Source organism: Ctenopharyngodon idella, chromosome 2 (genome assembly GCF_019924925.1).
Source record: "Ctenopharyngodon idella isolate HZGC_01 chromosome 2, HZGC01, whole genome shotgun sequence".
Lineage (NCBI taxonomy): Eukaryota > Metazoa > Chordata > Actinopteri > Cypriniformes > Xenocyprididae > Ctenopharyngodon > Ctenopharyngodon idella.
The window spans coordinates 21270174-21342262 of NC_067221.1; the positions used below are offsets into that span (position 1 = coordinate 21270174).

General features: G+C 37.8%; 1 protein-coding gene across 6 annotated transcripts; it reads left to right on the plus strand.

The window, feature by feature from the left end:
- The first annotated feature begins 15750 nt into the window (after positions 1-15750).
- On the plus strand, positions 15751-56540 carry brinp3b (bone morphogenetic protein/retinoic acid inducible neural-specific 3b). 6 transcript variants are annotated; one of them, XR_007927252.1, is made up of 9 exons: positions 15752-16162; positions 16248-16524; positions 21490-21680; positions 24027-24220; positions 50268-50373; positions 50684-50920; positions 54094-54316; positions 54953-55031; positions 55177-55290. XR_007927252.1 is itself a non-coding variant. In XM_051878127.1 (9 exons), the coding sequence occupies exons 2-8, from the start codon at positions 16292-16294 to the stop codon at positions 55018-55020; spliced, it is 1206 nt and encodes a 401-aa protein (XP_051734087.1). In that variant the 5' UTR covers positions 15752-16162; positions 16248-16291; the 3' UTR covers positions 55021-55031; positions 55177-55323. The 6 variants fall into 6 exon arrangements, 5 of the variants coding, with proteins under 5 accessions (XP_051734079.1, XP_051734087.1, XP_051734095.1 ...); XM_051878127.1 differs by having other exon boundaries at positions 54999-55031; positions 55177-55323; XM_051878119.1 differs by having other exon boundaries at positions 15751-16162; positions 54999-55319.
- Positions 56541-72089: the final 15549 nt, after the last annotated feature.

Consider the following 72089-nt stretch of genomic DNA (forward strand, 5'->3'; position numbering starts at 1 on the left):
TTTAAAATCTTTATTTGAATATGGCAACATGATACCTCATTCTACAATATTCCTATGCATAAATCACTGACAGAGGCCCCTCCCCTATCAGCCAATCACTGTGGGCATAGTTAGTAAGCTTGTTGACATCATCCATAGCAATGAGGTCAAACCCACTCTTTCTCTTAGCTTAAGATTTCATCCCATTCCTTTGTAAATGTTGGTCTCAGCAGCTTTGTGAATATAGGTTTTAAGATGAAACTCTTACCTAATAACTTTCAGGAGCTATTCAGGAGAACTCTTAATGGTAAAATAAAATGTTTTGTGAATACAGCCCCAGATGTTGATTAGATTGTGAAAAGTGAGCGTTGCACAGTAGAATGGAGGCAGATCTGAATGTGATTGGCTTAACTGCAGCATGGCTTTGCATATCAGTTGAGAGATGTGACTCATATCACAGGAAGAACAAGTTATGTTTTGATGGTCCAAAAAAAAAAAAAAAGTATTTAAAAATGCGATAATAATTCACAGCAAGACCAGTAACATGCTTTAAGAAAAGAAATGAATGCTAAATTTAAAACAGCACTTGAAAATGGTGTGTTTCCAGAATTATTGCAGCCATTACAGGATAAAGATAGAATTCACAATCAGATTTTGACACCAAAATATTTCTGTACAATCATTAACTGAACAACCATAAACAAACAAACAAACAAACAAATAAATAAATAAAAATAAGCACAGCTTTGTGTTCCATCATTTGTTGTAATATCTGTGATAAAACAGCATCTGGGAATTCTTTATTTCACACACAATGATTATTCTACTGGAAGTGGAGCCTAAAGTGCCTGAACAACAGCAAAAATGATTTGCATACATTTATGCAAACTCTCTACTGTCACTTATCACAGCAGATTCTCTATTATTGTGTTTGTTCCATAGTTTTGAAAGGTTCACTCTAACCTCTCCACCCATTCTTAAATTTGCTTCCATTAAAAATGCATTAGCAGTGAAAAAATCCTACTTAGTCCATTATCAAATGGGACTCAATGGATCCTCTGCCATGTATTTCAAACCATCCCACCCATGATAAATAAATGAAAGCACAGATAAACAGCTCTCATTTATAATGACACCTCAAACAAATGGATGGAAATCAAAGCTGCACATGTCAATTTGCTAGAGGGGGTTTGCTCAGAACCCATTGAAATATAAATGGCATGTGGTACCATAATGGTTTAGGCATCTGGATTGCTAACACAAAGACCCCTTTACACCTGGTATTAACATCCGTCAGTGATCCGATCAGTGCTACAGTGAATACAGGTGTAAATGTTTTGTGATCCAATCACTCAATCACATTTATAGGTTAAAAAACATGTGAACACAATGCATTTTTATTGTAGATTCTAATGCATCCAGGACAACCACGAAAGACCGACTACTTACCTGTAAATCTACCACTGTGCTAAAACAATGGTTTATCTAGACACTTGAACAAACACATTTATCCAGTTTTTAATGTATTAAAAGTTTTATATTTAATAAAAAGTAACATTTTATATCCAGCTGTTGCTCTCAGGCAACACTGTTCCATAGTGGAACACAAGTATTACCAAACCATCATATTATCATATCAGGTTATCATATCCATCTTTATCCCCATCTCTATCTTCTCTCTCACCCTCACTCTCTCCTTGACGGATTGTCACTATGACTTCATCTTCCTCATCATAGTATGACCCGTCATTCTCTCCCTCATCAACTGGCTGTGCTACCTGTATTTTATACCTTTTTGAAGTGCTATAGAAAATGTGCAGATCATAATATATGTAGATATAGTATGTGAATTACTATTCTTATAAGTGCATTACAAAATAATGCGAAAATGCAAATATATTTAGATCATTCTAACTCTTTTCCTTACAAATATAATACATTTGTATTCATTTGTATTAAGGCCTGTATGGCCTTTTGCGATTCCATAATGGAACAATGTTGCCTTGAGGCAACACACAGTTTTTTTGTTATTTTCTCCAAAACATTTGATGATATTGTGGGATTACAAATTTAAGAATCTGTTAAAGATCTGCTGATCCTACATCCTGACATAACATCACATCACATGAAATACTAAGGTGAAGTACATTGTATTTAGCATTTTAAGGTAAAGATGATGACATCAGATGAATGATTCTGTTAAGCAAAGTTTCCAGCAAGAGTCTTCTGCCAGTTCCTGTTCTCTTTATTGTATGTCTAATGAGTCAGATTACTGAGAGTCTCACCTCTTGGAGCCCCTGTCCCATTTATTGAATATTTATGCTGATTGGATTAGGACCTGCAACACTCTAGAGTCTGGGGCGGGTTCCTATACCTGGATACTTCATTTGCATGCTTTGTTTAAGGTCGTCAGCCAGGTGCTTTGTCTCTATTTCTAAACACTGAGCCCTAAAATGTATATAAACTACAATGTACACTGCCTTAGTTGGACTTGATGACTGCAGCTACCAACAGCACGTGTTCTTAATAAAGTCTCCTGGTCTTCGCTTCTGAGATTTCCAACAGTATATAATGTAAAGATCTTGAAAATACTTCTTTACTTGCCAGTGAAGGTGACTCATATTTTTTGTGGGTGATTAAATGGATACAAATAAGTGAAAAATGCACTTTTCATTGGAGAAAATATGGAGCCATGTGACGTGCACATTTTTGTGCATTTTTGTATATATTTGCTTTTTGCATTGAGCCCTGTGTTAAAATATGTTTCATAGTTTGTTTCATCACAAAATGATAAGGATTTATGCTGATATTGTTCAAAATCTTTTGCCAAACTCCACAAGACCTTATAGATATCTTGGATATGGCTGGTGCCTATGTGCCACTGGAAAAAAATGTGTACACATGCAGGGCCAAAGTATAGATTAAAAAAACTGAAAAGGTTTTATTTTTATTTTTATTTATTTATTAATTATTATTATTTTTTTTTTTTTTTGTGGCCCTCACTAGGGCACTCAGTCTGCTCCAGGGAGCCGGTCTCTCAATCACTCTACAGTATGCTGCTGTTAATAAAAAGAATCTTCGGAATCTAAAGTAATCAAGTAGCATATTTTAGGCTCAGCATGCTTTTTCATTTCTTTTCTAGTTGCCTCCAAAGACCATTCAAGGCTGAAATGAATGGCCATGTTCTGTGAAGTACATGATTGTGTGATACAATCACATCAGTTTCCAGATGTTACAACTGCTGCTGTATCATTAGAATAGCACATGCAAAAAGAGCCTAGAATAAAGATGAATGTAAGAAATCCCTTATATATCTGTATTGGAATGCAACCAAAGCATGTGAGATGTTAATAGCAAAGTATTCATTTTCAGTCATGCACACGCTGCGGCAGTGATGCTTGCCCTGCCAAAGGTTAATAACAACCAATGAAACTACATAGGATATAATTAAAGAACTGTGAATTGGCAGTATTCCAGTGCAAAACATTATGAACCTGAAGAGAAAACTACTATTTCCAATAATTATCCAGCATGCAGAAACCAAATTATTTTAAAAACACCCTGAGGCAAAAACAAAATAATGATGGTCATCAAACAGGTTTTCCTCATCTTTGTGCTAACCATAACTTACTGTAAATCTATGGAAAAAAAAAAACAACTCTTCTCTTTATCCCGCAGTAGCAGTTAGAACAGGCTGTGAGTCTGTCCAAGAACTATTGCCTTGAGAATTTCAGATGACTATTCCTTCTAGTGACATTGAGTTGTAAATCATTCTCATGTTACATGTTGACCTCTATTTTGACATAACTGCATTTACATGAAGTTGTTATCTTCAGATAGACACGTCCCTTGGGAAAGTCAGCGGCCGTTCTACAATGTGGTCAGCTCTGATATGAAGAAGAATATGGCAGTGTGTGTGTTGAATACTAAGCAATGCAGCATATGGGCTGATGTGATTTAATTCAAATCACACATTGTGAGATTACAGTTTCATCTTAGAGAGTTTTAATCCATTATGTTGGATTTCATATCAAAAACATCCCTAAAATACATGGTTATACCATTGTACATGGACAAATATGAATGCATATCAGATGTATCTTTTTAAGGACAGGAAATCCTCTCATTTTTCAATAATAAATATGTCATTCAGAATTAAATTGTGAATGTCTTTTAAATTCTAAAATGCATTCTAAATTGATAATGATAATAGTAATTGTAAATTCCTCTTCCTGTGTTCAAATCACCTTTATGAATGAATAGGGAGCTAGGTCTTGGTCTCCTGTATTTATTTCAAAACACTGCTTCATGAAGCTTCTGAGCTTTATGAATCTTTTGTTTCGAATTAGTGATTTGGATCTCCTATCAAATGGCTAAACTGCTGAAATCATGTGACTTCGGCGCTCCGATCCACTGATTTGATTCGTAAAGCTCTGAAGTATTGTTTTGAAATCGGCCCATCACTAGATATTGTTGAAGAGTCGTTATTTTGGTTTTTTTTGGCACACAAAAAGTATTCTTGTCGCTTTATAATATTAAGATAGAACCACTGAACTCACATGAACTGTTTCAAATATGTTTTTAGTACCTTTATGGACCTTGAGAGCTTCAATGGCTTTGCTCTCAATAGAGGCCTCACTGAGCCATCGGATTTCAATAACAATATCTTAATTTGTGTTCCGAAGATGAATGTAGGTCTTACGGGCGTAGAACGACATGAGGGTGAGTAATAAATCGAGCGCAGCGTTAGTTCAGTCAGGTCACGTAGGCATAGTGCTGCGACCAGCTGATGCGATCAGCTGTCAAATCGCTCCAATCACTACCATTCTCCTATTAGACTCAGGACATATATACGTGAAATTACTGCTCGGTAAGTATGCTCAAACTGCTCGCAACCCTCCCTCCCTCCCCATTATAAGCATGCGCATATTACTGTGCACCTTCTGGTTGTCGTCTTTTGTTTCAGATCACTAAGGCTTTCAAGTCCCGGCTGGCATGGACCTCACTGCTGAGAGACACTCATCCTCATAACCAAGCTACAGTATAGATGTCCCACTGCCATATCTACACGATTACCATGTTCGCTTTTAAAGACATTACTAAGTGTCTTAATTGTATATGTATTTTCAAGCTGATGGTTCTGGGGGGTTAATGTTAAAGCTCTTGTATGTTCAATTAATTTTGGAGCAAGAACCCCCATAAGGAACCATACCGCCAAAGATAAATTGTGTTCAATAAACTCAAGTAACTTGCCAAAGTGGTCCAGTCTGAAATGACGTTATTTTAATTTTTGGGTGAACTAACCCTTTAAGTTCCTCATTTCTTTGCCTGAGTTGTCGGTTATTATTTGTGTTTGGAGTTTGTACTAGAACACACTGTTACGTTACCTGTGGATTATCTGAGTTTGTTTGATTAAATGCTTTTATTTTTGAATTTATTTTCATCTGACCTTCTTCTGTGGACTTTCATTGCTCGGACGCTCTCAGTGTTTTCTCCGGTCCGCTGTCAATCCCACAATGCACCGCGCAAGCGTGAAGCTCAACTTCCATAGGAATGAACGGAAAACGCTCGCTCTGCTCGGCTCGATCTGCGCCAGTAGACACGCATCATAATTGGAGTAAAAAGTGTAGGCTATATTTTAGATTCAGCATTTTAATAAACTTTCATACATTAGCAACGGTGTGGGTGACTGACTCATATTGCCACGAGGCATGATTAAACACCATGACTTAATGCTGACCCACAAGCAGCCTAAGGCAACCGCTTTACTAATGCTTTCTAAATATTTTGCCATTAATGCCATGTAGTGCAGACTCTTGATATTTACCCTAACATATAATGACAATAGCTGACCTTCTGCACGGCCCTGTTACTCAATATAGCCAGAAGCATTGTTCATCTGAATGAAACTGTTTTGTATTACAATGTGTAAAATTACACGGCTCATTTTGTAAGATGCCACTCTCATCTCAACACATCAGAGGTCAGGAGTTGCCGGTGATTTCATGTGCAACAGGCAAAGCGCAGAATTCGATCAAACTCCGTTGAATTCCACAAGGAAAATTCTATTTCAAGGTATTACTTTTTAATACTTCATTTTTCCTCCAGGCTTTGCTGTGTTCATTTTGCACCCCGAATGAAGGCTGAGTAAGCAAATCAATACTGTAGCCCAGCATGTTGTCTGGGGTTTAATTTGCTTGCAGTCGTAAGTAATCGAAGAATCTAGAGACAACTATTCAAGGTAAACAACCAAATCCATTCACACTTAAAACACGAGAAAGACCCTACAGTACTGTACTTCATAAATACCGCAAGCCACATATGTCTACCTGAAAGGATTGCATCAGATCTTGTAATGCACCAGATCAGCAATACCAGACTCCACTACAAAGGGTCCATGCATTTAAGTCAGTTTTTGAATGCTACACATTGAAATGCTTCAAAGGACTTTTGTCGAGTGATGTAACAGAAGAGAAAAGGTGTGATTGTAAGTGCTCCTGTGTTTTGCTCCTCTGCCCACTTTAAAATGTTCTAGGTCGGTCCTTTACTGTGGAAATGTGACTCAAGAAACAAAAGGGCATGTAGACACGCACTGCAGAAATAGTAACCGAGAAACAGTGTAGTGTCAGAGCTTTGATACATATTGTGCTGTTTCCGTTCAGTACCGCTAATGAGCCAAGTCAAGACAGAGGGCTGGAAAATGATTTCCTCTCCCTTTGATTGTCCGGCGTTTATGAGGACAAAGCTTGAGCTAAAAGAAGGAGAGTTTTTCATGTTGAGGGAAAGATGTTCACAGACTAACTGTTTCAGCAACATGGGTTGCGTTTCTCAAAAGCGTTGTTAACTAGCTGTGGTCTCAAGATCTGTCATTACCAACATAGTTCAACGTTTTGGCATTTATTAGTAGATTGTTAAGGTTAGGGTTAGGTGTTAGGGTTCAGGTTAGTAGAGTAAGTTGACATGTACAGTAGTTGCAAAGTAACTTTTAGTCAGTAGAATATCTGCTGGGGGACCATTAAAACAAAGTGTTAGCAGATGTTAAGCAGACAGTCTACTAATACTCTAAAGACTGGTAGTTGACATGTAGTTACAAAATGTAACATTGATTTTGGGTTTTGTTCTTGTTCTTTGTTTTCATGTCTTTTATTTTTGTCTTTTTCTTAGTCATGGTTCCTGTCATGTCATGTGATTCCCTGTTCCTCATGTGATCTTGCAGTGTGCTCCCCTTGTCAATGTGTCATGTTAGGCTTGTTAGACTTCATGCAGCGCTGCGCAGACCAATCGGCATCTGACTTGAAGCAGTGCATGCTGGTTAGAAATTTTGTCCGACTTGAGACACCGCCGACGCCATGTGACTGTGATGGGATCAAAGAACCGCGAAAGCGATTCGAGAGCAGTCCACTGAGTCAGCCAGCACAACTTTTCAAGAGCGGCTTTATGGGCTCTTCATCGCCCTGTCTTCCTGTTTCAGTCGAAATTACGTCAACACATTGAATAATGGTGCGATTTCCAAGACACTTCAGCGGGATTTTAAAGCTCTTTTCATGTAGTCGCAATGTTATATTGTGTCATGTTTATCAAAATAAAACTAATAAAAAAAAAACGTATACCCACTTCATTGGTATTTAAATAGTATAGGCTTATGTTGAACATTATTCTTGTACAAACAGATGCTGTAAGCAGTACATAAAGCATTGAATGAAAATGTCTTTGACACACAGTGTATTATTCAGATATTGCATTTATTTAACTTCAGCTGTCATAAAGTATGCAAACGCAGCACGAGCATCACTACAGGAAGCAGAACTTCACGTCTCCGTTTTCAGCTCCTCCCCGCCTGCAAGGGACAATGCTTGCAATGCTTTTCTGGAAAAAAAGATAAAAAAAGTTTTTTGGGAACCAAAGAACAAAATATTTCTCCAAAGATGCATCACACTACGATGGTTAAACAGCGAGTTGACATGTTGTAGGAATTTTTTAGTCCAGTGTTAATTTATATTCCAGTTTCATTTTTTCACAGTTACCGAGTTAAAGACATATGCAACAACATTTACATTACACTATCAACCAATACTATTTTTGATTACAGTATTGTCACGTAATGTTGCAATAGTAAATCGCACAACAAAGAGGAATCACAGGAAACAGGCTTTAATAACAAAAACTCAGGAGATAACCACAGAATGCACTTCACACTCATGATATATTGATGAGGACACACAGAGAATGATGGCGAACACTGGGTATAAATACATGTAGCAAACAAAGGGAACTAATGAGCTAATTGATGAGATGACAGGTGAAAAATGACTAATCAACACACAGAGAAACTAGGTCACAGGGAATCACAAAACACAGCATACATGTTACAAGTATATGTTAATTTACAATTTTTTTTTTACTATTCATCCTATTTCTTATTGAATACAGTATTACTGTATAAACCTAACACAGCACATTGTGGCCATTACAAATGAATTACCATGATATATTATTTCATGTTTTATTAATTTATTCCCTCCTTTTATTTAAATCGTGGCCACTTTGTGCTACTGTAATTTGTTCCCTCATTTTAATTTGGTTAAATTGTGGCCACTATTTAATGAAATGAAATAGTAAAAAGTGACTACAATAATAAGTCATGGGAACAAACTTTTTATTCGTGACCATGATATTGTGCTATGCGGGACTCCTTATTAACCACTTCTCAGCAATAAAAAATGTACAGTGGCAACAACTGTAGTTACAATATACAATTATATAGATATTTTTATGCAAAAACTTGTTCATTTGAAAAATGCTTACATTTTAGATTCTATTTAGGTATGAATGTGCAAAGACATCCGAAAGCTAAACTTTACATGGGGCTTCCAAAACAGTAAAACCGCAGCTGACCGTGATGATTCAGACAGATCTCTGACTAGCGCTGTAGTCACGTCTATGACATACCTAAGGCTTACTGCATTTATAACAGCATTTGGGGAGGGAATGTGAAGTAATTATTTCTGTTCAGCCTCTAAATTTACTGCTCCTTCACTCTCATAGAAGCAGTAAAAACCAACTATAATCTGCGGTTTAATAAACGTGCAGGGCCATATCATGATTTCAGTGTAAATAAGATCAACTGTGCTTCTTTAAAGTCTATCATGCCAATGTCTCAGAGATGAAAATCTGCTGGTTTCAAAGCATTTTACTGTAGATGGTTTTCCATTGTCTTTTAAGTTTCACTTTCAGACCTGTCACTTTGGGAGAGGACGTTATTTTTTCTCATTAAAATGATCTGTTTTTGAGTTTTACTGTGAGTTTTTGCTCTGTTTTCTGTTTCCTTTGTTCCTTTTTCCCTCTTCCCCCCTTCTAGTTAGTTTCTATGGATGCTCATGGTTTGTTAGTGTTTACACCTATCATTGATTATGCGATTAGTTTGGTCTTTGCATTTAAGCCCCATGTTTGTTTCATTTCATTGTCCTTGCCGTGATAATACCGGTTGTTTTGTTCCTGTTTTTATTCCCAACAATCGAGTGTTGTTTGGAGTTCTTTTTGATTAAATACTATTGCTGCTGCAAATAGATCCACTCTCTCCTCATTATTGAGCAACCGGCCGTGACAAAGCCTTCTATGTGGCCATTATTGTTTCTAAATTGTTCGTTTCAATTCACAAACTTCCTACAAAGTGTCATCTCTCAAAGAAATCATGCTCATTTTTATCAGTACCATAAGGCAAGTGTATTTCTTGATTTAAAGTGGAAAAACTGGTCTCACGCCTGGACTCTACCTGCAGGGGTTCAGGATAATGGTTCCACATACTAGTAATTTCTTTAAGTTACATTTAACGTTTTCACTGAAAATGTCACATCTGTTGGGATGGAATTGTTCTTTCATTAACTGCTCTTCAATTATTATTTTTTTTTTATTTATTTATTTATTTTTTTAAATCACCTTTTAGAAACACATTCATGCCCACACTTCAGGAGTTCATGAGCTCCAAAGAGATACTGCCTCATTCTTATCTTTTGTCCTGTTGGACAGTGTTTCTTGAGAAAATTAATCATTTACACACTATATCTTAACATTTTTCATAATATTTGGTTTAGTTTGTTTTTTTACTGTTATTTATTTCCCTTTCTGATTTTTTGAGGCACTGCCTTCATCATATTTTTGTGCAAACATCTCTGGTCCTTAGAGACCTTAAAATCGAATGAAACAAGGGAGTTTTGGATGATATTAATCCTACAAATATACAGAGATAAAGAACTCTCAATTCATCATGACTCAGCAATAAACCACTGCATAAAGGAGCACTTCACCCAAAATATATGAAAATTCTGTCATTTACAAACCAATGTTTACAGAGCCCATTCAATGTCAATAACATCAAAGTTGGTTCTTGTGTGTCGTGTGATTTCATGACACCAACACCAATAAGCATTGATGTTGCAGGTATATTTGATTTGGGCTCTGTATACATGAACTGATCAATGATTTGATTTGTTTTAAAAGTGAATAACCACTTAAATTTCTGGTCATCATCAGAAGTTACTGTATTACTTCAAAACACTTGGATTAAATCAGTGGAGTTGTTTGGATTACTTTTTACATCCTTTTTGGTGTTTGAAATTTTTGGACTCCACTGATTTTCACTGCATGGACAAAAACAACTGAAACATTTTTCAAAGACATCTTCATAAAGTAATTTAAAATAAAGTTGTTTGGAATGATAAGGGTAAGTAAATGATGACTGAATGTTCATTTTTGGGTCAAGTAATCTCTTTAACTGTCTCTATGTTCTATTTTACATAGCTTTGCTTAGTTAAAAAGCAAATTTCTTTCTGACCACTTAAAGGGTTAGTTCACCCAAAAATGAAAATTCTGTCATTAATTACTCACCCTCGTGCCGTTTTACACCCGTAAGACCTTCGTTGATCTTCGGAACACAAATTAAGATATTTTTGTTTAAATCCGATGGCTCCGCGAGGCCTGCATAGGGAGCAATGACATTTCCTCTCTCAAGATCCATAAAGGTACTAAAGACATATTTAAATCAGTTCAAGTGAGTACAGTGGTTCAATATTAATATTATAAAGCCACGAGAATATTTTTGGTGCGCCAAAAAAAACAAAATAATGACTTATTTAGCGCACCAAAAATATTCTCGTCGCTTTATAATATTAATATTGAACTACTGTACTCACTTGAACTGATTTAAATATGTTTTTAGCACCTTTATGGATCTTGAGAGAGGAAATGTCATTGCTCCCTATGCAGGCCTCACTGAGCCATCGGATTTAATCAAAAATATCTCAATTTGCGTTCCGAAGATTAACAAAGGTCTTACGGGTGTGGAACAGCATGAGCGTGAGTAATAAATGACAGAATTTTCATTTTTGGGTGAACTAACCCTTTAAAGGCGGCATGAAACGGAAGTTGCAATCATCTTTTCTTCCCTACTGTGATGTATATCCGAGTGAAGTCTTCTGATGCAAGAAAAAATGTAGTGCAGGACTTGATTTTTCATCAGAAAATGATTGGACCATTGTGGTTTGATATTGCTGTGATGTCATGTGAGTGACAGGTTGTCCCAGCCTTATGCTGAGAAAAAAAAGAAAAAGGAAAAAAAAAAAAAAAAATTAGAAGAGATGCCACTGCAAGTAGGAGGGGAAGTGGGGACTTGATTACAATCCTGCTCAGCACAGGCTTGAGATATATTTTGCACTAACAAAGCATATTGTATTAATATTTCAGTCATGAAATATTGCTGCACAAAAATTCTTAACTTGCCGTGACTCTTCAAGAACTCAATTTAATGTCATGCATTCAGCCAAAGTCCTGCAGTGACCCAAACCAACAAACCTATTTCTTGGAGATAGAAGGATACATACATCTCCACATTCTTTTGGTTTGGTTTAAAAAGGGGGAAAAAAGACTCCCTTCTACAACGGAAAGCATACCTCTGCGATCGGTTCATTTGTGCCGGCTGTGCTACTGAGGTGCAGGAGATGATTACCACACAAATAAGCTACAGTGCCTGAATCCCTGAGCTCTGCTGGCAGCATGGGGACAACAACGAAGGAAGCGGAGCAACAAAGAGTCGGGAAGGAACAGGGAGTAGAGGGTAAAGTGAGGAACAGAGAATGAAATGAACAGACAGAGGGAATGGGAAACAGGGAAAAGGGGAAGAGTAAGGCAGGGCAAAGGTTTAGGAACATTTCAATTACTGTGTAAACAGACAACAAAGACCCAGAACACTGGAAACTATAACAGTCTTTAGCCTCAAGGGAAACTCATTTCCCCTCCTCGACTCTGCTCCTCACAGAAATAATGTCAGAGACACACAGCAAACATTTGGTGTTCTGCCTCTGCTGACAGACTTTCATTACATCTGAAATTATCTTCAAAAGCTTGGGGGTAATGAATTGCCTGTAAAGATTAAATGTGAGCAACTTTACCAAAAGCAGAGATCACTTTTAAGGTGTTCATAGAGAAGTGTCCAGCGTATTTTTAATTTCACTTTAATTAATGTTATAATTGCTTTTGTAATTGGTTGGAGCTTTACTTGAAGTTTTAGGTCACACACAGCTAACAGTTCACTGATTCTACAGACATGGGACAAAACATGACCCACAACTTTACCTCCCATTCCTTTCTAAAAATTTCCACTGTGAAATTGATCAGAGATATTCGCAAGAATGTTAACAGAAAAAAATACAATTTCACTGGATTTGCTATATTTATTTTAAACAATGTCATTACATTACCGCACATTCCATCTAAACAACCTCAAACCATAATTCACGAGAATACAAATACCGTTTAAAAGATTGGGGCCATTAAGTTCTTTTTTTTAAAAAAAGAAATAACTACTTTTATTCAGCAAGGATGCATTCAAATGTATTAAAAAGTGACAGTATAATCTATGAAGATTTCTATTTTAAATAAATGCTCTATTCATCAAAGAATCCTAGAAAAAAAAAAAATTATCATGGTTTTTATAAAAATATTAAGCAGCACAACTGTTTTCAAAATTGATCATCAGATACACTATATTACCAAAAGTTTTGGGACACCTGCCTTTACGTGCACATGACATGACACATGAGTTGGCCCACCCTTTGCAACTATTACAGCTTCAACTCTTCTGGGAAGGCTTTCCACAAGGTTTAGGAGTGTGTTTATGGGAATTTTTGACCATTCTTCTAGAAGTGCATTTGTGAGGTCAGGCAGTGATGTTGGCGAGAAGGCCTGGGTCGCAGTCTCCGCTCTAATTCATCCCAAAGGTGTTCTATCGGTTTGAGGTCAGGACTCTGTGCAGGTCAGTCAAGTTCCTCCACACCAAACTCGCTCATCCATGTCTTTATGGACCTTGCTTTGTGCACTGGTGCGCAGTCATGTTGGAACAGGAAGGGGCCATCCCCAAACTGTTACCACAAAGTTGGGAGCATGAAATTGTCCAAAATGTCTTGGTATGCTGAAGCATTAAGAGTTCCTTTCACTGGAACTAAGGGGCCAAGCCCAACCCCTGGAAAACAACCCCACACCAAGCCCCCCTCCATCAAACTTTACACTTGTCACAATGCAGTCAGGCAAGTACCGTTCTCCTGGTCCTGTTTGCTTCCACTTTGTTATGATACCGACCTATTCTTTCACAAATGTTTGTAGAAGCAGTCTGCATGCCTAGGTGCTTGATTTTATACACCTGTGACCATGGAAGTGATTGGAACACCTGAATTCAATGATTTGGAGGGGTGTCCCAATACTTTTGGCAATATAGTGTATTTAAAGCGATCTCCTTACCTTAGCCCGATTCAAACAGAAAACATTAGATTAATCCACGCTGAGGAGCCGTGCCGATACACAACCCACCTAAAGATGATAATTCAACAAAAAACTGCAATTGCAAGTTTCAAACAGGGATGGCGACAAAGAGGCAAAACTTACGGACTGCAGCTTTAAGTGCTCTTTCCATATTTCGATAAGTTCAGCAATATTTGAATTGATACTGCATTTATTATAAGTGTGACAAGAAAAATGTCTATTTTGTCACATCTAAGCTGTCAACACTTAGAATCGTTCTTTAGAATCGATCATGTGACTCATTTATAGGCTACAAACACTCATGATGCTCTGTAAGTCATGCTGGAGAAGATGATCGTCAGATTTTACACAAAACTGTGGAGTTTCTGCAAGTGCTGCTTTTATTGAAACGAAAGGAGACATACCTTTTCTGACATTTTTCAATTGAACTTTTCACTCATTGTTGTTATGGTGATAATGTAATTTGTAATAAAAACACAGGCCTATTAAATTAGAAAAATGCAAAATAGAATAATTCGACTGGTCTTAGACTTTTAGGGCCCGTCCACACGGGGACGAGTTTAGCTGTATACGCAAAAATTTTGTACTGTATAGGCATTTCGTCCAGACGGATCCGGCATTTTCAAAAGGTGAAACCGCTATTTTTTGAAACCGGGTCCCAGAGTGGATAAATCTGAAAACGACGCCCTTGCGTTTTCGTGTGTACAGCCAATCCGTACATTTTGTGAAACGATGATGTCATCACCCCACGTGTCGACCCTAGTCAGACACCGCTAACAGCACAAAACAGCAACAACAACAACAAGACCGGACTCGTGAACGTGATTTCACCAAGTACAACATGTTCCTGGATCAACATCTTTGTTGATCCAGGAACAACATTCCAATCAACCAATCAGATTTGAGGGACAAGTTTACCATTTATGTCAAGTTTAGGCTTACAACCTGGGTTAGGTGCTTCCACAACAGTGTTATTCAACTATCATTTTATTGATAAATTATGGGTAGGGTTAGGTTTAGGGGTTGGAAAAAGGTTAGGACTAAATTTTCAGATAGGAATGTTGTTCCAGGATTAACAAAATATTGTTGATCCAGGAAAATGTCTTACTTGGCAAAATCATGGTGACCATAGCGGACTACAGCTTGTGTTTGTGCTGCAGAAGCTACTGAGCCTATTAGCTTTACTAAAATAATGCTTTATTTCTAAGCTTTACTAAAGTTTGTATACAGCGCGCAAGGTTTCTGCACGTGCTCCAAGTCTTATTCTCCATTTTTAGTGTATCCCCATGGCAGAATTACAGCACCAAATACTGATCATGTATACTACATCGTTTTGAGTCGGTTTCAGTGGTTCTGTGTGTACGCAGACATTTCTTGAAACGAGGGAAAAAAAAAAGATTGGATAGGGAAAGTCTCTGGCTTCATGTGGATGTAGCCTTAGTCTTACGCTTTTGAACCCCACTGTAACTGATAGGAAGAGGAAAACTCACTTGAAAAATATTAATAAATACCAGACGAGTAACTCTGTATCTAAAATGTATCACACATTTGGAAGACAAAATATTTCACTAAAATAGGATGATGATCTTCCAGCACTTTACAGATATGAATATTAAACAGTTATTCCTCCTTTCTTAACAAATCTAATATTCTTTTTAAATTGTAATCAATGTGAATATATATATGAGGTTATTTTTAGTATGGTTTTTAACTATTTAAACAGCTGATGCCTCTCAAACCCCAAACAGAACATGAAGGCTAATGTTACACCTGGTACAATCAACCCCATTAGCCAAAGCAAGTGACTTACCTTTTTAAGTTCTGTAACTTGGAGAAAATATAACCACATCAAGGTAGGCTACTTTTTTTCAAGGCACATTCTTTAACAAAAAGAAGTGAATGCGCAGAAGGAGGGGCATACAGGGAGAGAGAAATAGAGAAAGGGTGGGGGCACAAGAGTTATGCTTTATATGTATTGCTCACTGTGAAAGTGTTAAGGCAGGAGATGCACTCGTGGGGAAACCAGCATTCATGCTCCATTCCATTTCACAGCTGATTCGAGAGAGAACATCCAACCTGCTACCCCCGAGAGAACAGAGGAATCTAAAGAATTTTCACTTTTCATTCCCCCGAAAAGCCGTTCCAGTAGAGCGTTTTTCTCTAGCTCTGTCAGACGTGCGTCAACTTCTTCCATTGCGCGCGAGCGTGGATTTGTGAATGCGCTCTCACCTGCTTTCACCTGATATGAGAAAACAATTTATCGTGATAATTTAGACCTCTTCCGAAGGGATCGCTCTCCATTTCGAACAGCTGATCGGAGGATCTTTTATAATTTCGTCTGTGTCTCGGATACCCGAAGTGTAACTCATGTCAGGTAGTGCCCCTCTTTCCGAAATCTGTGTGATGGTGATGTTAACTTGAGAGCGTCGTTTGAAAACATCTATTATTCTGAGTTGCAGGACACAAAGGGGATTTGAGAGGAGGAATCATGTATGGCTGAAGGATGTGGGCTCGGAGTGTTGGTCCTAGACCGCCTGACCTGATGCTCTTATGGGAGGGGATGGTGATCTGTCTCCGCTGGGGTTGTGTGCTCGTCTCTCTGGCTGTGTATGTGGGCTCCGCGGAGCCGTTAGGATGGCTGCTGTCCGATAAAGGTCCTTTCCACCGCTCTCAGGAATTCATTGAGTTCACCGAGCGATACCAACACGGCTTCACAACCAGATACAAAATATACAGGTACGACAGGTCTGAAAAACAATAATGTGAAAGCATGATTTCTGAGATTACTCTTGTAATTGGTTATGTGAACTGTCGCCGAAGTGCATGAGGCTTGGGTCAGATTCTAACCTCGTAAGGTTTGCCCTTTAAACTCTTTTTAGTGTCTATTTAACCCGGGCTAGAGTGCTTCTACTAAATATCAGAATGACTGATTTGCCTTAAACTCGAGGCTACAGGTAACCTAGTGACTCGAATCTTTTGATTCTGTTCACTAAAAAGATTTGTTATCATATAAGATCATATTATCTTCATATTTGTTATTGCTTTTATTTATAGTTCTATAAATAATTAATGAACGTTGAGAACTTTAGTTCGTTTGTAATATTTATTCTTTGCCAGTGAAATTTCAAGTGTTGTGAATTCATACAATAACTTTGTGTGAAGAACAGAGCAAAATTTAAGTTGTTTTTCATTGAAAATCATCCCATCCATCACCACAGACAAAAAGATACACACATTGGCATGTTGCAATCGGTCACAAGGTAAGCGAGAGCCAATGAATTTGATGTCTCTGACGTCAAAACTGTCATTACCCTTCCTTACACTTTTGAATGTTTACAATCCCCATCTATTGTGCTTTTTCATATATAGTATTACCTTTGCAGTGTGTAATATAGCTGTTTGTGAATGTAAAAGGTCGGCAAAGTTTCAAATATCAAAGTTAACTAATGTTAACCTTATTGTAAAGTGTTGCCTAGTAAATTACATAATTTTCATTCATTTAATTTGCACATTTTAAAGTACCAGAGTGACATTTTGGTATCGTAGGATAAAAATGGCTAGAGTGATGTTTCCTTATGAAAGTGTGTTATTTTGATGAAATGACATCTGAACTTGAATGTCTGTGCATACTGTATGCATTTTCAGTGGAGTGTTTTTCTTTCTAAAAATACTAAATCTATTATATATTTCTCTTAATTCATGGTTAAGCAAATAGGATTTGCTTTCCCCCCACACCAAACCACGCAGGATATTCTGGCCAAAAACTGCCCACTCAAACAAGAACTGTCTGATTGACATGTAAAACAACCAACCACAAGTCACCTTTTTACAAGTTGTTCAGAGGTACTTTACAATCATAAATTCTAATACATGCTAATTATTTTACAGATATAACAGAAAAAAAGTGGAATGTACAAGTCTGCTCAAATATGTCTATTTCATTTGCTTTTGACTTTCTGTGCACCCAACCCCTGGAAACTGTAAAGCCATGCAACCAATCGGATTATAGCTTGCCATTTTTTTTCTCTCGTGACACAAAAAAGGCAACGTAAATTATTACACAGTTTGTCAAGTGGTTGTGTGACACCGTTCATAATGTTTGCTAATGTATTTGTTCCCATGGGCTCAGACATTAAACTAAATTCAGACATAATAACCAAACAAATCATAATAAAATTATATATAACATCCCTACTGAAAAGATGTCAGGTGCCATAAACTCAGCATAGCGCTCAGAAATCACTAAAAAACACCTTCTCCAAACAATAAGTAATAATGCATAAATACACCTCCACAGCTTTCACGAAGCCTTGCAGCAGAACTCTAGATTATTATTAGCATCATTTTCCTCTTCATCTCATCTTCATTTGCTCCTCTGGTTTCTGCTTCTGATTACAAAATAGCTTGTGGCTTTTGATTACATGTTGCCCTCGGGTCTGCACCACAGGCTCTCAGAGAGCTCTCCAGTGAAGGAGCATATTGCCCTCTCTGGTTTGTCGGTGGTGATCAGTGGCTTAGGTGTTCAGTGCTAGTGCTCATCAGGCACCTCATCTGATACTTACACCATCCCTCATTGGGCTGATTGGTGATAATGACATCCTCCATTCCCTTCATGATTGTTCTCTGGATAGGGCTCTTCATGTGAGTGATTGGATTGGTTCCCATGAGTTTTAAACTCTGTCACTAGTACAGAGGGCTGTGGTTTAATTGCTAATCTCCAAAGAGAGATTTCTTCAACTAAGGTAGGGGAACCTCTTGCGTGTGTTTTTTTTTTTTTTCTCTCGGTGTGGAGACTAATAACCTTGTAATGGAGATAGGGAATGCGGGAAATAGGATGAGAGAAAATAATAAATATTGATCTAATGGTGTGGTCTAGCGGAACCTGAGAAGAAGAGCCATGGTTTTTTGCTTGCTATGCAATTTGTTCACTGCTTGGATAACAGTAACTTCATTTGTATATAAATCATGAGATATTTTCCCATATGGCAATACTGAATACAAATCTAATTTGCTGTTATTTGACACACTGATATTAAATGATCCTTTACTATACAGTACGAGATGCATGAAAGACTTGTGCATATACCTACACAGATTAATATACTGTTCAAAACGTTGGGGTTAGTAAGGTTTTTTAAAGTCCCCCTGTAGTCAATAATTTTATCCCTTAAACTCATCTTTGATCATCAAAATTACATATTTAAAAATGTTTTCCTGTGAAAAAAATTCTTAACGCCTTAAAATAGCTTGAATGTAACTCTACACCCTTGCCTCATTTAATATACATGAATCTATGAATATGCTAATTAGCCCCGCCCCCACTCACTCGCACGAGCTCAGACGAGATCCACTCGATCAAGTTAAACGCTGCACAATGGTATCACTTTTTACAACGTCGGACACATAACTAATTAATATGATTAGGATTTTGCTTGACTATGTTATCAAACAGCTAATAATGTGATGCTAATGTTACACAAACCATGTTCATAATCATGAGTCAGACAGCTGCCTTTTAACAATCAGTATCATTAGAAACGCTTTGAACTATTAAGAACGTCAGTGGAGAAAGGCATATAGTTCATCATAACATCGTAATATGCATCATACACCTGCTATCTTGCTAAATCTACCTGATTTTTTATATCAACAGAAAAATATACCAGGATAACCTTCTTTTGAGACTCCCTTGCGCGGTCAGTTAATGATATGCTCAAGCCTGCCGGCACATTGACATGATAGGTTACAAGGTAGTTTCTGACGTCTGAAACACCAGTGATTTCAAACCGTGGGTTTGAGACTGTCTTTGGTTTACTGCAGTTTTAAAGAGAAAATACTCAGCAGTGGTGTTGACTTATGAATTTGCGCACGGTTTGTCTTAAAGCATGTTAAAAACACCAGATAGACATATGAACAACATTAAAAACTTGATTTTCACCACAGGGGGTCTTTAAATGTTTTTGAAAGAAGTCTCTCATGCTCACCAAGGCTGCATTTATTTGATCAAAAATACAGTAAAAACAGCAATATTGTGAAATATCACTATAATGTAATATAACTGTATTGAATATTTTTTAAAATGTAATTTATTCCTGTGATGCAAAGCTGAATTTTCAGCATCATTACTCCAGTCTTCAGTGTCACATGATCCTTCAGAAATCATTTTAATATGACGATTTGCTGTTTAATAAATATTTCTGATTATGATCAATGTTGAAAACAGTTGTGCTGCTTAATATTTTTGTGGGAACCAAATTTGCATTTTCAGTATTCTTTATAGGAAACAGTGTTTATAGGAAATAGAAACATTTTGTTACGTCTTTAGTGTCATGTTTCATCAATTTATTGCATCCTTGCTGAATGTTGCTCATAATATTATACCTTTTGATCTATAGGTCAAAGTTGGAATGTGAATGTGCGAAAATTAAATATATTTACATACATTCACATTCCAACTTCGCCTATATGTACAACCAGTCAAAATGCATATAGGCTAAGTTCATACAAAAAATCATGTTTCTAAATCCATTAAAACCTTTTTGATTTTTCTAATGCTGAAGTGCTTGAAATTACTATTTTATTTAAATATAAATTAAGTCTACATGTGAATGCGTTTACAATATAAAATCTCCCTACTTTGAATAGCATTTAGCTTATCTACCAGTGGGGGCAAATTGAACTCTGCTAACAGAGACAAAACTTGACCCCTTGCATAATTATATTAAACTACATGTAAACATAAGGCAAGGTTCCCATAAGGCAATTATTTACAGTATCTTTTACAGATTGAATGTTATGAAGTTGGAATGCGATGCTCTAAATGAGTGTTTCATTTCCACATACAAAGACATTTTAGAAATTCTTCCAAAAAGAGAAAAGTTGAACAATTTCTCTCAAATTTTGCTAAATCTTTTAGGGAGAAACTAGTGGGATGCTTTGTTTGAAGATCTACCATCTAAGCGTTAGCTTTAGGGAATGCTACAAATTCTGTCAGACTGGATTAGAATAGAATATTGGATGACTAAACTTTGAAACAAAGCTCTCGCTGCGTAATAATAGATGCCAGCATATTTAAAAGGAAAGAAAGTAGATTCAGTTCTCCATCCACAACACCTATTTCATAGTTTGGTGGGTGTACAGTGTGCATTTTAGTTTACTTCCTTTAGTCGAGGAAGCGATTGCTGTTATCCCGTGTGAGGGCGTAATCAGATAATGGTTCTGAAAGGAAATTAACCAACATTATAACACACTGTGCTGCCTTGGCATTTGGTTAGAGCAGTTAAACTGAGGTTTACAAGTACAGCTTTACCTTGAACAACAAGAAGGATTGTTCAAGGTACTAATATGCACAATTCGAAATGCAGAGGCACCAAACAGAGTTTAAAGGAGGATTTTAGGGGATTACATCCTTAGTGCTTTGTGAAAATGTGTTCAGATTGTGCACCTGGCTCCCCACAGAGGCTCTTCAAGCCCTAAACAATGAAATACCACCTACCGTCATGGCTTCACTGTTAAGCCCAAAAGAGCTTTTTGGAATAGGAATAGAACAAACAAACAGATGTGGAGAAGAGCCAGATTAAGCCGACATGTGAGAGGGCGACATGAATGTGACTGTAATGTCTAATGTGAGGGATGTGCTGATTACTTGTGCTACGGTATCAGCTCATATGACATCTCACATAAATGATTATGAACTCACAGGGAGTTTGGCCGATGGAAGGTCAACAGCCTTGCTGCGGAGAGACAAGAAGGCAATGGGGTGGCCGTGCCCTTTGACCCCGACTTTATCCATAACATCAGGCTTCTGGGGAGAAGGCCAAGCCTGCAGAAAATTACTGACACCATCATTAAGAAATACGGAACTCATTTCCTGCTCTCTGCCACTCTGGGAGGTAAGAAAACTCTATTATGTTTGAGCTAGTTATTATCCCTGCAAAATAGATTTTCATTCCTGTCTTGTGCTTGAGTTTGCAAGGACATCTTTATATAGTCTCAGTAGAGGTTGGCGTGACATTATGCATTATTGAACACTGGGGTTAGTGTTATCTAATAAATATGAAACTCATAATTCATAGTTCCTGGATTAACTTAATGGGATGGTTCACCCAAAAATGTAAATTCTGTCATTTACTCACCCTTGTGTTGTTCCAAACCCGAAAGACTTTCGTTCATTTTCGGAACAAATGAAGATATTTTTTAATAAAATCAGAGCCAGTTCTGTACTCTCTATTGACAGCTAAATTAATCCATATGAATTGAGTGGTTTAGACCAAATTTTCTGAAGAGACTCTATCACTTTATATGATGAACAGATTGAATTTAGGCTTTTATTCTGTCTATTTTATCTATGTTCAGCGTATAAAGCGAATTTGGACTAAACCGCTCAATTCATATGTATTATTTTTACAATCTCTTTATGAATTTTTTGAAGCATCCAATTGGTAGTTGTATAACTGTCAATGGAGGGACAGAAATCGCTCAGATTTTATTAAAAATATCTTAATTTGTGTTCCGAAGATGATGGGAAGTCTTACGGGTTTGGACCGACATATATATATATATATATATATATATATATATATATATTTCTTGCACCTTCTAGAATCACAAAAAAAAAAATTGTGGTATATAAATTTATATTATATTGACACTCCGATATTCTGTTAATAATATATTAAAGTTAATTTTTGTTATTATAGTTAATCTTTTAGTATCTAGGGGGCCTTTAAATATTGGGTTGGACAGTTGGAGGTTGAGAACTTCTGACCTAAGCCATGTCGGCCATTAGTTAATGCTAACCAATAGCCAAATAGCTATTTAGGAATTGTTTTAGGCCACTGTTGTAGGTAATTCAGTCATTCTAAAATAGGCAACACAATACATTTTATTGCAAAGTAATAGAAGTTACAGCAATAGGCTTCCTTTACACCAGGCAATAACATGTTTCTCACTGTATCGTTTTCATAATTTTTTAGACTGGCAATAACATGTTTCTCACTGTATCTATTTTCAGACTTGTTTTTTAGACTTGTTTAATAAATTTTAAACAAATTGACAAACAGTATAATTTTTTCTTTTTTTGCAAAACCTCTCAGTAAGTTAGACCTTAGGGATTAGAAGTGAAGAAAAAGGAGACTCAAAGTGTAATTCAGTGAAATGATTCAATAAATAACGGCAAATTGTTGATTAAATTAAGTGAGAGCAAAAGACCTCAGTGCTTGAATATGAAAATGATTTTTTCAGCCTGACCTCGTCACTTTCATCTCTGCATGCGGATAAAGAAAATGCATTTGCATTTACACCTTCATTTACAATAAATGAATCCATTACAGACAATCTCCAAATGCGTTCACAGTGACCCAATCCCAATCTGTCTTTCATCTGGCTTTTGGATATGGTTAAGTGTGCTGATTATGATTCAATAACAGAAAATGCATGTTAATTCCAGGTGTGCATGGAACCATAGGTCTGACCAAAAAAATTACCCTTGGCGTACATTAAGATGCTCTTGAGTAACTTGACCTTGCTGCACATCAAAAAGGCCCCTCAAAAGTGCTAGTGGAGTATTTCCCACTTTTCACTGTTTAATCAGTTCCCCATAGATACCATTAAGTCCCTTCCAACTTTTTTCTTTGAATGCTTTGTATTCTGATAGATAAAAAATGTTATTACAGAACTAAAATGGATTATGCATTGTTGGTTTTCAAAGGCAAGATGAAGAGTGTGGACAGGTACATCCCTGTTTGTTTAGCTGGTGTTCAGCTCTCTTCATCTTCATTTGTAGATATACTGCTTTGGTTCTGCATAGTCTTTTATACCTTGCCTACTGAGAGATTGTTTACAGTACACCTCTTCAAAAGAGACATTCTCATTCGTCAATATCTCTCTCCATAAATAAACTGCTTTTATACCGTGACTGAGGCTGAAAGTGGGGATCATTTGAAGGTCTGGCTAATGCTCCACAGGACACCTTTTGACTCCACCATTTTTTCTTATTCTATCCAAACAAACCCACCAGCTGAGTCAATTGATTTTCGCTGGATCCCCCTTATTCAGAGATGAAGGATACTCTCATCTGTACCATGCGTGTAATGAGAGCTGACGCATCAGATGGGGAAGAGCTCCATGGCTTTGTGGGCCCCCGACGAGCCGAGACGGGGCGAGCTCATGCTGTAGATGATTAGGGTTGATTAGCTTCTCCAGCTGAGATGATCATTTTTGTCTGGCTTTTTGATCAGGTGAGGAGTCCTTGACCATTTTCGTGGACAAAAGCAAGCTTAGCAGAGGTCAGCAGAATGGCGGTGCCTCCAACGGTACAGCTGGTTCGCTGACCCTTGAAGCCCTCCACCAACTGGCTGCATCCTATTTCATCGACAGAGACAGCACGCTTCGGAAGCTCCATCACCTCCAGATCGCCTCCACTGCCATTAAGGTACGACCCCCTTGGAACCAACCAGGGTTTGAATTGTGATGGCACTCAATCAGGGGTAAATAAATGCAAAAATCATTTATGCTTCAATGTAGCATATAGGGCTAGACAATACGTCAAATATTAGCGATATTATTGTAATATTTTTGCTGATGATATAAAATTAGAAAATATTGTGTATATCGCGATAATGTTAAAAGTTTTGCTTTTAGACACTAAGCCAATTTCACACTCCTTTTTCATCTCACGACCATCACAGCTAATAGGTGCTTGTTTTCAAGTGCTTTTTGCTCGCTTTCTGTTATAAGCCATTCGCTATTTGAATAAAATTTGTATTTCTCATACTAATAGCTACACACTGAAAAGTTTTTGGATTGCCAAACATATTTAAATGTGGGATTGAATTTGAAAATGCTATGATTGACAGTGATAACCATGACAATGAACGGGACAAAAAATATAATACTACACGTATTGAACAATTGTATTCAGTGCTTGAAGTGGGAAAAAATAAAGTGCAGGTACTCACCAAAAGGGGCAGGGTTATGGGGGGACTGGTTGTCTCCCTCGGTTGAAAGGGTGTAGTTTTGGTTTGAACATAATTACAGGTAAGACCACTGATGGCTTCTCATTACCATTTTTTTCCTTTCTTTTTTTATCTATAGCATTTGTTATGAAAAAAAGCAACACAGTTAGAAACTATAGCTACAACATGCAACTGTTGTAATATAAATCTTTAGTGAAAAATCTATTCCCTTAACATATTATCTATTATAAATTCTACAACTAGTCAAAATTTGCCACAATAAATACAATAGAATGTGATAAATTCTAGTAAATGTGGTCATCATGAGTTTAAAAAGCTTGCAGGATGTTTTCCCCTCTTTTCATCAGTCATTTTAGTGGCTGTTTCAGGTCATGTTCGACTTTCTTCGTAGCATTTTACTGTATTCTCAATAGAATTCAAATGGGTTGAAAATTTTACCATCAGCGTCGCATAGGAACGGCTCATGCAAATCTCAACACTTTTGGGGCATGCTGGTGAATGCACCTACTGTGATCCACACATCACTCATGCGAAATTAAACAATTGGGCTTCCCCTTACAAAAAAGAAGTATACTTCAAGTTCATCTTAGGAAGTATACTTAAGTAATGTTCAAGTATATTTTTAAGTATACTTTATGTAGTAAGTATACTAATATCAATGTGTACTAGTAGTAAACTTGTAAGTGTACTATTTCAATACTGCTTGGGACTAAATTGGCCCACTTTTAGTATATAAAAGTATATGTTTAAGTGTAAAACTAGTCAACTTTAATTGCACAACTAGTTCAGAACTACGTTTCTCATTTGTACTGCATCTGTACTACAAGTGAACTTATAGGTATACTAGTAGTTTACTATTTTAATACTAGTAGTACATTTTTTAGTTTATGAAAGTACACTTTGAAGTGTACTTCAGAAAGTACACTTTGATGTGTCTTACTAGTGACTACTACTAGTTTGGTAGTTTATACTGTAAATTTACAAGTTTTCTTTAACATAATGCTTATAGTTTACTATTTATACATTATTTTTGCACTTTCAGTATACTACTATGTTCCAATTTAGGTATTAATTTTTATACTTGAAATATACCTTTAAATGCACTTTAACTAATTTAATAAACATTTTATTATAGCTTATCAACACTTGAATGTGCGTAAGTTTCATAAAGAAAGGCAACATTTTAAACAAAAAATTGAGAAAACTGCATTTTTGTCAAAGACTACACCTGGATTAGATTCAGAACGATGATGCAGATTTCAAAACACAGATGGAGTAGATTGAGTCCATTAACACCCCCAAAGCTTCACAGTTGTTTCCTCTTCATGGGTTCATCATTATTTTATATTTGCGTGAGCAATCTTCTATCACTTGTTTCAGCTTCTTCTTCTCCTGTGTTTTGATCCAGAGATTCTGTACTCTTTCAGAAGATGCGTAACAGCGCCCCCTACCGTATAACAGTGAAACATGGATAGCTGGAAAATTTAGTCAATGGCGGGGAAAGAGTATGTACACTACCAGTAGACTAGCCTACACAAAAATTCAGACACTCAGAATTAGGAACATATATGTTTTCTTTATAAATCAATATTTTTAAACAATGTAAGTTTATGAGACTGTATGTAAAACTATGTTAAAAAAAAAAGAAAGAAAAAAAAGTGCATTTAAATAGGCTACTCAATCGAAAGATTAAACACAAAGCCAAGTATACTTGGAATACTTAACTATACTTTTAAGTATATCTTGAGCAAAAGACTGAGTAAAGTATAGGCCAAATATAATTTTCTGCCATTATAAGTCAAGTATACTTGAGTGCAATTTTAAAGCTACAATATGTAGGATTTCGCCACTAGAGGTCGCCTATTCAAAACAAAGGCGTAGCTTGATGATGCCAAGTTTGAGCGCGGAATCTTGGGAGATGTCGTCTTCACCTCACAGCTGGTGGAAAAGAATCAGGACATGGCTTGGGCAGAAATCATGTTCATGGATGCGCTTATTAACGTTACTGTATATGAAGCAGACCAGGGCCGAGTGATGTTGGAGCTGAACGAGGCCGCTGGAACGATTGCTATTGAGAGACGAACGGGACACACACCTCGCAAACAGCGAAACTTTTATTATGCCACAGTCGCCACTTCCGCTTCTTCTGGTCAAGCGTATGAGGTAACGCAGCGCTCTCTATCATATTAGATACATCTGACTGTTGAAAATGATGTTATAATGTTACTCTGTGCGTTCGCTCGGCGGCTGCTGTGAGACACTTGTTGTACACTGCAGTAAGCTAGATCGATTTTAGAATATCATTAATAAATGCTGGGTGGCTTGTGTTGATAAATGGCATGCAGTTAATTTTAAAACATATTGTATGATGGAGAAAATTCTGTATTACTGTTACTAAAAATAAAGCTGAATCTGATTATGCTATGTTAGCTACTTCACAAAATAGTGTTTTTTTCTGAGGCATGGTAAAAACATGGTACTCTTGGAAAATCAAGAAAACTAGATTTAAACAAGACTAAACGTGTTGATCTATATACTGATAATTTGTTTTCTGTCTATAAATGTAACCAAACAGTTGTTCCCTTGCCTAATAAAACATGTAATATATTAAAGCGTCTTTAGTGTTTCCATGGTTTCTACAAAATAAAACCGGAAACCAAGGGTAACGCAGATATGATGCCATTGACAGGCGAATTCCGGACACGTCCCTGTATCCTTGGTTAAAATCGTGATTTTCTCACGATTTACAAATAGCTGGAAACATTTGGGATATTGTAAGTACTCAACTGAACAAAATATATAACACTGGCCTAGTGATTTTTTGGATATTTTACTGCAAAAATCTTACATATTGTGCCTTTAAGTATATTTCTGAGAAGTACATAAAGTATATTTCTGAGAAATATAAAAAAAAGTAGACTGAAAGTATACTTTCTTATTTTTTGTTTAAAATAAGTATACTACTAGCTTGAATAAGCTTCTTTTTCATAAGGGTCAGTCACAGTCATATTGCACAGACAATTGATCTGTTCAGTTCGTACAGCTTATAAAAGCTGTGAACGCATATAATTACTGTTTATTACTGTAAAAACACAAAATCTCCTTATAATTCCATAAAATCTTTTACTTTTAACATACATTAACATAACATAATTGTTAGATGACATAATTGTTAGAATACAGTCATACACCTCTAAAACACACACTTTAATCCTCTATGGGACGAATTATGAAATCACAGTTAGAAAAAAATAATAACTTTATATTTTACCTATATTTATGGCTAAAATCATTTTCCCCCAATTTTTTTTTTTCATTTGACCTTTGACCTTTTTGACTGTGAAGGATGCGGTATACGGAGTGTCCTTAACCAGAACTAAACGAGATGTCCTTCCTAGGACGCAAAGAATTGTGGGCTATCTGCAGCAGCGAAGGATACACCTCATGCATCCTCCGAATTCCTGTGAAAGAAGGGCGCACTCGAAGGTCGCATTCAGAGTGTCCTACTTACTTTTCTGAAATGATACAGCCTCAATGACGTATGCAACCTTTGAATGCGACCTCCGGAGGACACAGCCTTCAGAATGAAACACAGCTAATGTCCTATTAGGGTAAATAATTTTTGGCAAATTTGGCAATATGCACACACATTCAAATGCATTTTCACTATCTGAAAAGTAGTGAAAAGGTCTTAGTGTTTCAAAAAACATTAAAAAGCTTTATTAACATTCCATTTCAGCTTGTGCTACTTGTGTTACTATTTGGAACTCATGTGAAAATGTCAAAAACTTGACACAAATTCAGATGCAACTTCACTGCCTGGAAAATAGTGAAACCATGTCTTAATGTTTTAAAAAAAAAATTAAAACAGTCTTTAACATTGTTTCTTTCTTGGAATTCCAAATCAATGATTGTAGCACGAGTGAAAACCAACAAGACTCTTCTTTTTTAGTGTAGCCCACAATTTCCACACGTAACTCGATCTTGACCTGTTCAGTCATCATTTTTGCAGCATCAGTGCAGTGAGGCCAGTAGACAGTGGCATCTTTCCTGACCTCTGGTTGAAGTATGGATCACATCTTGCATATAGTGTATCCAATAGTGTATCCAAATACCTGACGTCCACAATCTATGACTTATATTGTTCATCTCTGCCATCACTACCACTGCTACCAGTGCCATCCCAAGCATGGGGCAGGGTCCAGTGCGAAGTAGCGGAAGTGGAGCCCCCCCCGCAGTCAGTTCGCGGTCACATTCCGGATCGTGAATGGACCGGATCGCACTCACTCTGTTCACCACGGGGCCCCCTCAAACATGGGGCCCAGTGCAACCGGTACGACGGCCCTGACTGCTTCTATTCTCCTTGATCCTCAACTTCTTTCTTTCTTACTATGACCTTATTTTCTGATGCACTGCCTTCACTGTCATCAATATTTTCTGGAAAGGTACAGCTTTTCCTCTCTGTGTTCTATAAAACTAATAGGACTTTGTCACTTATGCATAACACAGATTTTTTGGAATTTGAGTAATTTAATTTACAAAATGTGCATTTAAACGGCCAAAGATTTTAGAAAACACATTTGGATGTAAAATGATTTTTTTAATTTTTTTTTATTGTATTTTTATGTATTTCTTAGTCTAAAATGAACGCACAATGGAGCCTTGACAGCATGTGACCGAACATGTGCTCATGTCTCCTTCAGGTCCTTGTTGCCAAAAATGTCAAGCACTTGGCACATAGATTTTAATTTTTTTGGCTGAAGGGGATGTCATATGATAATACTAAAATGCCATTTTTGGGGGGTTGAATATTATTATTGTATTTTAAATGTGATTTTCTTTGCATCATTTATAAAATACGAGGCACCATAGAGGGTTAAAAAAAAAATGGCAGTTGTAGTTGCCAGAAATTTACAGTAAAAAGAAAAGAAAGTCACATGATGAATCAAAGCTCATCACAAGAAGCTTTTCCACAAACTAAGAAGGTATATACTAATATATAGAAGGTGCACATTTTGAAGCCAAAATAAAATGAAAATGGATACATCCATAATAAAAGTAACCCATGCAGCTCTAGGGGGTTAACAAAGGCCTTCTGAAGCGAAGCGAAGAGTTTTTGTAAGAAAAATATCATTTTTTACAATGTTCTTTTCCTTTTTTTCTATTTTTACATAAAAATCTGTAAAATATTAATCAACATTTTATGTAAAATTACACATTATTTTGTAAAAAATACAGAAATTTCCCTAAATTAAAAATCAGAAATTTAATGTAATACCAAAATACAAGTAATTCTATGTAAATTTAATAGTGGAAATTTAAATTACAGCAAATATCTGTAAAACAACAGGTATTTTATTGTATAATGAAAAAGCAGGAAAATTCTGTAAAAAAAAAATACAGACCATTACCTGTAAAATTACATTTAAAGCGCACAGCATAAATGAGTACACCCCCTCTGAAACTTCTGAAAGTCAGCAATTACTCAATTACTTAGAAGACATGTTAGGGTTCTTTAGAGATATAATGTTCCAGCAAGTCTGCTTAATCAATTACCAAAGAAGCATGTCAAAATTATTCAGGAAAATAAGATTTTATTATCAAGGTGATAAAATGTTGTGTAGCAAAAATGAGTACACCCTCCTAAAAGTTACTAAATAAAACAAAATAAAAAATTGCTGGTGTAAGTTTAAGGCAATGTTTGATCAACAGGTAAGTATGTTGAACCAAAACATTTTAAGATAAGTAATTTCTTGACAATTAAAAGTTTTATATAGCCCACTGAATCATTCTCAGACTTAATGCTGACAACAATGGAAGTGTCAGGAGACTTATTTCTTAGCACAAAAGAGGACAGTGGTACAAGAGGATTACCAAATCATTGTTTTAAGTGTGAAAATATAGCAAAGGTAACACAGAAATTCAAAAACAATGGACTTGTGACAAGGCCCCTGAAATAATCAGGCCTTCATTTTAAGCTTTCATTTAGTAATGAGGGATTTTTTTGCTAGACATAGAGCAGGAGAAATACCTAAGATGCCTGCAGAAATTACATGCATGGTTGTTGTTCTCACTGGAACTTCCTACTGTAGCCAAAGCACAATAAAGTCAGTTAGCCATTTCCAAAGCCCATATTTACAAAATATAGATTCATGGAATCAATACTCTCATGAGACCAAATCAATCATTTTGGATCTAACAGCATCCAAAATGTTATGGTGTTGCTAGAGGAGGAGTACAGTGAGAATTGCCTGGTTCTCACAGTAAAGTTCAGCGGTAGTAAAGCTCTTATATAGTGATGTATAAGTGCTGAAGGTGTGAGGGAGTTGTGCTTTATCAATGCTGTCATGAATTCCCACACCACTGTATAATTTAATACACAAACTCCCTGCATTGTTGGGCATTTTTTTCAACATGACAATGAGGATATGCATTCTCCCAAGGTGAAAAACCTTCTGTGGACATGTATTGCACTCAATCTTAACACTCTTGAGCACCTGTGGGGAATTCTGTAGAGATGAGTTGAGCAACACTCCCCATTAAAGATTGGGGCATTTAAGGAGCTCATCATCCAGGAGTTAAACAGGACAGATGTGACAATTTGTCATGAACTTGTACACTCTGTGCTAAGAAGGGTCAGAGCAGTATATTCAAAATTATGGAGGGTATACTAAGTGCTAGAATATTATACATTTGTTGAATTAAATCTAGGGTGTACTCATTTCTGCAATCCTTAATTGGCTAATTTACTTATTTTATGGCTATTAATGACATATATTTCTCAGTTTTATGTATATGTTTAATACATTTTAGTTTTGCCATCTTTCCATGAACTGTATTAGTGATCATAAAGAAAATACATCTTTTGTATTTGTTCAGGAGGGGTGTACTCATTTATGCTGTGCACTGTATTTTTAACAGTGTATATCACCCTGGCTTAGTAGCATATCCATCATACATACAATCCTGCTCAACTATTACATAATAAAATATATATGAACTTACATTTGCTAAATTCCTTTACAATGTTCTTGTTGATCATGAGGAATATGTGTTTTGTTGGGCCAGAATTTGAATTTTTTCTCTCATTTATATAGTCAAGGGTTCAATTACCATTTTGTGCGTCAGCTAAAATATTAGTATAAATGAAACACGGTTTAATTTGGTTTAATTTGAATTAGTGTTTTTACTATCAACTTGACATCAAATCATTAGTGGACCTTTTCGACAGGTTTGTTTAAACCTAATCGTGCACTAACTATTGTTAACTTAATGTTAACTATAACATCTGCTATGTTATAAACTTGACTGTTCAGTACAGTCATAAATAAAGATGAAACTGAGCCTAATTCTTAATGTGAAGACAAGGACCTGCAGTGTCAGTCCAATTCTGTAATAGCCTCACAAAACTGCCCTTGCAGCACTTGGACATTTAGACCTTTCTGACAGAAAACCAATTTTGGTTTCACACCCTTTTTTTTTTTTTTTTTTTTTTTTTTTCTTGTAGGGGGTCCCTTAACAGGACCAGACATGTTCAAGTTTTGCTTAATGCCATGTCGAAAGGCCATGCCAGGACTCAAGTCTTTTGGTAATAGTTTTCTCTGTGTTTAATCTGTGGGCAAAAAAGAGAATTATTTGACAAAATTTGTTCATTAAGCCATACTTATCCAAATGTAAGTCTAGGAGGTTTTACTTGAATCAACAGAACATTTTATCTTAATACCGTGCACTTTTAAAATGGATAGTTTATTCATTACCTATTATCGAAGTCAGCAAGTGAGCAATTAAAAATGAAAACCACTGAACAACGTTCAGGCATCGCTTTTCTTTCCTTGAATGGCCACTCATTAGGAAATCTTTCTTAATTTTCCCCATATATGAATGTGTTAATGTGTTTGTTTTCCCTCATGCTAAACCATGCCCCCAGTATATCATTGTGCCCAATGTTCCCTCTATATTAATGTTTTTGCTGTATTTTGGGTCAAATAAATGAAGCCTTGGTGAGCAGAAGAGACTCCTTTTAAAAACATTAAAAATTCTTACCTTTCAAAAACTTTTGACTGTATGTCAGTCTCTTTAAACCTTAGGATGCTATGCCAGCTGTGGTCATTGTATTGAAGTGTTGCTGTGGAATACAGGAGCAATTGGCCACACACTTCCACAGCAAAAAAGAGTTGGGAGCCAGGTGGGGAACCAAGAACCACTCCTTATTCTGAATCAGTTCAATTTATTTTTTAAATAAAAAATAAATAAATAAAACTTTAGTCTCTTTCCTGAATGAATAACTTTAGTTGGTTCTTTTAAGTGCATAAAAACACAATAGAAACAGTTATGTCTGATTTAGGAACAAATTACTTTTTGATTTTTTTTTTTTTTTAAGTGAATCAAAAACATACCACACAAACAGCATAGTCTGTTTCTCAAATGAATAACTCTTATGTTTCCAATGTAGTTTATTATGTATATTTGTTATATGTAACATGACCGGTTCTGTTCCCTTTCGAAGTGGAACTCAACACTGTGTCTTGGATCGACGTTATGGGGAACGCCATCAGCAAAGCATCATGTTAACACACTCCAATTTTATTGGCTGGCGACATCCTGTACCGTCATAAGCGGAGCACCCGGAAGTATAAGAGGAGGACGTAGTATGTGTAATCAATTTTCGTCTTCAGTAGACACTTGTTTGTATGCGTGTGTAAGACGAATGCTACTGGTGGAATGTGTTCGACTCCTTGAGGAAGCTAGTTGCTCATTATGATGCATTCACGAGACTGACTGAAAGAGACTGGTAAAAAGCTTTGTTCTTCCTTGATTCTCTCCCGAGTGATAGTAGCCAGCATTTGCATGAGCGTGCTCGGCTCTTGAGGGAGTTGAAGGCATTCATAGCGATGCATTCGTGGCAGCAGACTCGCTTGATTGTCGATAGAGTGATAAGAATCTAGCTTTGAATGCAGCATCTTCAGCCTCTCGGGGGAGTTAAATGCATGCTTTGTGATGAGGTTGTGGTGAGAAGCTCCATCTATGTTTGACTCTTTCTTGAGGGATGAGAGTTGAGCACCTACACCCTGCGGTTCGGGTCCCTCGGCCGACATAGCGGCAAAGCGAGATCTATCACGGGGATTGTAGGCAGAGCATGGGAGGAGTCTGATGGGAAGTCCTTTCCCTTTCAGGATTCCTCCTGCTAGCTCTAATACATTCATGTCGGTTTCTAATCAATAAAAAGAGAGAATAAAAGAAACTGATTAATGGGGAATGTCTAATTCTGAGGAATTAGATGCAGAGAGAGTTGAGGCGGTAAGATACATTAGTTTAGGTAGAAGGGTGGGCATATGTCTGAGGACATCCTTCCCCCTTCACATGCCCCCCAAAGTGAGAGTAGCATGGGTTATTGGCTGTGGGCCGAGGTTGATTGTGTCTGACAATTCTCTTGATCCGCTCTGATACCCTGAATCATGTTTCCCAGGGTTGAGATATATTTTCCTCTATGTTCAGGTTTAAAATTAAAATTGTATGCTCTCCTGTGGATGGTGGCTTGTAAGGTACCCCCTTTAGGATGATGCAGGGTGAATTGAGTATGTAGGAAAATTACTTACCCCTACTTCATTCACCGCTCTCCCCAACAACTGTTGGGTCTTTAGGTAGGGATATATGCTCCCTTTTAGGTGGGTGTTGTATAGGCCTTGCAAATTTGACCCATGTTAAAGTGCTAGCTACAGTGGGTCCTGGAGAAGTTATTTAAGTCAGGGTTGAGCTGCTCTTCCCCAGTGTACTGGCGTTTTAAGTAGGGATAGCTTCCCTACGGCCTCCTTGGGGTTGGAGTATATGGATGAGAGTTATTGACAAACTGAAGCTTACCTTTCTCTTGTTTGCCTCCCTGTCTGAGAAATGACAAGGGACATATCTTCCCTTTGGATGGCCAGAGGGTTGATTCTAGGTGAATGAACTAGACGGGCAGTATTTACCCTCTACTTCATTCACTTCCCTCCCCAATACTAATAAGTAGAGGAAGTTCACCTTCGGGGTGTCTCTCTCAATTATCTGTCACTCACAATGGTCTAGTGCTTAGGAAAGAGACTAAGCACTAGCTATAATGGGCCGTTACTTGGGTATCCTACTTGTGGTTAATGCAATGCAAATTAAGTATGGTAGGGCATAATCCCCTCTATTTAGTTTGCTTTGTGGCTCTTGTGGAGTTGAGCCTCCCCTGTGCGAGACTCCTCCTTGGAGAAGCAGCAACATCAGTGATGGTAGCTGCTAGGGAATGTTTAACAACACAGCGGGCACACTTTGGCAAGATTCCCTTTCGAGCCTTAGGGCCGAATTAGGTGTTCCCTCCCTGACCATTTCGGGAATTAAAGCAGGGTCCCTTGCTCCCTTCATAAAGCACTGATATCCTTGTTAATCTGCACTTATTCTTTGAATAAAGTAGTGTAAGTCTACATGGATTCTGAGAAGAATGACAGGCAGGGTGTGAGCACTCCCCTTATTTGCTTAGGGTAATTGAACAGAGCTGCAGCTCCCCTGCGGCTGCAGGGGAGCTGCAGTCCATTACAAGAATCTGTACAATTAAGTGTTTGCCATTTTTGCATTACAGCCTTTTCTGTAAGAATTGAGGCTGCATTTCTCCAGAGTAGTGGTATGCCAAGGTGGCAGACATTCCTTGAAAGCTGTATCAAGCGAGAAAAGAATTGTCACAGCTTAGCCATGTTTTCTGTAAAAGCTCTGCCTTTATGGCTGCAGTAGCCTGCAGGGGAAAGAGGAAGTTGCCATGCCATTATTATGGGTACCCTCTTATACTTACGGGCACTCTGCTTATGACATCACAGGCTTGGATTTATGCCTTTCTATGTCAACATTATCAACGGCAATATGAATCTGCAGCAGTCAGGTGGTACAAGTAAGAGTTCTGTAAGTTGTTTATGTTCATTATTATTGTAATGTTATGTGCTTCGAGACATGAGGTAATTTGAAACCGTCTCTTATCTTATGACACTTTGCAGACTCTGCTGTGTGCATTTATGTGTTTTGAAGGAGGCGTGGCTTTCGAGAGTGCTCTGAAGGGAGGGTGGAATCTCATGCTTTCAAAACTAGCTTGCTATTGCTTCTCTGAAACTGCCCTCTCTACCTTTAAGTAGTTAGTTACTGACTGGATGTGCATATGACAACATGATAGTTAAAGATATACATTATGATTTTGTCAATAATATTTTATAAAAATTAAATAATTAAATGTTTTTTGTTTGTTTAGTATTGTTATTTAATAAATATTAAAGGCCACTTATTGCTACTTCTAAGCGTATGTTTACATGACAACGATTTACTAAAAACAGAAAAGTTTTTCCTTTTTTCGTTTTTCTCATACAGGCGACAACGTTGTCAAAACGATCTCAGTTTACTTGGATCTGCAAAAATGATAAGAAAAAAAACCCTCTGTACTATGTATGCCAGGCCATGTAGTTGCGAGGTCACTTTGTAAAGAAAAACGACGTGCCTTTATAATGAACACATAATACGTATGACGACACCATTTTCACAAATTCACATTTTTGTAGTTTACACAGAGAAAATAACAGTTTCATTTTCAAAAACTTGCAATTTCCCCAAAATTGCCATTGTCATGTAAATTAATGGCCAAAATGCATAAAAAGTTTTCCGTGTTTAGTTGAAAATGGTGTCATGTAAACAGCCCCTCAAAAGCAGTGTTGCCAATTTTGTGACTTTGTCGCTAGATTAGTGACTTTTCACTCCAGTCACTATGTCATACTCGCTTCTGGTCTTACAAAAAATACGTAAATGAGAATAGCTTTATTGGACATTCGGCTATATTTTATATTAAAATACAGTTTATGAACACGGATTAGGAGAGAAAACAAATGTAAAGTGGCAATAGTTGCCGCACTGCATCATCCAACGAAATTTAACAACTTTTTGAGCAGGATTTAGCTACTTTCCATTGAAAATAATTGGCAACACTACTAAAAGAATCATTACCATTACAACCATTAAGGAATCATAACCAGAACTGGAAATGGCAAATTCCTTACGATTCCCATCTGAACTAAACAGTACTGCAATATTCAGAGAAGATATTTTCCTTAAAAGACCTGTATCGTGCAAAAGTCTCTAGTTTGGAAGCCTCAAGTCAGTTTCTTTGCAACTTAAAACTCATCTCTTTGGTACCAACACAGGGAATGATGTTCAATATGAATTTATGTTGGATTCAAGCATACAACCGCAGGCGATACATACAAGCAAATGTCTTCCTCTTGCATACAATTATTACAGCCTCGAAGGTGAGTTCATTATTCAATACGCAGTTATCAGCAGCATAACCTCGCGCCTGTGGCGTTCGTGATAGACTCCACACTGATCTCATTTGCTCAGGCTTTGTTTAAAGTGCAAGTACAGCCTTTAAATATAAATCCATGCTTAAACCACTGAAGTGCTTCAGATATGAATGACCCAAGGTTTCCTTTGAAAAAATCTCAAGCAGTCATCAGTAAAGCAGCGACTTAATCCTATGCAGCAGTTTTCCATTCAAAGGCCATTTCCAACTCTGTCCTGCCACATTTAGTCATTTACAATCTCAGTCAGGCAAACTGTTTTGGGGTCTGAGCCCGTTTGCTAAGAGGATCCCGGGCTAAGTTGCTATTAATGAGGACAAAGCGCCTGTCGGTGTTAGTCACAACATGCATCACGGTGATGGATCAGCCTGGCTCTTCCATTTAGATTCCTTTCTGCATTGACTAATTCAGCTCATTAGTTGCATCTAGCATGAAGTGAGCTCTGAGGCAAGAAAACAGATGTATGGAAGATGTATTATAAGGTTAGCCATGGTGTTAAATGAAGCTAGTTGGATGATTCTTCAGTGTTTCTCTTATGGATGAGCAGGTGAGGGAGGATGGTATTTGAAGGGTGTTTGAGAGCATAAATTAGAGGTTTGATTATGATCCATTGCAGCTGAATCTATTGGCCTCATTAGTTTTGCTGGGTCTTCAGTATAGTCGCAGATGGCATCAGTAACTGACCTCATTGGTGATTTGAACAATTGTCTGGCTCTACACTAATTAATGGAGTTTAATGTGTTTAAAAGAATAATGATTTGTCTGTAAGCAATAATAGTTTTTTTTTTTTTTTTTTTTATTCTATATGTTATTAATTTAAGATTATTGATTCATTTATCAGACGGCGATTTCTTGCGGTTTTAATTAGTTCTTAATTTTAACACTGACAATAAAAGTAGGGATGAAATACTCGTTCTAGCCTTGTATTAATCAAAGCTGTAAATCCAGAGTGTTTGGAAAGAGGCTTTAACCACAGTCACATTATTCACAGGTTTTTTTTTTTTTTTTTTTTTTTCTTCAGTAAAGTGAAAGAGAGAATGTCAAAAAACATTAACCTTCACATGAACTCATGACGTTTTTTTCTGGCACCTAAATTAAACATGATCAAGGGATACCATCATTTAGATAACAGAAATTACTTTTTACTACCAAAGTGTCCTCAAGTTCACCATCAAAGATTTGTTTTAACATTGTTTTCCCAGAGTGTCTGGGCAAATGTCATTCAGTGTCAATCAGTGCTTTGAAAGGAACAGTTAACACAAAATTGAAAATTCTGCCATTATTTACTAACCCTTTTGTCATTCCAAAGGGTCAAAGATGTGACACTTAAATAGATTTAATAATAATGATAATAATAATAATAATAAATGTAATTTATTAATTTATTCAAAAATGCATTCAAATGCATTTTATACATTTAGTGTGTAATGTATTTGTTTGTGCATGTATATGATCTGCAAGTTACAAAGCTTATAGGCTATGCTCAGACTGTCAGTCCAAATCAGATTTGCATATCCGATTGAAATCCGATAAGATTTAGCAAGTCTGAACGGCCAAAAATCACATGAAATGCGATTTTTACAAATCCGTTTTGAGCTACATTCATATGTGGTTTGAAATGTACTTCAGAAACACAGATTCTACATCTTGGAAGTATGACGAAAATAAGAATTTTCACTGGAAAATGTCATCTGCCACTTTTGTTCTGACCAACTGAGGAAAATAGCATTAGGCCTACAATAAATCGCACTGCCAATGGAGATTAAATCTAACGATCGCTTAGCTTGGATCATGCCAAACCGTGCAAATTATTATTACTGTTATACTTTGTTCTCAAATTGTTAATGTTAACAACATCAGCATTGCGTGACTATAGCCCGGTTTCACAGACAGGGCTTAGCCTAAGCCAGGATTAGGTCTTAGTTCAATTAGGATATATAAGTAGCTTTTATAACATTACGTGTGTGCATCTTGAGACAAAACAATATTTTTTATATTTTAAGATATGTTAGTACAAGTTTCTTTCAGTTAAAACAGCTCAAACATGCACTTTAGTCTAGGACTAGCTTAAGCCTTGTCTGTGAAACCGGGGGTAAGTGTATTTAGTGTGTATTAGCGTTATCTGTAGATTTCTGTAGCCACTCCGCAGTCCGACGTCTTTTGCTTTTGAATACGGGTGAATCTCCAGTTGTCACTGATGATTGTCATTTGGACCTTTCTGGATTACAATCCGCCATCAAAATGATAAGTTTAATTATTTCAGCTGCTGTGAGAAAAGGCTATAAATGATCCGCTACAAGCAGCATCCTCACATGATATAGCTACTAGCTGGGACTCCTTCCTTTCTGTTTACAGACGTGACGTAATGACGCAAAGACGAACGGCTGCATGCTCGAATTTCCTGCGGAAACCCACCAGTACCGCTCTTATTATAAAACAATATTACAAACTTTGTGAATCGAGCTAAGGTAAGGAGATAGTTTTGAACACTGGCTGGTTATGTACTTGCTCAAAAATTGATTTTGGATAATTTTTAACCAAAAAAAGTTACGGACTGCAGCTTTAATAAATCGTTATCTTGAGCAAAATAAGCAAGCTGACATTAAGTACAAAGTATATCTTTTATTACGAATACATACAAATTTCATTTACATATTTTAGTTTGTCCAGAGATTTTAAGCACAGTTTTTGAAGAGTGCGCATGTGCTCTAGTATGTAAGAAAAAGCCTATGATTGAATCTGGAAATAAAGCAAAAATAACTAAGAAAAATAAGAATTAGTCCTCAGATGCCATATCTGTACTTTATAGCAAAAAATCTAGCATTAATTCAATCTCAAACAGATTCATTTAAAGAAGTTATTACTCCACCACCTGCGTGACATCATTCACCAACGTGACTGAACGACAGGTTTGGGAAAATATGGTTTCGGGAAACAATCATGACTAGCTAGTTGGTTTGTTCAACTATGCATCATGCTATGGTAGTGAAGCAGCGAGCTACGTCGTTGTACGGGAAATGCACCCCTGATTGGACTTTGCGTGGTTGTATGGTATGTGGTATGTGATTTTCTCATGCCACGTAAAACGTAAATGTGAGATGTTGTTATAAGAAAACATGCTGAAAGTCACTGCAGAAACAAGGTTGTGTTGTTGCAAAGTGTTGGATAAGCAGAATAACAATATAACGGAGACATGTTTTGAAACCGGCGGAGGTGATAGCGTGGAATAAAGCTGCTCATACCAGAGATGCTGTGTGTCTGGATGCAAAAGCAAAACCACTTTGGCCTTCCGAAAACAGATGAATTTAGAAATCAGGAATTAAAACTTATTTATAAAGCTGTTCCTGAGCAGTACAACCCAGTAATATATATATATATATATATATATATATATATATATATATATACATATATATATACATAGGGGTGTAACGGTACACAAAAATGACGGTTCGGTACGTACCTCGGTTTTGAAGTCACGGTTCGGTACGGATTCGGTACGGGTCCGGTACAGCAGGGTGAGAAAAAACAATTTTTTTCTCTTTTTTTATTAAACAATGTTTTACTGAACCAACTGTGTCTCTGTCTTTAAATTTATTCAATTATAATTAAAATTTTCTTAAGGATAAATAAATCTATCTATGCTAATGCTGCAAACTATTAGGGAGCCCTTATTTGCACATTACTATAATAAAGGTTACAATTAACAACAGAGCCCAAATTATTTAAATTATTAAATTCAGTTGCTATTTATTTTTAGATATAATCATCAACACTCAAATAATAATAAAAAAATTATGTATTGTAAGGATGTAAATTACACCAATGACTATTGAACTTTAATGTTGCATCATGATGTGAGTTGCGTGAAGGGGGAGGAGTATCGCACATGGCAAGAGAAGGCTTCTAGAAATTTCACTGCGTGTGTAAAAAAAGTGCGTCATTTTGGAAAAAAGCGCAGGCAAGACGGACAGTTCTCTGTTCTCATAGTGGATCAGACACATATGAGATCAGAGGCGGATATCGTGGAATACACACTCATGCGCTGTGTTGCTGATAAACTGGATGTAATTTAAGTTCTGTTGCTTTTATTTGAAAATAAACATAATGAACAATACACCCAAAGTACTTGTTATTTATTTCCATTCGAAAAGCGTGTGTATCAATCATTTTTATTTTAATTACAGACATGTTTTTATATATTTTTGTAAATATGACAACAATCACGTAACCCACAGAGAGATTGCACTGTCAAGAGAGTTTGGGAATATTCACATATAATTTATACACATAAAATCATGATATTAGAGTTTTAAAATCAAACATTTTGGAAGAGATCAATACATCACAGTTGTTTAAACCATTGAGCATTAAGCTGTGTCGTCAGCAAAGTCGTTTCCCATCGTGCTTTTGGTTAGCGCAGTCGGTGGAGAGCAACTGCGCCCGACTGCAGAATCCGATGAGGCCGCCTCGCCGTGGTGAGACTTTTTTGACACACGTCGGCATGACATCAGAGCAAGGCAGCCCACCCTCGGACACATTTCTAACCGGCATGCATCTCGCGGTGATCACCGGTGATCCGTTCTGCGCAGATTTTGCTCATCTCAAAGGAGCCTAATAACTGTGTCGAGAAAGTTATTGAACGTTCATGGTGAACTGTAGAGTTTGTTCGGGATTGGACAGATCGTGTGGTTCGCCGTGGGACGTGGGACGTGGATCGACTGGATTCATCGCGTGTTCGGGACTGCTCGTGATGGAAAATCCAGGTTTTCTTGTTCGAAAAATATTTAAATTAACCCCTAGGGTTAAGAAAAGGGTTACACATATATTTAGCGAAACAGTTAATTTCTCTAGTGAACTAACAAGCTGTGGACACTGAATCGCTTTTCTTAGGTAAATGTAATACTATGTGACATATTGTTTACAAACTGTTTTACTGACATCTTTCTGCGGTTGAAACACTGATTGAGCGATTACACGAGATATGATACGTTTCAGTAAGTTGCAGTGGCGGCTCCAGGATTTTGACAGTTCAAAGGGGGTGCTAAGAGAAAAAAAAAGTATTACACATCAGTAACTTCAAAACCCTGCATTTATTGCATTTTACTTTTTTAATTTTCCATTTTACCTTAAACTGTACATTTACAAGGTCTCAGTGTAAAGTGTTCACAGTTACTAAACACAGTAGCCTATCAATTTTGCTTAACACCTTTATTATTACTTTATCAGATCTTTGAATCAACAATGGTTTAGGCCTATTGAAAATTGTCGACTACAGTCCCATATCTTAGGCGTACATACGTCTATGTATGCAGTGAGCTAAACGAAAGAACGCGCTTGTGATTAAAACGCAAACAACATGGAAAAGAGTGCAGGGTGCCATTTCTACGCTAGAATATTTCAGGTGGGGCTATAGCAAGCAAGCCCCAGCAAGCCCCGGCCTAGCGCCACCACTGGTAAGTTCTACTGTATCTTTCAACATACCTTCATGTTCATTCATGTTCATTCTGTAGTAGTGAAGAGAAAGAGATGATTGCGTTCACTCGCTCTCTGCGCTGCCATTTAAACTGAGGCGCCTATACAGCGATTTGTCACGCCACATCAAAAAGCATCAAAACGGCATTTATTGTCTAAATTTCGTGATAAAATGGACAGAATTTGAAAGATGGCACTTTGTTTCTTATTGAAAGTATCAAAACACAGATCGCTTATTGCGATTATTGGTGGTTAATGCTGGTTAAAATAGGTTAGGCTAAAAAGCATTACTGTGCGCGCCCCCTTTTGGATTGGAGTGTGGATCGCCTGTGACCTACTGTATTCGTCGTCTAACTGCATGAACCGAACCGTGACAGTTCGGGACGAATACATGTACCGTTACACCCCTAATATGTATGTATATATATATATATATATATATATATATATATATTATATATATACGGTGAGTTAGTTAGGTGATTTAGGCGACTTATTAACTTCACGTCTAGCCTTCTCCTCGAGTACAGGACAATCTGCTTTCCAGTGCCCCTTTTCATGACAGTAGTTACATTACTTATGCAAATCAAACTTCCCAGTAGGAAAATGTATCAGGTTACGCATGTAACCATGGTTCCCTGAGAACAGGGAACGAGACGCTGCGTCAAGCGCTATGGGGAATGCCTCCACGTGAACCGATGTCTGAAACGCTTACCAAATTACGGCAATATTGACAGCCCATGACATCATCATGGGCACGACAGCTCCACACACACAGGAACTCGGACCATCCACATCCACAGCCACAAATCTTCTCTCTTCCTTCTGCCCCCTCACTGAGGCAGAAGTATCTAAACTTCTTCTCTCCAGTCATCCTACCACCTCCCCTCTAGATCCCATCCCCTCACACCTTCTACAAGCCATCTCTCCTACACTTTTACCAGCACTCACACATTATCAACACATCTCTCCACGCTGGCATTTTCCCTACCACATTCAAGCAGGCTCGGTTAACCCCACTGCTGAAAAAAGCCACATTAAACACATCACTTGTAGACAGTTACAGACCTGTCTCTCTTACCATTCAACACTTGAACGGGTTGCATTCAACCAGGTATCATCTTTCCTCTCACAGAATATCCAGCTGGACATCAACCAATCTGGTTTCAAGAGCAGTCATTCAACTGAGACTGCATTACTGTCGGTCAGTTCTCATTCTGCTAGATCTATCTGCTGCCTTTGACACTGTGAATCATCAGATCCTTCTGTCCACCCTGTCATCACTGGGCATCACAGGAACCCCACTTCGCTGGTTTGAATCCTATCTCACGGGTAGGTCTTTCAGGGTTGCCTGGAGAGGGGAGGTATCCAAAGCACATCAACTGATCACAGGGGTTCTTCAGGGTTCAGTTCTTGGACCCCTCCTCTTCTCCATATACACTACATCACTGGGTCCCATCATACAGGCACATGGTTTCTTATACCATTGCTATGCTGATGACACGCAGCTTTTCCTTTCATTTCATCCAGATGATCCCACAGTAGCTGCACAAATCTCAAGCTGTCTGGCGGACATCTCGGCATGGATGAGGGGACATCACCTGCAGCTCAACCTGGCAAAGACAGAGATTCTTGTCTTCCCTGCCAATCCGACTCTACAGCACGATTTCACCATCCAGCTAGGTACATCATCGATTACCTCATCAAGGTCGGCGAGAAATCTCGGAGTAATCTTTGATGACCAACTGAACTTTAAAGAACACATTGCAAAGGGCGCTCGGTCATGCAGATTTGCACTACACAACATCAGGAAAATCAGGCCTTTTCTAACACAACATGCAACACAACTTCTCGTTCAGGTCCTGGTCATTTCTAGGCTTGATTACTGCAATGTTCTTCTGGCTGGACTGCCATCATACACAATCAAACCTCTACAAATGATTCAGAACGCTGCAGCACATCTTGTCTTTAATGAGCCCAAAAGAGCCCATGCTATGCCTCTCTTCATCTCTCTGCACTGGCTACCACTTGTTGCTCGCATCAAGTTCAAGACATTGATGCTTGCTTACAGGCTCAGCACCCTCCTACTTCCACTCACTCTTACGAGTCTACATCCCTACCAGAAGCCTGCGATCACTAAATGAGCACTCCCTACGGTCAAAGCCCAAGCTATAAGCCTCAAAGAGGCCTCCATAATGCACGAAGGCCTGCCAAGGTCGCTCAAAGGCCTAGAACCAACAACTTCAACAGAAGGGGTTCCTTTAAGGGAGTGTGGCTAGGGAGCCCGAAGGAACCTGGCTGGGGTTCCTTCGGGCTCCCTAGCCAGTCACTTCTCAGGGGAACAAAGCCAACCCAGAATGCCACCAGGGAGGCCGACCTGGTTTTTTCTTACTTTAACAGTAACCTAGTCTGGCCAGCAACCTGTCTGTTTCTCAGAAACAGAGTCTCTAGATTACATTTGTCTCTTGAAGAGACATCCAGAAAGAGGGGCTGCAAAAGGGCAGTAAACCAACTCAGACCGGATCTTAGAGACGGGCATCCTGGAGAGCAGGACTCAGCATAGCGCTATTGACCCTTGTAAGCGAGGGGAGTTAATCTGCTCGATTCTAGGATCTACAAAGCACCTGTGTTTCAACGTGCTGAGGATGCTAACCCAGGTAACAATGTCAGGCGGCCCCATGGGCCGACACTAGACATTTAATCTATCTGAAGTTCAAGCGCTTGTCTCTTGCACAACAACTCTCCAAACCTTGTACGAGAGGAGACAAGCTACTCTACCCTGAGGTGGCTATCAAGGCAGCCCGAGGAGGGCCAGCCTTCAACAGAGCGGTGGCCTCACAACCACTCCCATTCTGGGAGGAAGCCAACTCACTCAATACAATGCTATTTTAAAAGCTGAAATGAGTGGTGGTCCCACCAGTGTATTTACAATAAGCAAAACCAACACACTCACATAAGAAGACCGAAACGGTACTTCCCAAATATCGTTCTAGCCAACCTATAAAGGGAACTTCAGGGCCCTAATTACATACTAGTTATTTAAAAAAATCTCTGTTTATTTATTTTATTTTATTTTATTTATTTTTTTATTTTTTTATTTTTTTTAACTCCCCACAAACTCTACACAGGGAACAGTGGTCTACAAAGAAAATACTTGGTGTTTTAAGTGAAACAAAGACCTAAACATTTCAACCTGCGGCCACAGGGTGGCGACCTGCCACCATGGAAAACGTGGGGTCTACCACCCTTTCAGCCTGAAAGGGCATTCTCACTATCAAAGCCAAGGCGGACCATCAGAAGATCACAGCTCATCATAGGCCCAGCCACAGGCCTGATGTAAGAAGTGCCTGGGGAAAACAGAGGAGGAAAAAGAACGGAGAGGGTAGTTCTGGTCACCCTCAGAGGGAAGAGATCCATCACGGATACTGACCGCGTTTGTGCTGGATCACCCCACCTCCCTATCATCTGGTGTCAAGTATCGCAGACACGGATCAACACACTTCCTGAACCGTCTGGTTTTCTCTGTGCATTGCATTCTCACCATTTGCCAACAATAGCGCTTCACACATAACAGTCCTTGAAGACAAAAAGAGGATAACATCTTCTCTAGGTGCCCCTTATATACTTTCAGGTCGCACCATTATGACGTCATGGTCTGTCGCCGGTCAATATGATATTGCCGTGATTAACTTTACGTTCATTAATATACGTGGCAATATTGTCAGGAACAGAGACTTTAAATTGTACCAATATCGTCAGTTGAACATCAGTTGAACCGCCACCGCCATCAAAAGCTGTAATACCAACGAGTAAAGTATTTTCTCAAATTCTGTACAAACTCCAAATGAGACTGTGTTCCTTCTTACACGCCCTGAAACGCTGACGACATGCTTTAGGCACACATTCATAAGCCTTTAACACCCCCGATTTAATTCTTTCATAATCTTGACAATCTTCACTACTCAAAGCAGAAAAAAATAACTGTGCTTTTCCGGTCAACACACACTGCAACAATAACACCCGATTTTCTTCTGACCAACCTTGTAGCTCAGCAATACGCTCAAAGAGAGTGAAAAAGATATCAGGATCCTTTTCGTTAAATTTAGGAACAAATTCCGGAATCGTTTGAGTTGTGTTTTGTTCTGTTTAGTTGTTCATGTCTAGAGTTTGTTTTCCATTAGTCACATGTTCTCCTTTGTTTAATGTTTACCGTCACTCGTTTGTATCCCTGGTAACTGATTCGATTAGTGTTTGAGTTCAGGTGTGTCTTGTTAATTTGCTCCTCAGTTCTGTGTATTTAAGCCCTGTGTTTGTTCAGTTTAGTTGTCAGTTCTCTATTGCATATATGTCATTGTTTTTGTTCTGTTCTGTTCCTGCCTGTTCCTTAAGTCTGCTTTGGACTTTATTTAATAAATGTACTGCTGCACTTAGATCCTGCATCCTCTACTTTGATTTCAACCACGTGTTACAGAAGAACTGACTAGTGATGGCGAAATGAAGCTTTGTGAAGCACCGAGGCTTTCCCCCTCAAGTGTATCTTAAAAAGGTTCATTGCTCGAAGCTTTTCAACACGGTGCACACTAACAACATCTTGTGGTCAAAAGGTGGAAAAAAAACTGCATTTGCGTCCCAGACGACCCAGCTATTTTTGGACTGTTTCATGTAATAAATCAGTCTGTGCTATGAAAAGCGTATAAAACAATGTAAATTATTATTATACATAAAAAAAAGTCTTTCACGTCTCATTTTACTTACACAATTTGAATAAATGAGTCTGTGAATAAAATCTTTGGAGGAAAATAGGCAAGCTTGGGCATATATTATCAAAATAAATGAAGATTATCATAGAATGAAGTATGAACTGGGAATAAATACAAACTGAACATGCACAAAATTGCACGTGTAAATATTTATTCATATTATGACATATTCTTTTGCTAAAAAGCAAATGACACTTCACATCTGCGCAAGGGTTCACGTTATGTGAATCAGAATACAAAGCAGTCACATGGTTGTGTGCGAAAACGAAGCTTCGGATGTCACCGATCACGTGGTTATGGCAAAACGAATCAAGCTCCGATACAGTGCTTTACTGTGAGATGTTTCGTTTTTTTGATACAAGCTCCGAAGCCTCGGTGTCCAACATCACATCACTAGAACTGACCTTAAAATGGATCTAGCAGCAGTGGAAATTCTCCTTCCATCCAGAGAGGACACCTGCCAAAAGGCCCGTTCCAGAGTCCGCTACAGTCCAAGAGCCCATCCACGAGTCCATTCCAGCCCAAAAATACACACCAGCCCATAAACCCTTAGATCCTCCCAAGAAAATTTTGGGGCGGTGCAGTATGTCCTTGGCCATAGTGGCCAAGCAAGGCCCCCGGGTGAAGGCCACGGAGGCAGCGCCGCCATGGCCCTCTGAGCTGCCTGCGCCGCCATGGCCCCCTGAGCTGCCTGATCCGCCATGGCGCCCTGTAATGCCGGCACCACCCTGGCCCCCTGCTGCGCTTAGATCCTGCATCCTCTACTTTGATTTCAACCACGTGTTACATTGTTAGGCAGAACTGGAATTGGAACTGAGAAATTTCTTACAATTCCCAACCCTAATTCTGTCTACTGTATTTTCAAGGAAAAAAATATATATTTCATCTCCCTTTACCATTGTGGAGAGTGAGGAGAACACCAACGTGCCAGCCCATGACTGTCATCTTATATCGTCCACCCACCCCATTTTAAATTCTTATACTTCAATGAAAGGTTACTGTTTTTAAAAAAAAAAATAAAAGACCTAAAGGATTAACAATACAGATTTATTTTCACAGGCTTTTTTTGTTCATATTTATCAAATGGTACCAACAATTTTGTCCACATCCATCTATCTATATTTCTTTTACAGTTAATTATGAATATTACATATAAAAAAATATAATAAAAGCTCATAAAAAGATATTTTAAAGGGGTCATTTGATGCTATATATTTGAAAACACAAAAATATTGTATGCTTTGTATGAAAAACAGACAAGTAAAATCTCCCCTTCTTCCATATTCACAATTCACAAGAAACATTATGTTTTTGTCATTTACCTGGTCCAGAACACAATATTTCTAATTTATTTCTTTGATGTACAATTAGATGCAGAGTGCAACAACAGGCCTATTGTGTTTTTGGCCTTTCCAGGGACAATGAGCTGGCTCGGACCTCAGAGAGAATTTTTAGGATTTAATGAATCTCCCTCCAGCAGCATTAACAGAAGCGTAAGAGCCTGCTGTGGGTGTAATGAAGTTGTGATTTTTCTCTCTCTGTCTCTCTCACACTCTGCTGATTCTTGCCCTTGACTTCATGCCGTTTCAATATTTTTTTTATAGTTTTTTTTTTTTTTTTTTTCATAAATGATGAACTGTCTCAGCTTTTACATTATTTTGCTGGATAAAATCCATAGTTTTATGCCACAGCAGAATAAAGAGAGACGAACAGTGCTCTCTGGGCTGCGCAACGATAATAAAAATGTTAATTAAATACAGTGATGTTAACCTAATTAGTTTCGTGATAAATTAGGACCAGATGCAACCAACTCTTGCATCATTACACAAACAGAAGTAGGCCTACATAGTTGTCATTCCTTTGCATGGACAAAAAGTGCTGATTTTGTTTATTTTTTTTATGGTTACTAAACTTTTAAAAAATATAGTGATTTAGAAAATAGACTGAGCAAAGTTAATGAGAACCACAAACAGGGAGAACCTGGAAATATTAAGATTTTTTTTTAAAATTTCCAGTGTTATTATCTAGTACACAATTTAGACCTAGAAGTACTTTCTGCCCAAATATTTCTAATCATACTATTCATGTGTTTTTTTTCATTTGGTCGAACAAGATGTGATGAAAACTTGCTTATCTTGTAATACAAAATGTTCTCACAATCTTTCGTTGAATGAGGAAAAAAGCGCTTTGACTGAATTGTTCAGTGATCTGAACATTATTATACAACCTGTAGATAAAGGAGGGCCGGATATCCCAGTCAGAGTTTGACTTCTTGTATTGTCAATATCTGATTAGGCCTGTATTTTACACTCTTTCCAAGATTCACAAAAGGTTAATTGGTCCTCCATGATGTCCAATTGTAGCACAGACTAACTCTCTTTTATCTCCCTTGTCCTAGGATGTTTTTTTTTTTTTTTTTCATTAAACCGCTTGTTTACGTGTTACCATCTTATATTAGAGATCTTATATTAGAGAGTTACATGATTTACCTGAAACTTCTTTGTTATTAACTTTGGATATAACGAGTCTACACACAGGTTCTAACATGAGAAAGGGCTTAGTGCCCTTAGACTTTACTTTGTGGAACGCGGCAATGTCATTCTACCTTCAGAATTCTTGACTGAGATGCTTTGTATATTTTGAAATATAATTATTTCAGAGATTTTTATCTTTATCTTTTTATCTTCAGGTTAGTGGCACAGCAATGTGATATATATATATATATATATATATATATATATATATATATATACGCTATATTGACAAGAACTTTTTTAAGGATATTGGTGTTGATTGTTGAGATGGTTACAGTGAAAATCGGAAAATCGTTCACCCACGTGTCAGGTGTATTTGATATTCACCAGTCGCTTCAATCAATTTATTAGACAAAGCCAATAATTGCCTTTTGTTTTTCTCTCCAGGTAACTGAGACCAGGACCGGCCCTTTGGGTTGCAGTAACTATGACAACCTCGACTCTGTCAGCTCCGTTCTGGTTCACAGCCAGGAGAACAAAGTTCAGTTGCAAGGTAGGGAGATGCACAATCCCACACTTTCTCATAAAACACTTCCTCTCATCCTACTTTTAACTCTTAATTGTTTTCAGAGGTTGTGGTTGTCTGATGAGCCATGGTAGCAACATGATCAAAGCGTTGATGCCGCCGTTGTCTAATTAGCCTGCTAATTCTACACAAAACTTGAATGTTGATAGTTGTCTGTGCTTGCTAATTAGATTAAAGGGTTTAGCAGCTGTCTAGAATTGAGGCCCTTTTGACACTCAGCCATGGAAAAGCAAAGACATGTGTGGTCACTCTCACACTTCTGTATTTCTCCTTCTAGGACTTCAGGCTATTCTGCCCAGTTATTTAAGTAGCAGCTTTGTTCAGGCTGCCTTAGGCTACATAGGCTGCAATGCTGAAGGCCAATTTGTGTGCAAAGACAATGACTGCTGGTGCCAATGCAGCAAGGAGTTTCCCCAGTGTAACTGCCCTGAGGCTGATATTCGCTCCCAGGAAAGCTACCTGGAGCGCATGAGGGAGGCCTGGAGGCAGGAGAACCAGGAATTTCAAGATTCAGGTGCCAAAAGATCTTGTTTTCTACTTTTCTCTGTGGAACATTTTTGTCCCCTCCATACATATGCATGAGGTGCTGGTATTCCCATTAGGCTCCGACCCTGCTTAACTAGCTTAACCAGCAAGACTTTTTTTCCTTGGGAACCTCACCAACAACTCATTACAGACTTATACAGTAATTCTCTCCCTCTTTTTTTTTTTTTTTTTTTTAGGAATACTGTACATTGCCCAACTTATTACGTGTTACCAAAGCTATTAAACTATTATTTTTAATATTTTTTTATTTTAAGTCCTCAAATTACTAAAACTTAAACTGAAATAAAAATTTGAAATCTAAATAGAAATAAAAAAAAATGACAAAAACAAAATTACAAAATATTAAACTAAAATAAAAGCTGAAAAAATAAATAAATAAAAGCTAAATCAAAATATTAATAAATACTACAATAGTTTTGTAATGTGTATATTATATGTTCCATTTTGGTTTTGTTTTTGCTCCGTTTGCTTTGTTCCTGTTTGCCCTGGTTGTTATTTAGTTCCCACACCTGTTCCGTTTTATCTTTAATTACACTCCCCATGTATAGAGGGTATGCATTGACGTCACTTTCCCGCTGGAACACGCCCCCTCAGCTGGACTGAGTGGCAAAAGAGCCTGCTGCATGACTGGATTTAATAGGGGAAACTGCAAAAACGTGAGTAAAACACAAGTAAAACAAACAAACTAAAGACTGGACTCAATAGTGTTCCTGTTACAACCTACCAAAGGTCCAGTAATCCATGGATATTGACATGCAGCCAGGAATCGTGTTTTCAGACGTTTGTATGTGCCTGATTTTGACGCCGAGGAAATACATAAAGCAAATTTGCCTGTGAACGCTTTATATAAATACAATATTGGTAGGTCTAACACCAGGTGATCACTTATATCAATGTTATATATAACATCTAGTCCTAAAACTTGTATAGTTTTTGTCAGTGTTTATTTAAAAACACCCAATTATGCAGAATATAAGATGGTAAATATTTAATTGATGAGTTGTCTATACAATAACAATACAATATATAGGCTATGATTTTACCCCCAAAAAATCAACATATTGACAAAATAACTGCAAATCCACATTTCACTGCCTGGAGTCTAGTTGTTTCTGTGAATTGCAGCGATCCATTTGCTTCTCTTTTTTTTAGCTTTCGGCAGTCTGTAAAAATATACCTCATATTTCTTGTCAAATTTCCTGCTGCCACTCAGTCTTTTTGCCACTCTTTGGGCGTAACCGCAGTCACTCCGGCCGATGGTGATGTCACGTGCATACCCTCTATTTAAGCCCTGTGTTTTGTTCAATTCTTTGTCCGGTATAGTCTATGGTATTGTGGTTGTCTTTGTTTTGATCTCCTACTATCTCTTGAGTATTCCGTGTGGATTTAAATAAAGACTGTGTTTGTTATTAATCTCCTTCATCGTGTACTTCGCTACAGCCACCTGTGACAAGTAAATATATAATACTAAAATAACACTGATGGCTATTTATCTTTAAAGGGCTTAAGCTTTAAAGGGTTAGTTCACCCAAAAATGAAAATTCTGTCATTAATTACCCTCATGTCATTCCAGACCTGTAAGAATTTCATTAATCTTCGGAATACAAATGAAGATCTTTTTTTGATGAAATCTGAGAGCTTTCTGCCCCTGCATAGACAGCTGCGCAACTACCACTTTGACGCTTCAAAAAGTTCCTAAAGAGATGGTAAAACTAACCCGTATGATTTGAGCGGTTTAGCCCAAATTTTCTGAAGAGACACGATCACTTTATATGATGATCAGTTGTGATAAACGGAAGCTCAAGCATGTTTGCTTGATGTGTACGATAACCAATGAGGTTCATTCTTGTGTGTCACGCAGCACGTTTGAGCTTCCAGAGAGGTTTGTTCTCGCGCATTGAAGCAGGTTCAGTTGAGCATATTATGTTCACTGATCAGTGTTTATATATGAATAAAAGCCTAAATTAAATCTGTTCATCATATAATGACGATGGAGTCTCTTCAGAAAATTTGGACTAAACCGCTCAATTCATATGTATTAGTTTTACAATCTCTTTAGGAACTTTTTGAAGCGTCAAATTGGTAGTCGTGTAGCTGTCTATGCAGGGACAGAAAGCTCTCAGATTTCATCAAAAAGATCTTTATTTGTGTTCCGAAGATGAACGAAAGTCTTACAGGTTTGGAACGACATGAGGGTGATTAATTAAGGACAGAATTTTATTTTTGGGGTGAACTAACCCTTTTAAGCTTCCATTAAGAAAAACATTACAATGCACAAAATAATAGGCCTAGCAGCCAGACGAACACTGCTGTGTACTGAAGCATTCTGAGGTCATTTTCTCTACAGTCCATAAATTACATTCAAGATGGCAGTGTTTGTCTGAAACTAGAGAGAGCGAGACCATTTCAGTTAACTGGATGACTGAATTGGCCAATCAGAATCAAGTATTCCAGAAAGCCATGTAATAAACCATAATACTGTACAAGTAATGCACACAGATAATCACAGACTAGGTACAGCAATTACAAGATCAGCTCTCATCCGGAAATGACATTCTCACACAAATTCATGAACACAAAATGTCAAACAACACGGAGGGAAGGCCTGTGGTTGTTTTAGAAGGGAAAAGAAAAGAAGAGTTCAAAAATATGGATGGGAGTGTTGTTAATGAGATGTAGGCAGCGTGGCTGGATTTTAATGCGTTTATTTTTTGCTTTTGTTTGTTTTTTGTTTATTGTTTGTTTGTTTTTTGTTTTTTTTTCATACTTGCAGATATAGGCAAAAGGCTAAACTCGGGTCGCTCACAGATAAAAGTGTATTTTTTCCATCTTTATTTTCCACACCACTTCAGCCACAGTAGGCCTTCCACCTGGATGCAAATAGACACTATATATTTAAAAATAATTGTTGCCATGTGCGAATTGTGTTCATGATGTCACCATATGCCATTGCAAAATATCAACATGTATCACGGAAAACAACATTTTAAAATTTGTTACAGAATCAAAAATTTGTTATAAAAAATAATTCACAGTAACCCATGCAAAAAGCATTATTATAACACAATTATGACTTTACAAAAACACATTACAAAAATAAACGAATAAAATTCTAATTGTAATCATTTAATATCTCATCAGATGAGTTCCAGAGCTTCATGGGTAAATTACCAACACAGAGCGCTCTAAATTCATCAAGAATCCAGCAATTGTGGAGAACAGACAGTGCTCTACAGCAACGCTACAGGCAGCTAGAAAGCCGCGTTAGCCTCCTGCTCTCCAAGACCCGACGAACTGCTAACAAGCTCTTCAGCCTCAGCAAGAGATGCCGCATGCAGCCCAAAATAGTGTCTCTAAGGGAGAGGTAAAATGTATTTATAGGCACACATTAAACCCATGAATCCTAATTTTTTGTTGTATAATTATGCAAGCTATGCAAATGAAGCAACATGAAAAGCTGCAAAGTTTTAGTCTATAAGGAATTCTGAATGTTTGTGCATCATTAAACTCAGAAGAAGTTCCAGATTAATTTGGTTTTTGCTGAAATTTTATGTTTTTCTATCCCATCCCATAGGGAATCACAAATAAGATCCCTTCTTATCTCAGTTGTTTCGCCTAGACAGTAATGAAATTAAAAGCACAACAAATGTAAACTTTTTCTTTAAGGGATAGTTTACCCTAAAATGGGAGTGAGTAAATAAATATTTGGGGTCCCTAGGCATCATATAGTTTTAAAACCAACAATGGTTTCTTTTGTTTATTTTTTATTTTTTTAATGTGATGTGTTGAGACATAAATTAAACATAAGTAAAATCTCAATCAAGTCTCTTAAGCTTTGAAAGGATAACCTCTGAGCAATATAATTTATTGTGAAAACACTTCAAATGATTATTACACTATACTGGATTTTGATTTGAAAGTGCAATTGTTTAGATAAGCCCCATCTCCAAGCGAATGTAAAAGACTAATGACTAATCTATTGTTTAACCACCCACTACAGCCTCTGAGGCTACTGCTGCACTAATGGATTACTTTTGTCCTACCAGTGCTTTCAAAGGCAGATATTAGCAGAGCTGAAGGTTAGAAACCAATTAGTACTGTTGCTATACAAAACTGTCTATTGGCAGTCACCGTTTGTTTCGAATCATTGCCTTATGATCTTCGCAATTATTTGCATACATTACAAGCTATAAAATCTTGCTTACTCACTTTTTTTCCCCCCAGGCCCTTGGGCTACTGGCTACAGTTCACCCTGTCCATCCTGTACTGCAGTGAGAATAACCAACTGGGATTTTATGCAGAGGAATTACGGACTTGTGCCTGTCCGTACGAGAACCCCTCATGCCAGGGTGTTGTCCCTTGCGAGGTGGGTGATGGCCACCGTTGCGCTTCTTGCTCCATGGACAACCGCACCCGCTGCTCCAGTTGCAACCCAGGTTACGTTCTCAGTCATGGAGTTTGTAAATACGCTGTACCCAACCCCACAGACCACTACTTGGGCTTTGAGACGGACCTACAAGACCTGGAGCTACGCTACCTACTGCAACACCGAGATGGCCGCATCACTACGCACGCAATCTTCGTCAGCAATGACGTGCGCCTCAACGTTTGGTTTGACCCTTCTTGGAGAAAGAGGATGTTGCTTACGCTAAAGAGCAACAAGTTCAAATCAAACCGTGTCCATATGCTCCTGGGCATCTCGCTGCAGATCTGCATGACCAAGAACTCCACCTTAGAGCCTGGGCTGTCAGTCTATGTCAACCCTTTTGGCGGTAGCCACTCAGAAAGCTGGACTATGCCCATCAATCAAAATGGCTACCCGGACTGGGAGAAAACCAAGCTGGACATTCCTTTGGATTGCTTCAATTGGACCTTGACTTTAGGCAATCGGTGGAAGAGCTTTTTTGAGACTGTTCACTTCTACCTAAGGAGCCGCATTCGGACCGAGTCCTCTCAGGGGAACGATACGGTCTACTTCGAGCCTCTAGAAGCTATGGATTCCTCTCAGAACTTTGGATACATGAAGATCAACAGCATGCAGCTGTTTGGTTACAGTATGCACTTTGACCCTGAGGCTATCCAGGACCTGATCCTACAGTTGGACTATCCATACACTCAGGGATCTCAAGACTCTGCCCTGCTGCAGCTAATGGAGATCCGATATCGGGTCAATAGACTCTCTCCTCCTGGACCACTGCCATTAGATTTGTTCTCCTGCCTACTCCGACATAGGCTCAAACTCTCCAGCTCCGAGGTACAGAGAATACTCACCACACTGCAGACTTTTAGTGCCAAACAGCCGTTCTACAAAGAGTATGAAGCTGCGAAACTTTGTAGTTAGAAAGCAATTTATTTTTGCCATTGATGTTTTGCTTTACTTGCTGAGAAGTTAATTTAACTGTTGCTGTTTGATATGAAGTCATTACTGTTCATAGACATGGTATATATTTGATGTCTTTGGTTCAAATGGTAGTTCAGATTAAACAAAGTTTTGCACAATTTTATCAATTCTGCCATGTTTGAATTAAATAAAACAGGCAAAAAAAAGACCTAGTTAATAAATGAATAAATAAATAAAGCAATTCTAACTTTTTGTTATGTTTTTGTAGCACACTGATTGGGGTTGGCTGCATCCCAACCCTGGAATGGAACATTTTAAGAATCTATTTTACAAAAAGTAGAAAACTTTCCATTCACTTAAGTCAATCTAATGAAACACCTCAACATTAAGGTCATATTTCACCCCAAAATTAAAAAATACACACATATATATAATATGCACTACCATTTAACAGTTTATATTTCAAATAAATGCTGTACTTTTGAACTTAAAAGAGGTTTCCACCAAAAAAAAAAACAAGTGTTTTCAACACTGATAATAGAAAAGTTTCTGGAGCAGCAAATCTTCATATTAGAAAGATTTCTGAAGGATCATGTGACACTGAAGACTGGAGTAATGATGTTGAATACATATATATATATATATATATATATATATATATATATATATATATATTATATATATGAACATAATGTGCATTACAGTAATGACAATTATAGGTGGAATTAGCGTAACTGATGTAAAAAAAAAATGTAGCAAAAATGTATTTTTGTCCTCATTTTGGGGTGATACGTAACCTAATGATGTTTTGGTAATCCTTACACTTCTAATCATACATGTTACATCCTTTTTGGATTGTTTTCAATTACACCAAGACAAAGTAATAATTTATACTTATATACATACTTTAAAACAATTATTCAGACATTTTTGATATTATTTATATATTTTTACTAGTGGGTGCAGGACACTATAGTTCATATATGTGGGATAACAAAAAGGATAACAAAATAAAGTAAACTGTGACATATTATACCCAAAAATTCTTTATACAGTGGACTACCAGTAAAATTCATAAAAATTTGGAACCAAAAATTATTCAGACACTTTGACCTGACCATGTTTTGCTTAAGTGTTATCTGACGTAATTAAGATTATTTTTTTCTGACACAGTTTAACTCTGAGATCTTGTCATATTTTATTACCATTTTTTTAACTATAGTGAAAAACTGTAATAATGAATGAAATGTTCAAGGTGTCTGAATAAATTTTGGTTTGACTGCATATGAATACAGGGAATGTATTTTAAATTTGTAAGGCCTGTAAGAGAATACTGAAGTACACCATTAAAATTTCCATTGGCACTGACAGCAGAGGTGCTGCTATTCTTGTAAATATGTCATTCCAGTTGAAATCCAGATCTACTATAAAGACATTAGGTGAAGCAAACAAAGTAGTAATGGCTTCAGTTGTACACATGATATTCAAATGAATTCAAACATTTGCTGAAATACATATGTATTGTTCTGTCAATGGAGAGAATTTCTTCACATTCCTGAGATTCATTTTAAATCTCATGTCAAAATCAGATTTGTGTTCTGAAACATTAATCATATGGTCATTAATAAACATTATTTCCTGCCTGATTCACATGACATATTCCAACTCACCCTTCAACGTTCCATCACACCTTATCATGTGAAGAGGCTCTTAACAACCCCTAAAGTCAGACGGCATATGGTTTCCTCTTACTTTCTTTGTGGCAAATTTAGTGCCCTAAATGCACGGTCCTCAAGAGACGAGCACTGGCACTTATCAGCAGGCGAATAACGATGAGGAGAGTGACCTCCCTCAGTCCTCCACTCCGTCATCGCTCCCGGTGTGATGGATGAGCACTGAGGAGATGGAGACATGCGGAGCTCGAAAGGCTGGCACCCTGGACAGAGCCCATTATCAGACATCCTTCTCCACAGCTGCAGGAGTCTGTTCAAAGCGCGTGAGCTATTTGCCTCGGTTGCTGGGGTTCAGATGAATTTGTTTTTGGATCTGCGAAACCATCTGCTGCTCCAGAGTGTTGTGTCGTGATTGACAGCAGCATTGTGAAGTAAATTTCCCCATGTTCTCGCAGACAAACGTGACTCACAAGGTGTTGCCACATAAGATGACCAGATTTCCAGTGTGTCAGTGTGGTTCACTATGGGTACATGCAAAAATTCAACCAGAGTGATGGCATGCTAAAAATGCTGGAAGAAAAAATAAAAGTGCAGTGGGTCACAGGTCTGATCCTATTGGGTCACAGACAACAGGAAAGAAACAACACTGAATGCAAATATTAAAATGCAAAGTATCTTTTTGTTGATGTCAAAAGCCATGCATCCAATCAAACTCTGGTATTTTGCCACACATTCATCTATCATTTGTTCGAAGCTATAGTCAGTTTGACAGATGTCAACATGGACAGGTGGTGTGACATCCCCTTATCATCAGAAACCATTATTTAAAGGGATAGTTCACCCATATTTTTACCCTCATGTAATTACAAGCTTAGCCTATATGACTTACTTTCTTCTGGTGAACAAAAAATAAATGTTGAAGAATGTTCATAACCAATCAATTTCGGTTTCCATTGACTTCCATACATTGGTAGTTCAGGAAATGAAAGCGATATGTTTTGCGCTGCAAATTATTGGCTTATTATTTTTATATATTATAAGGATCAATGGTGTGATGCTCATCTATCAATTTATTCAAAAATACATTACAAATGCAATTTATACAATGAGCAGGTTTTTAATTTATACATTTAAATTCATTTTCATATTTTTTTTCAGAGGCATGAAGTCAGAAATGTCAGGGTGATATAGCTGCCCTAATATAAATGAAGGAAAAAAGGCTTAATAAAGAATGAAATGCTTTGAAGCATTGAAACACATGAAGGCATACACACACAGCTGCTCTTGGAAAATCGTCACAAGAGACAGCGTTAAACTACCTCATGTCTCGAAGCACATAACATTACAATAATAATGAATGTAAACAACTTGAGCTTGTACCTGACTACTGCAGATTCATTTCGGTGTTGATACTGTTGACATGGAAATGCATAATTCTGAGTCTGTGGACATGAACAGCTCCTGTTAGAATGTAACAAGTTGCCATCTCTTAATTACTGTACTTATGGCATGAATGCAGCATAAGCTTGTTGTTTTGGAGGAACTTTAAAAGGTGGCTGCCATTTGTTTGCGGTTATCAACGTCTGTCTGTACTCTGCATAGCATGAAACATGCTGATAACTTATGATGTCTGCACGAACATGGCAGGGTTGCCAGGTCTGTGCAACAAAAGTAGCCCAATGGCCAGTCAAAAGTAGCCCAAAAATAGCCCAATGTGATTTTCTCCATTCGGTGGCCGAATTCTCCACTGAATTTATACGTCTGGGGGGTGTTTTGTGGGTGTTGGAGCACCGAAATTGTACATACGGGCCGAATATAATGATTGGATGAACATTCTATGGTCCTATGCCTTCCACAGACGATATATATATTTATAAAAATACATTTAGACCTTTTAACATAGTGATTGCTTTCAGAATATGAGACTTTCAATAAGTATAACAAACATATTTCTGAAAAAATGTTTCTGTAGAGAATTACGTATTGCACCTTTAATATTTGAAAGTCAGTAAATCTTTCAAATGCGATCAAGTTCAGTGTGCATTAAGATCAATACCTCTTTTAAAGTCAGCATAAAATGGAAATTCATCTATTTTCTAAATGCATGTTATAGATATTATTGTGAACAATTCAAAGTACAAATCAAAGGCTCAGTGGAGATGTAGCATTACAGTGTATTCAGATAAAACTTGCTTGAAATATATCAAAACATGCAAACCTTTGCTGACGTATGCTCTTCTCATCTCAGGGATAAAGAAATGCTTATATCTTTAGTACAGGAGTGAGAATGTCTACTTTTCAGACAATGAAAAGAAAATACAGAGTGAAAAGACTGCAAGTCACTGAGATTAAGTGGACCACTAAACTGGCAGTTCTGAAATTCACTATGACAGTATAAATACGGATAGACACAGGTTCTGCTAAATAAAAACACCAGCATTTAAGCTGCAAGCAGCTATGAAAGGGCCCTCGCACCCGTGCCATTGCCACCCACTGGCTTTAGGAAAACAGAGCACGGTGGGCAATGTGCATTTAAGTATATAAATATAGGAGGACAATGTCAGTCATTTGTATTTGCCACACTTCCTGCTACCAGCTGGTGGCAATATGACTAAATTTTGGCATGTAGATGTCTTCAGGTGAGGGCACTTATCAAACATGTGAAGTTTGAGGCAGACTGGACATTGTATGCTCGAGTTACAGCAACTTCCTGTTTCATGACAATAATTGCATGCTTTATCACTCAGCTAAGTGTTGCTAGCATGTTTTAGAATGTTTGTAGCATTTTTAGCACTCAATTGCATATTTTAGTATGTTGCTAGTGCATCACAGTATTAAACACGTCACTTCCTGTTGCCAGTGGGTGGCGCTATTACTATAACTGAATATTGTCAATATTGTAGATGTGTTCGGGGCAGGACTGTTTTCAAACATGTGAAGTTTTGGGCAGATTGGACATTGTATGCCTGAGTTACAACAACTTCCTGTTTTGTGGCGTTAATCGCACACATTAGCACTTAGCCAAGTGTTGCATGATTTAACGTGTTTCTAGCATGTTTGGTATTTCATGGCATATTTAAATGTGTTTCAGGAAGTGAATTACAGTGTAAAGCATGCCATTTCCTGTTGCCAACAGGTGGTGCTATGACTAACTGAATATTTGCATGTAGATGTCTTCAGACCAGGACTCTTATCAAACATGTGAAGTTTGGGACAGATCGGACATTGTATGCCTGACTTACAACAGCTTCCTGTTTCATGGCGAAACATCAAATTTTGTCAGGCCGCCACGGACATGCCGTTCAACGAAAACTCAAGATCTTTGCAATTTAACATCGCTAAGGCTATAAGATTAGACTGACCAAATATGATGTTGATCTGGTTAACTCTCTATGAGGAGTTAATCAGTGTAAAACATGTCATTTCCTGTTGCCCGCAGGTGACGCTATGACTGTAACTGAATACTGCCATGTAGATGTCTTCAGGCCAGGACTCTAATAAAACATGTGAAGTTCAAGGCAGATCGGACATTGTATACCCGAGTTACAACAACTTCCTGTTTCATGGCGAAACATCAAATTTTGTCAGGCCGCCACGGACACGCCCTTCAGCGAAAACTCAAGACGTAAAGATCGCAGAGGCCTTTAGATTAGACTGACCAAATATGATGTTGATCTGATTAAAGCTCTAGGAGGAGTTTGTTAAAATACAACGTCTGGAAATGGCAAAAACTGCAAACATTTTGCATAGAAAATTCAAAATATCTCACTTCCTGTTGGGTTTTCAGAATTTGCACCCATGGACTTTTTTGTAGGTATTGGGCTGTTACATGTGTCTACCGAATTTCATACCTGTATGTGAAACGTAGCGCGGGCACTTAATTGAAATTTTGTAGGTGGTGCTATCAAGCCATTTTGCCACGCCTAATTCTGAAACCCTTATCAGACGTACATTTTCACCACTTCTGACACGTGTGCAAAGTTTCATGAGTTTTCGAGCATGTTGAGGCCCTCAAAAATGTGATTCATTTCGGAGAAGAAGAATAATTGACCGAGCAATTACAATAGGGTCCTCACACCATCAGTGCTCGGGCCCTAAAAACCCCAGCATAATAAGATGGAAACTATGGGGACTCCAAAACTAATGACAAAAATTTACTGAGAAAATAAGCAAGTACCAATAGTTATAAAGATAAAAGACATCAAAACAGACCTAATATTATGCTAATATCACAATGTAATGAAATATGCAGAGTGATAAGAGAGAAAATCTCAGACAATATTTGCAGAGTGACAAGCAATAATTCCATTCAGGGCCCACAGATCTGTACTCATGTTCATGACAAATGGCACTGTTGTTGATTAATTTAAGTCATAAACATTATCTACTTCACTACATCTGCATAAAGACAAGATTTTATATATATATATATATATATATATATATATATATATATATATTGCATAAATATGTGTATGGTCATTGTACTTTTTTGTCCCTTTATTCTCAATTGAGAATTCTTATTATCTTATTTTATATATTTATTTATTTATAGTTAATGACTCTGAAAAGTGTGATTTCTCTAAATTATGAAAATGTGATTGCATGTGATTGAAGTCAATGAAAACAAAAATACACTTACTTTTCATTAAGCAAAATATAATGTATTAATCTTTTCTTTTGATCTTGGGGTGAAATATGAGCCTGACATCATCTTCAAAGGTTTTGTGAGCTTCACCCAAACACAGTTTGCATTTAAATGTACTCTCTCATATTCTCTCTAGAGGCTGGCAAAGTACAAAGATAAGGAATGCCACAATGATGTGACATTTATATGTATTTGTGCATATCGGTTTGATAAGATTCGAAATATCTGAAGACCTAAATCTCAGCCCTTAACATACACTATATTGCCAAAAGTATTGGGACACCCCTCCAAATCATTGAATTCAGGTGTTCCAATCACTTTCATGGCCACAGGTGTATAAAATCAAGCACCTAGGCATGCAGACTGCTTCTACAAACATTTGTGAAAGAATGGGTCGCTCTCAGGAGCTCAGTGAATTCAAGCGTGGTACTGTAATAGGTTGCCCCCTTTGCAATAAGTCCATTTGTGAAATTTCCTCACTACTAAATATTCCACGGTCAACTGTTAGTGGTATCATAACAAAGTGGAAGCAATTGGGAACAACAGCAACTAAGCCACGAAGTGGTAGAGTCAATAGCTACAGACCTCCAAACTTCAGATTAGCTCAAGAACAGTGCGTAGAGAGCTTCATGGAATGGGTTTCCATGGTCGAGCAGCTGCATCCAAGCCTTACATCACCAAGTGCAATGCAAAGCGTCGGATGCAGTGGTGGAAAGCAGTCCACGCCGCCACTGGACTGGAGCAGTGGAGACGTGTTCTCTAGAGTGACAAATCACGCTTCTCTGTCTGGCAATCTGATGGATGAGTCTGGGTTTGGCGGTTGCCAGGAGAACGGTACTTGCCTGACTGCATTGTGCCAAGTATAAAGTTTGGTGGAGAGGGGATTATGGTGTGGGGTTGTTTTTCAGGGGTTGGGCTTGGCCCCTTAGTTCCAGTGAAAGGAACTCTTAATGCTTCAGCATACCAAGACATTTTGGACATTTTCATGCTCCCAACTTTGAGGGAACAGTTTGGGGATGGCCCCTTCCTGTTCCAACATGACTGCGCACCAGTGCACAAAGCAAGGTCCATAAAGACATGGATGAGCGAGTTTGGTGTAGAGGAACTTGACTGGCCTGCACAGAGTCCTGACCTCAACCCGACAGAACACCTTTGGGATGAATTAGAGGGGAGACTGCGACCCAGGCCTTCTCGCCAACATCACTGCCTGACCTCACAAATGCGCTTCTAGAAGAATGGTCAAAAATTCCCATAAACACACTCCTAAACCTTGTGGAAAGCCTTCCCAGAAGAGTTGAAGCTGTAATAGCTGCAAAGGGTGGGCCAACTCCATATTAAACCCTACGGATTAAGAATGGGATGTCATTAAAGTTCATTTGCACATAAAGGCAGGTGTCCCAAAACTTTTAGCAATATAGTGTATGTCCATCATAAAAAGCTTAATTTAAAGAAAGAAAAAAAAGCAGATTGGGGGTGAAGGGCCTAAAAAAAATAAAATGTAAAAAGACCAAAAACAACCTTCCACATTGTTTTTAGGCATCGAAAGATGCATCACCGCTTGCGTTTACGTGGAGGGACTGAAACAATAAATTTATTCAGTGGGCTTTCTCGCTGTTGCTGGGGTTTCTGTGCTGCCCTGGTGGCAGGAGGTATGGGCTGGTGTTATTGAACAGTTGAGCTGTAAAAGAGCTAAAAGCCTGAATGATCAATACAAAGGAAATGTGCAAAAAACAGACAAAATGTCTCACCTGTTTTTTCACCACCAGGTCCCGAGTCATTCTGCCCTATCCTTGAATAACACCATTGCACAGGAATGTCAATGATGCCCTGCAATTGTCACACAAATGGAGAAAAGAAAATGGAAGAATCAGCAGGCATACACACACACACGTATGCAGCAGACGGGTAGTGATACCTGGGGTGTTTTAATAGCTTAGTAGCTTTAGTAGCTGTAAATGACATGTTCAGTGAGTTCTGGCACATTAATTGAACATAGTGCAAAACACCATGGCCAAGACTTGGAGTCCTTGAAGTGAAATAGACGAGTACTATTGTTTGGTTTGAAAGAACATTCCACAGGCATTGTATGCTAGTGAAGTAGTCTGTCGGGTGAGGTGTGCCCACCTTAGATGCTGAAAAAAAAAGGAATTACTCATCTTCAACAACCTTGAAGAGGCAAACCATGAATGATTTTGATGAAACACATTAGCAAGAACTTTAGTCTTTAATTGTAACATGACTATAACGAAGCACGCAATGCATAAAAATATAACAAAAACAGTCTTAAATAAATCCAGTCCCAACAGGAAACACTCAGAAGATTACCATGAAACAGCATTTAAAACAAAACAACCACGTAGACCAACAACAACACTGAACAAAGAACTGACAGAACTTAGGGTTCCACAACCCTCTGGAACCAGGGTGTCAGAGGACTGAGGCAGAGCTGGTGGGACTGAGGACCAAGGTGGAGCCGGATGGAAGCTGGAGCCCGACGGAGCCGAAGGGCTGAAGGGATCAAGTGCAGCTGAAGTCCCGGAGGTCCATGGCACAGACATTGCGATGATTGACCAAGGCAGAGCCAGAGGGACAAGGAAGCCTGGTGGACTGGTCGACGAGCTGATCAATGGGTCAGACGGCTGAAAACGGAGCCAAGGGATCCCCTTGCAGAGCTGAAGACCAGAAGACCCGAGGCAGATCCACTCAGCAGAGTGGAGTCAACAGAGGGGGAGCTGAGCGACTGAAGGGAGGCAGGGGAGGCTGGGCTGAAGGACTGGCTGTCTTTGGTAGAGGAGGTGGGAGAGGGAGGCTGTGTGGGACCACTGGAGATGTAGGGGACTTGGAGCTGGGTAGGACCAGTGGAGACGCAGGAGACTTTGAGCTGGATGGGACTAGTGGAAACATTAATAAATTTTAAAAACATTTTGAAAAACAGTAACCTTTTGATTGAAGTGAACTCTGTTGAACTTGAAATTATGTATGAAGTGCAGCTCACACAGAAGTCACTTTCAAACCAAGCAGCTTTTTGTTGGTCAGCGTGGCGAATCCACATGACCAACTTGAACATGAGTGAAATCTGCATGGTGAACTTTTTCATCCACACACGATACTCCTGAACGTGTGGGTTTAATTAAAATGATGTAATTGGCACGCATGTGCGAAATCCTTTTGAAATGACTGAATTTCGCCAGCAACAATTCAATGATCAACGGTAATGTCATTTTTTTCTTGTTTATTGAACTGTAATTGAAAGCAGTATCACACTCGTAATCGTAATCAAAACCGTATAGGATCTTTTTTCTGGGTTTTTTTCTAAACCTCAATTTCTAGAATTAAGGTAATTTCAAGCACTTAACAAAGGTCATAAGAAACTTACATCAAAGTGTGTCCAGACAGATTTTCGAGTTGCAATGACTACCTGTCATAGTCAACTTGAAAAACCATCTGCTACTTTACCATGTATGCATGTATGAGGGTACAAACGTCCTCAAGAGAATTCAGTCCAGCATGAGTCCAGTCCATCATTCTTTTTTAGAGCGATACAATACTGAAAGTAATGACAAAAACCGAGCAAAAGATGTTATTTACGCATTACTCACACCAACAGAGCATTATGCAAATGCACTCTCACGCCCCATCAAACTGCATACTATTAGAACCTACACTAGAGGAATTGTGCAGCTTCCTCTGACTAGTGCAGTTATTATAATCAACAATAACACTGAATACAACAAAAGATAAAAGGCAAACTTACAGTGGAATAAAAAATAAGCATTGCTTTTGAGCAGTGGTTGAAAACCAAGAAGAGACTATTTAATAATTTCTTTAAAGATAATTTGAAAGGAGTAAAACAGTAGCAGCGTGTTATATGTAATATCTACTCAGGGTAGAGTAAAACTGTAGGGGATTCAAATGCGTACCAGCTGTAGCCTCAGGGAATTTTAGTTTATGAAAAACTCATTAAAAAATAACAACAGGCAAACACCACTACATAAATCAGACATCCACACAACTGCACCTAAAGGATACAAGAGGGGACAGATTTGCAATTAAGGGACATGTAAAAAATGTCCACGTTAGCATCTGTGCAGTCCACCGAGACATTGGAAGTCATAGCTTTCAAAACCTGGTGATAAATAATCACGCAATTTACTGCACCATAGCGGATCGCACAGTGGAAACAAACAATGCAACAAGGTGAGGGATTGGGGGTTATTCAAGCGGAGAGACAGGAACACATTTTCTTTCATCATCTGTAATGCTTTGTCTCAAAATTTGACATACCATTGTTGGATGTATTATTTCCATATTATCTACAAATGAAAGTAGTTTAAAATCTACAACTTATCCCTAAACGGTGATAATTAATGTCAAGTACAAAGTGCTCTTGTTACAACCTACCCCATTACCAGGTGGGCTGTAACAGATTGTATCACTAGAAAACATTTTTGTACAATAATTTAAGTAATCAAATTCACTATAAAATTATTAAAATTGTTATTAATTAAAATAATTCTTAAATTATATATATTTTTATTTATTGAAATAAAATGAAATAAACAATTTAATTAATAATAATAATAATAATAATAATAATAAAACCTTATACACTGTTTCAGTTGTCATATTATATACAACCTTCCCCATCTGGTCAGCCATGATGATATTTGTAGTCTGCCATTAAAAGCTTCTATATTATTTATCAGATGAATAGAGAAAACCTGCTGCTTCAGATGATATTAGTTTTTATTCTGTTCTATTTACACTGATAGTTCGGCCTAATATTACCAACAAGAAGCAACATGTTTGAAGCCAATGGTTTTAATGTTACGTCCCAATATGCATAACCGTTTGGAATCTGATTCAAACATGAATCCATTATAAGTGGCTGAAACCTCTTGTTTTGCTCTCTTACTGCTTGAAAGCTGTTTCTGATTTAAGGGCCGGAGAGGTCAGACCAGCCACGGCTCATCTGTAAGGGCAGGTGGGGCAGAGCCCCATCCAAATATTCATCCAAACATAGACCTCAATATACACTGAATTAATAACAAATTATAAGTGTGTTCAGCATTCTGCAACAAATATTTTTTTCAGATTTTCTAGACTATTTTAAGTTGTTAAGTGAGCAGGATATATTAAAATAAAGTGCATGATATGTATTATGATACTAAATGGGGCAGCCGGTCTTAGAGCACTCCCCAGCTCTACAGCGCCCCACAAATTTCCAATGTAAATCTGTGGTGAAAAAATGGAACTGCAGTGTGCTCTAATTGAGAGCAATTGGTGCATATTTCTGACTGCTTTCTGACACTTATTTTCACGTGACCTAAAGGCAAGCTCACACTACATGACTTTTGGCTGGATTTTGCTGTCGCAGACAGATTTCCAAGTGTTTGTTGTGGTTGCTGATGCTCATCAAATATGAGCATGTCAGTGACGTGATCTGAGCCTGTCTCAAGCAGTACAGATGCTGCGAAATTTTCAAACCTGTTTGATATTATCACCACATGACCTTGTTGAATGAACGATGAAATAACATGGTAAACTGCTCTAATGATATCATGCACCTTAATGTACATGAATGCAAGGCGACAATATACTAATAAAATAATACGAAATTTATTTTTAAAATTTAAATAAGTGGTCTTTGCTCTATACCTAACATTATGATATAGGCTATTTTATTTACCATCAGTTTTTGCTGAACAGATATGGACAGCTAGCCCGCGTGTATTTCTGCACATATGACTTGGACAGCGAGCACGAACGGCTCTCTAATGTCTTGCATGAATTCATGTGAAAAAAACTTTTTTTCCGTTGTTGGTCGCAGTTGCCGTTTAGCCAAAGATCTTGTAGTTTGTACACCTTATCGGCATTGTGTTGTGTAGTATGAGCGCTGCTAAGACAAGAAGACGGCAGATGTTGAGAAAACTTGTTGTGTAGTGTGAGCACAATGCCGATTCATGTAGTCTCATAGTTCTGTAGTGTGAGTTTTTCTTTACGTAAACCTCGCTCCAGACCAAAACGATATCAGTCCGCTTCAGCTATATGTCTGCTTTAGGTCAGTAACTAGTTGGCATGTCTGTTCTTCCTATGCGGAGTAGCGTATCAAATTAATGAAAGTATGAATCCTTTAGTTTAAGCGTGCTCATATGAATAGCCTTATATAGTAGTTATGTTGTGTTTGTTTTATGTTTGTTCTGAGAATAGACATGACTTTTCCTCCTTGAACTCCTACACAACTTACAATATTCTAAAACAACATTTGGAGGTAATAAATACTACATTAAGACAATTCTAAGATGACATGATTCTATGCATTTTTCGTGTGTACTAAAGTCTGTCAGTAATCATTAGAGCACTACTCTCAGGTTAAATAACACAAGGGCATTAGAATTCTGCCAAAAGTGTGTCTGATGTGTTCAGCGATTAGGATATAAAGCTTACAAAATGTTTATCATAAACTAGCGCTAAGACCCAGAATCTGCCCTACCTACATTTATGGCTAGGAGCGGCTACTGTCAGACACATGTCAAAAGCAGCTTAGGCAGGGGACATGAGGTACGCTGGCCTCTACAAGATGAGAAATAGCATTGAGCTTTCCATCAAATCAACCCTCAATAAAAAAATCCTCAGGGTTTTAAACTCTGAAGAGCCAACAGATACTTTCTTCGAAAGTATTGTAAAAGTGGTCAAACTGATGCACTATATTCGCTATTGAAACCATACAGTAGTTTTGTGTGAAATCAAAATTTGTTATTATAACCTTCCTAGCCACTGAAGCTCACAAATTGCTTGCTCAATTCAAACTTGGCAGCCTGATCTCCTAAAAATTTGTACATAGGTTTTAAACATACATTTATGTACCCTTGGATATACGTTCAAATGTACAATATGGACATATTAACTAAAACACAGTATTTGTGTATGCAGTTTTACAAACATACCAATCTTTTTTTATCTATTATTTATGATCATTTTATGGTGCATTGGATATTCAATGCAATTGGATTGGATATTCGTTGCGATCTGATTAACAATTCAGTTTTGCAGGTTTTAAGTGCATTCATAGGATTATTTAATACTAACACTTACTATTCTATTTTTATTCTATCTTGGGGCTTGTCACAACACATATTGTTGCCTTATTGTTGGTTTGATTGCTTCTATTGTTCACCTCATTTGTAAGTCGCTTTGGATAAAAGCATCTGCTAAATGATTCAGTGTTAAATACAATTAAGTGCACTGTTTTCACAAGGGTTGCAAATACATTTTGAATGTATTACAGGTATGGTTGAAAAAAGCAGAGTCGCTCTCAAAGCTATCCCGGGCTCAAAGCCTGCCTCACAGTCTTCAGATGAAACCGAGAACCAAGCTCTGGATCAAATTAATGACAAAATAGATAATGTCTGCTGCCAGCCTGTCACCGTTAATTCACTTAGAAATTTGGTTGAATGAACCATGGTGTCTGCCAAAGAATAAATCTCCCCCAATACCACCTCAAACATAATCAGTATGACACCTCGTTTAACTGAAATCTTGATGCGAGATACAGAGATGCATGTTGAAGAATAGACCTACACTAGCCATAGGTTAATGTGTGTAATATAGTCTTTTATCTAAAGTGGAGTTTGCCTACACTGATGGAGTTTTGAGATGAAAAGATGTCTCCATACGGTTCGGTCCTCATTACTCTTAATTCAGGTGTTAGCAAGTCTTCTTCTGGTGCTCTTTCTCGCTCCACATGCACAGTCATTGATATTGAGGGCGGTTCTATAATAGGACTGTCAGGACACTTTGATGGAGAAATTGAGACAAATTTGTCTTGAGAGACAGCAGTGAGCCATTTTGCCATGCTTTGCCACTTAAAAAAAAAAAAAAAATGTCTCTCAGCACAGCTATTATTCCTGTGATTTCTTTTCATAATTAGTAGGCATATTGTATAGATAAAAGTCTTATATGTCTGAGTTGTGTGTGTGTGTGTGTGTGTGTGTGTGCGTGTGTATATATATATATATATATTTTTTTTTTTACAAATTAGTTCAGTCATCTGATTTAAGGACATGATTATATAACGTAACCATCTAGCTATTTTTTTTCTTGCCTTTATCACCCTTAGATTGTTCATGGCACGATTCCTTAAAAACTGCTTTGGCACTGTCACGCTGTTCCAAAATCTAGTGAATTGCCTCCTCATAGGCACACACCTGATGTGGAGACTGTTCCAAAAATGTAGACAGCATAATTATAAAGCATAATTACTCTGCCTCCAGACATAACTGATTTTGGTTGAATTCCAAGGCAACTTCACATGTTCACAGATCCACTCCCAGAATACACTACCAAAATGAATGGTGGATGCTGTGAATGGTGGAAGAGAAGTGTTGACTAGAAATATGACATTGAATACTGAAAAATATTTGAAAATAGTTCATTCTAATTAAAAATGGATGATTTTACACATTGTTTGTGCTATGCACTTTTATTTTTATTAGTGTGTTGTGATATTAGCTTAACAACATACTAACATCACATTGAATGGCATTGAAAGAGTGCTTTTTGTGCTTTGCAGAGTAGGTGCCTATATAGAGTGCTCCAAATCAGTCACTTATGAGGTTTAATCTCAGTTAGGATCTAATATGTATTGGGGAAAAGTGCTATATGTGAATTCAAAATCATAAATTCACATAAATGTAATCACGCAAGTTTAGTTTTTTGACTGCTTGTTAGTCCTGAGTCATTAAAAGAAAGAAAGAAAGAAATAGATAGATAGATAGATTTGACCAATTTTTTTTATTTAGTTCAGTAAATTTTAATCTTATAAAACCTGATGGTATTTATAGACATTTCCCCAGCTTTGATAATATCAAGCGACTGCGATGTCTAGAATTGCCAACTTTGGATCGACATGGAAAAGTATCAAATGATATCTTTATGTTGTAATCATTACAAGGACAAGTTGTAATTGCAACCTAACACAAACAACTAAAAGACACAAAAGAACTGAACCAAACAGGGGAATATAGATACTCAAGACAATGAGTGGTGGGGGGAGGTGGGTGTTGTGCTTTGAAGGAGCAGTAGACCACCACAGAGGACAGGACTATGGTGGATCAGTCAGCAGAGGAGAAGTCCCTGGCCAGTGGAGGAAGAGATCACAGTGGAACCAGCACAGTAGATAACCATGGCAGAGCTGGAGGCATAGAGATCCATGGTGGACCTCGCTGGATCGCTGACCGTTTGGCCTGAAAGTCCATAATGGAGCCAGGGGGACAACAGACCAAGGGGGAACCAGAGGGAGCCGGGTGGAGCCAAAGGGGTGAGGAGCCATGGTGGAGCCGCAGGATTGGACACCCGAAGCAGAGTCATGGGCTCGGAAGGTGAAGCCAAAAGGTCAGAACTTTTAGGTACAAACTCCAAACAACTTGGAAGGAGACCGTGGTCATGTCAGTGGAGCAGGAGGGCTGAGGGGAGC

What these genes read in the sequence shown, in the direction of transcription:
- brinp3b (XM_051878109.1), top strand. Translation starts at nt 16,292, where the DNA reads ATGTGGGCTCGGAGTGTTGGTCCTAGACCGCCTGACCTGATGCTCTTA. An exon ending in GCTCTCTGCCACTCTGGGAG is followed by an intron (nt 21,681 to 24,026) that starts GTAAGAAAACTC and finishes CTTTTTGATCAG; the next exon opens with GTGAGGAGTCCTTGACCATT. An exon ending in ATAGTGTCTCTAAGGGAGAG is followed by an intron (nt 54,317 to 55,176) that starts GTAAAATGTATT and finishes TTTTCCCCCCAG; the next exon opens with GCCCTTGGGCTACTGGCTAC.